At 37.2% G+C, this 72,089-nt stretch overlaps 1 protein-coding gene and 1 pseudogene across 1 annotated transcript; one reads left to right on the forward strand and one right to left on the reverse strand.

The window, feature by feature from the left end:
* Positions 1-4,761: 4,761 nt before the first annotated feature.
* Positions 4,762-33,321, forward strand: LOC149207102 (ABC transporter B family member 15-like; annotated as a pseudogene).
* A 6,939-nt stretch (positions 33,322-40,260) lies between these two features.
* On the reverse strand, positions 40,261-43,193 carry LOC149207103 (uncharacterized). The gene is made up of 3 exons (XM_089397926.1): positions 41,672-43,193; positions 41,208-41,543; positions 40,261-41,042 (listed from the first exon to the last, which is right to left on the reverse strand). The coding sequence occupies exons 1-3, from the start codon at positions 43,191-43,193 to the stop codon at positions 40,261-40,263; spliced, it is 2,640 nt and encodes an 879-aa protein (XP_089254052.1).
* Positions 43,194-72,089: the final 28,896 nt, after the last annotated feature.

Here is a 72,089-nt window from a genome sequence, read left to right on the forward strand (position 1 = left end):
GTCAAAGGCTAACATCAACCTACTCTGGTTGGTTGGTGTATGTTTGAATTATTGGGCATATTTCTCTGCCTTCAACTTTTGATTCCTCATCTTTATTTCTTTGTACCTGTATTTGATTTCCTTTTCTATGTCAGCTAGCTTGACAAAGGAAGAAACCTCAACACTTTGTTGTCTCTCAATCATTTGAGTGTTGGAGGTTGATGGTTGCGCTGTTTCACTTGAAGTAGTTGTGTCTTTGATCCTTTGCCCCATTGTTTTAGTGTCAGTTATTTCCACTAATTCAATGCTTTCCTCGTGTTCAGACAAATGATTCAATTTGGGCCTTTTTCTAAGTTCAAACTGCTCATCTGTAGTCTCCATGGCAGAATTAGATCCCTCTTCCCTATTCCTCTTTGGATTTTTCTCCTCATTAGCTAGGGTCTGTAATATATGATGAATATTCATTAGTTCCCATAGTTGTGGAACATATAGGAAATAACTATGGTCAAATTTATTTTCTAGATCAATGAGTGCGTTCTCCACATCCACAACTATGATATCCATATCAATCAATGTATTTTCCAACCACTCAGATTGGTTGGAAAATTGTTGAATGTCAGGTCTTGGGTGATGGATGTAAGGTCCCAATTTAACCCCGAGTCTTAGCTTGTTCATGACCCCATGAGGGTCATACTGCCACATGAAGTTGTTGATGAATTTCATTTGTTGTAGTATCTTATCAGCTTGAAGTCCAGCCTCTCTATTATTCCAAATGAATGGGCCCAATTATTTTTTCATCTTAAACTAGGTCTTCTTCCTAATAGATAAGAAGCGGACCTCATCACAGTTGATGATTTGTCTAAAATACTCAAGACTGTGTAAATATCCTCATAGGGAGGTATTTGGGCAACTTATAAGGGGCTAATTGACAGCCATAAACCCTGATTTCAGTGTGGTTCTGGTACAAGTACCAGTCTCCCACCTTGATGTTCTTACCCAACTATAACACCCCCTTCATTTCTTGGTTGATTTTAGGATGAGTGTTATTGGTAAACATGTTCATGACTCGGTAGAGAAATGAATATATGAAGTCTTTGTATGTAAATGTTGGGGAGTATTTCTGGATCAAGGGTGTCCATAAGACAAGTGATCTCTCTTTTCCCTTAGTATCCAACTTATAGATATTTACAGGGAACTTGTCTACTTGGTAATATAAAAACATGTGAAACAACATTGAAGAGTACTTGAAAACTCTTTCACTGTGCAGTCTTATGAATTGTTCATGTATCCTGTCTATAATGAACTTACCATAATTGTACATGATAGTAGGAGGCTTCCTTGGGGTAAAAATGGACAAGAAGACCATGATGACCTCATCCACATGCTCATCTGTGGTATATCCTAGGATGCAAGAGAGAATGGTGATTATATGTTTTCCAGTTTCTAAAAAAATAGTGCCAGCATAGGTTGGGGTATCTGTGGGAGTATGTCGGTCTTCAATGATGAAAGTATAGAAGATTTACCTTATCTTAACCAAATCTAGGGTGATATACAGCCCTAATAGGTATCCAATGGATAGAGGGGTCTGATTAGGGCTAGGATGGACTTGAAGCATTTGGTTGATGGAATCTGGTGTAAGGGTGAATAAGAGCTTCTAGTTTGGGGCAACAATAGCTCTTTGGCTAGGGATATAGCAGGCATGAAAAAAATGTATGATATTAGGGAATGGGCGGACTTCTGGGAATAGATATTTGGGTAAATTAGATTCCCAAAGGTGGATTCCATCTGCATGATTTAGGAATCTGTCCTTACTCTAGCAATGGAGCTTCAGAAGGTAGGTTGTAGTAGCAGTGTCTTTTATTTGGAAGTCACTGTCTGCTAGTGCCAAATAGTCGATGTCCAGGTGAGGGACTGACACAGGTCTCACATCCAGAGAGGTCTAGGAAGCCATTTTTAGGGGGAAAGGTGTGAATTAGACTTGTATAAGCTGTAGCAGTGAAGCTTTAAAAACTCTAGTGCAGTGAGAGGGTTATTTGCAGTTTGCAAAAGAGGGGTTTGGTTATTCAGGTGGAAATACTCTTCAATTTAGGGGAAAATTAATTAAATTCAATTAATTAATATTTGATTTAACTATACATTTTCAAATTAAGAGGGTCGTTCTAGTTTTTTCTCAAAATAATTAGAAATTGGTGGTTGAGGATGCAAATTGGTTTTAGTTGTGACTATAGATAGTATGGTGGCCTCAGTTGTGCATTAGATGCTTGAATTTGGTGTCTAGAGCTTGTTCGGGAGATAAACGATGGTTAATTTTGGTTGCAGAGGCTCAGGGTGGTGCAGGAAGGCTTGGGCGGCATTGACAATGCAAACGAGCGAAAAGAGTCGAAATGGGCTTCTCCATCCTTTTAACGAGCAACCGTTAGAATTTGGTGCGAAATTCATAAATGAACAGTGGATGGTTTTGGCTTTTGACGGGGCGACGGTTTTATGGACCATCACACCGCTTTTGGCGGGCATGCGGTATTTCCTTGAGAGCACATGATTTCACCTAGAGCTGCCATGTAGCAAAATCAGGCCCAGGCAAAACCACGAAACTCACATGCTCTCGAGTTAGTAAAGGTCGGAGATGGAATGAGTGCGATATGGATGCTTGTCGTTTGATCTAGGGGTGGGACGAGGGGTTAATGTAGTAGGGTTTGTTTAACTACACCTGGGTTGGTGGGTTAAAAAGTTTATGTTGGGGAAATATAACTTGAGAAGTTAATTAAATAATGTGGGGGGGGGGATAAAAACTTAGGATAAGGGGTTTCTATGGGTTTTTGAGGTAGAATAAAGAAATTAATAAGAGGGGAGGTGATTTTTCCATGGGAACTAGGTTTCACACTAGGGAAAGGGGTTTTTAGGGAGGGAGATGACATTTTGAGGGAAATTACTAGGAAAATATGTGAAACCGAGGGATACTGGTCAAAATGAGGGGAAAAGGGTATTTTAACAGGAAATGAGGGGATAATGGGGAAATTAGTAAATAAGTATGTGGGGGGTGAAATAAAATGAGGGGAAGTTAATCAAGTAAGCTAGTGAACATCTTTTCACTCTCATAAATGCTCCTGCACACTGAAACATAGGATTTAAATATGATAAATGTGGTTATGATTTAACAACCTTGTACATCTGCAATCTTTCTTCTAGCTACCCTTTATTTACCCTAACATTTTTTCTTCACTTTATTGGGTGCATTCGAGCTAGCAAACCCTCTATTTCCTTTTCTTTTGACATGCAAACTATCTAATTCTAACCTTATAACTTCCAATGGTTCATATTAAGCTTATGAGCACATTTTTATTCTCTACCTAACTACTGATCTGCCAAGGTTAAATAGTTTGGCTAGATCTTTATTCTCTATCTATAAACATGAAATTTAAAGCATGAATTAGTCAAGATTAAGCTAATGTCAAGTTGCACACAATCATTATTTCGTACATAAAAGTAAAAGCAATAGCACTTGAAGTTGTACACTTCCATGATCTGTTTTTTTGTTTAGGGTTCATATTTTTCACTTTTTTAATCTTTTCTTTTTCTTTTTTGTCCTTTGTTTATTCTTTTAGAATATACCCTCTTTACATTTTTTAATTTTTAATATGGAAAACATTTTGCAGAAAGCAAAAGTATGTACAATATTACAAGATTAACCATAGCCAATTGAAAATTATGAATACTTTTATTATAGGACCCTAACATAAACTTTTGTGCTTCAATTTCCATACATAATAATTTCTTCTATCATCCACACCTGTCACATCGGTTTAACTATAAAATCAAGACCTATTACATACCTTTCACTTGGTACTAAAATCCTCAGGAAATAAGAAAATGTGAAAGTGCATTCATAGAAAATACAACCTACAATAAATTCCTTTACATCCAAATTTTAAATTTTATTTTACTCAATTTTTATTTTAAAATTACTTTTCTTGCCTTAAAAAAAATAATAAAATATCAAATCACACTATGCTTCTTTCTAACTTGAATCACCATTACACTTATTCACACTAAAATATCTAGTGCAAATGCAAAAACCAATGAAAAATACCTTAATATTTTTTCTCCCAAATACACCATACTCTAAGATACCTTCGAAAATACCTTAATATTTTGATAGTCTACAATTTTAAATTAAAAACAGACTAATTTTAATTTAAATAGATATTAACCCACATCGTTATCCAAAAAAATCAATCGAACGCACTAAATTAAATGTGGCCATTCTAAATGGTACAAAACCTCTAAATTTTGAGAATCAACGGATCGGCCATAGAAGAGAACAGTGGATGGCCTCAACGACGGTTTCACTCGAGATGAACTTCACGGATTACGTTTGTCATTTCACTCATTAAGAAGTCCACTGATTACGATTGTTTTTTAAAATGCTAATAGGTTGCAGTCCGAAGACTTTCCGTTTCACTATTTAAAGGTTCCAGAAGATCCTATGTATGGCCAGTGCAACCTAATATCTGAATACAATATGATCGTTCCTTATGACAACTGTTCTTATTATTAATATATAACGTGAATAATGGCATTTGATTCAAGAAGAAGAAAGTGCTGACTATTTACGCGGATAGTGAGAGGCTTCTGTTTGCAGGCTGTAATAATTATATATAAATATATAATTATAAGGCTTCTGTTTGCAGGCTGTGAGAGGCTTCTGTTTTGCCAGAAGATATGGAAGCGTGAAGTCCTGTGTTCTTCCTGCACTTGAAGAATATTGCGACGGAAGTAATAGAGATGTCAGGTCTCAAAAGCAACACTGACAGCACGTCTGTTCGTGCAAATGATACAAATATCTCAATATTGAAACTCTTTAAATATGCTGATTTATTTGATCTCTGACTTGTGGCATTGGGCACTGTTGGAACTATTGCAGATGGACTGAACACGCCCATCACGATGTTTTTAATAAGCAGATTGATAGACGAAATAGGAAAATTTAGTTCCGCATTCAACGGAGATTTCGGTCATACTGTCGACACGGTAGTAATCATTTCCTTTACACAACAAAACTTGTCGCAATTCCCATCTCTCATATTGAGTAATGTCTCGGTTGTTGGGGATTTTTCTGGTAAAATCCCAAAAACAAACTAAATAAACTCCACAGAGGCAATGCTCTGTTTCCTTCTGCCACAGGATCTTTTTGCATAGGGAAGTTTTTAATAAAAATTCTCAAAACAGAGTATTACACAGCCATAAAAATCCTTGTATTCATTAAAATATAAAATGCCTGAAACAACATTCATCCTCTTTTACTGAGAGGGATTCACCAAAATATTTCAACCAATAAAAACTACTCTGTCTCCTCCTGAGAACTTACTGAGCTGGGTTTACTGCTGTAAAACCCCTTTTACATTCACTGCTGTGAAAAACTATTTTACACTTACTGCTGTAAAAATAAATTTACATATATTCCTGTAAAAATAACTTTTACATTACATTCACTCTGAGGTAAAAAAAAACCATTTCTTTACTCACACCATTTACACTGCTGTGTAATACATTTCTTCATCCGCTCCTCCTCGTTTTCTCTATTCGCACTGCTGTGCATTCATCCTTGCAAAAACAAATCAACACATAAAAACCATCTGCCGCTCCCCTATTCTTTTCTTCATGCACTGCTGTGCATTTCCTTGGCTTTTGCTCCTGCTTCATTTTACAATATATTCAACTGCATAAAAATTACAGAAAGGAACATATGCGCTCCACGTTTTTCATTTATGCACTGATTTGCAAAAATTACATGGTTCTTCGCTGCGTGGTTCATTACAAAATGGTCAACGCACATTCCTTTTTTTTTTAAACATATTACAAAAAACATATGCATTTGTTTTTGGCTTTTTAATGCATATCCAATACATTCCCAAAAAAGATAATACGTGAATATGATCTTTTATGCCCATACCTCTCGTTGATATAAAAATAATAAAATTAAATGTTCTACCATCCATTTACGAACCACAATAAATTCAATTTAATTCCTTTTGCAGACAGGACCGGCAGTGAGAGACAAACGTTTGATTTACTCCACGCAACGCTTTTAATGTTGGCTGTATGCAGGTTTTGTTGATGGACGGCGGAGGACGATCAGGCAGATCAGACGGCGGACAAGAATATCGGGAGGCCTTACTTGACTCAACGATAGCACTCGAGAAATGACATCTGCTTACGTATGTTGAGAGCCACGCGACAGCACTATATTATATCGGGCTCAAAAATACGGAAACCACTTTCACGCAAAAGCGGTCTGATATCCCTCAAGGTGGTTTTTGGTTTTGCTCCGGTGATTTTGGGTGCTGCCGTATTGTCTACGTCCGCCTGCACGGTGTTTGCAACCTGCAGTTGGAATTAACATTCCAACACTCCCCTTTAATTTCAACTGCTGGGCATTCAATCATACCCAAACACTTCCTCACATAGAGGGATTCACCAACATTGCTGTTAGAAAGACATCTTCCTCACATAGAGGGATTCACCAATCTTCCTCGCATAGAGGGATTCACCAACTGCTTCTGATGCAGTTCCACAAACAACAAAATAGTCTTCCTCTTAACAGAGGGATTCACCTGAGACTGTGCTGAAGAGCACCTTCCTCTTGACAGAGGGATTCACCGGTGTATGCTAAAAAGCATCTTCCTCTTGACAGAGGGATTTACCACACTATGCTGAAAAGCATCTTCCTCTTGACTGAGGGATTCACCATGACACTGTGCTGAAAAGCACCTTCCTCTTTATCAAAGGGTTTCACCAAATGACTGCTTCAAGTGCAGTTCCAAGACAAAACATTCATTGCGCTGTTGTGCATACCCATTACATTGTTCTTTTATGCTGCTGCATATTCTCTGCTGCACTGTTGTGCCATCTTCTTTGTTGCGTCTACCCCACACTGCTGTGTCTGCTCCACGCTACTGCGTCTACACCTGCACTGCTGTGTGTTAATAAAAAAATCTTACATATGCGTTGTTGCGCCTTTCCTTTCTCACATTCACATTGTTGTGTGAGAATTCTTTACTTGTGCACTTATGCGTGCTTCCCTTCTTCACAATGGGAAAACGTTTCTTCACGCTGCTGCGTGCTCCCCTTCATTGATTACAATCGTACTTCTACTGTGTCTCACTTGCATTTCAGATGCAAACAACACACTCACTGCACTTACATTTACTGCTGTAAAGAAAAATTTCTTCTACATGTGCTACTGCCCATTACATTTCATTTCTTCAACAAAAAACTTCATGCTGCTACATTTTTCATATTTACACTGCTGTGTGTTTTTACTACATATTCTCCAACAACAAAAACAAAACTTACATTACCCTTTTCACTGTTGTGTGAAAAAATTCATTGCATTCTCAAACACTAGGCATTTACGCTTTGCTGCGTTTTGCCCTCTTCTCATTTTCCTCTCACTGCTTTGCGTTTTCATTGCCAATACAAAACATTTCATCTGTTGTGCATTACACTCACTCTGCTGTGAGTATATTCTCTCACATTACATAAAAAATTCCATTGCTATGCATTTCAATGCATGTGCTCCACAAAAAAAAATTCAAACTGCTGTTCATTCTAATCCATGTGCGTTACACACAAAAGTTTCCATGCTGCCCCTGTTCTATGTTCTGCCTTCGCACTGCTGTGCGGGTCTCCTTGCTTCTCATTTTCCTTATTGCGTTGTTGCACTTCACATTTCAATGCTGCCCCTTTTTCTTCTCCGCACTTCTGTGCATATTGCATTGCATATGTGACAAAAAACAAAGCAAAAACATTACAGTTTTCATCATCGCTGCATATTACATTTCAGAGAGATTAACAAAAAGATTTCATTTGCGACTGCTGCGCTGCAATACATCCTCCACTCAATCTCCATGCCCTGCAGACTTTTCTTCTCTGCTTTTATGGCAGATTTAATTCCATATCTCTCCCCTATAAGAAAATCTTCATCAAAGAATGACTGTTAAAACAGTTCAGCAATAATGATCAATAATTACAGGCTCCCCCTTAACTGTATGCATCATCTTCTTTCAGCGAAGTTTTCTCAAAAGAAACTTAGATCAACTAGGGAGCTCAAGGGGCTTTCAGACTGTATTTCTTTCCTTCTCCATACTTGTGTAACTTTCTTCTTTTGTGTGGGTCTCGCTTGCGTAGGAGCCCATGTTAAGTTACAATCACGTGCCATATGCCCAATGTTATGACACTTGAAACATTCAACATTGTTCATGAATAAGAATTCATGATTTCTTCTTGTAAAATTGTTTCTTGGAGATTGTCGGAGACTACAACATCTATCTCTATGAAATTCTCTACAGTCTTTTGCCATATGACCAAAGTTTGAACAAAAGTAACAATAACCATAAAATGAACTTTGGTACCTGGGAGATGGAGGTTTCCTTGATGTACTTCTGAAGCCTTGCTGCCTTGAGATCCTTTGATGATAACCATTGCATCTTACCTCTTTGACATCAGCTACATTTCTTCTTGGAGCTGGTTTTCTGCTTGGAGTAGGATTTCTTATATTGCAGCCTTCATTTTTCCCCTTGCCTTTGCTGGAACTAGGAGCATCACAATTTCTTTCTTCCTTCTTCGCATCTCCTTTGCTTAAAGCATTTTAATTTTTGTTTGAGGGTTCACATACATACCCAAGTCCTGATTTATCAGATGGAGATCTGTGATAGCTGAGCATGTCATCCAAGGCTTGAGAGCTCTTCATGATTTTGTTCATCCCTTCAACCTTTTTCTTGAGGAGAACAATCTCTTCTTCTAATTTTTCACATTCATCATTCTTCTTTGCAAGTTGTTCCTCAGTTTCTTCTTTGCTACGAGTAGCTTCAGCTGCTACTATTTTAAGGGAGATAATATCAGACTTCATTTTGGAGATTTCTGCTTGACTGCTCTCCATTTTCTTTTCAGCTTCTTGTGCCTGCTTCCTGGCTTCTTGTAGTTCAGACTTAAGGGAGGAGACCTCTTCCTTGTACTGTCCAATCTCTTCTACAAGCTTGTTCACTCTCTTGTGCCTTTGTTCAAGTTGACTTGACAAGGCATCTTCCTGCTTCTTTGCTTCATTCAGCTGATTTGTCATGGATATGACTTCTTCATGATGTTTCCTCTTGCATTGATCAAGCTCCTTCTTAAGCTTGACGAGCTCTTCATCCCTTTCTTTTACTTGAAGCTTGATGAGGTCAACCTTCTCATTTTCAGCTTCTATGATGGGTTTAGAATTTTCTTCTTCACTGATGGTCATGGTCAGTGCTCCCTTTGCATGAAGGTCATGAAGTCTGTCCCAAATATCCTTTGCTGATGAATATTTTCCTAATTTCTTCTTTATAGAATCAGGCAGTCCATCCAAGATTATTTTTGCTGCTTGTGCATTATACTCCTTGGATTCTTTATCCTTCTTGCTATCATCAATCACTGATTCCCAGATTTCAATCCCTTGAGACTGTAAGACAGCCCTCATTTTTATTTCCCACATATCAAAATTTCCATTAAACTTTGAAGCCTCAAATAGAATGCTTTCAAATAGATCGTCTTCTATTTTAGTAGAAGAGGGAGACACAACCTTAGGGGATTTGGAGGCTTTCTTCTTTGACCTTGCCATTCTTAACTATTTTTAAAATCCCTGACTGTGTTTTTAAAATGACTCACTGTTTCTTCAACAACAACACAGAAAAAAAAAAAACTTTGAGGAATCCCTGGGTTCTTTTGCCTGAGACTTCACACTGCTGGAGAAGTTTTACTGTTGCTGCAACAAGAGTCTTTCCTTCAGCTTCTTTGACACTTCAAAGAGCCTGAACCTGCTCTGTCACCATCAAAGAGCCTGGACCAGCTCTGATACCACTGTTGGGGATTTTTCTGGTAAAATCCCAAAAACAAACTAAATAAACTCCACAGAGGCAATGCTCTGTTTCCTTCTGCCACAGGATCTTTTTGCACAGGGAAGCTTTTAATAAAAATTCTCAGAACAGAGTATTACACAGCCATAAAAAGCCTTGTATTCATTAAAATATAAATTGCCTGAAACAACATTCATCCTCTTTTACTGAGAGGTATTCACCAAAATATTTCAACCAATAAAAACTACTTTGTCTCCTCCTGAGAACTTACTGAGCTGGGTTTACTGCTGTAAAACCCCTTTTACATTCACTGCTGTGAAAAACTATTTTACACTTACCGCTGTAAAAATAAATTTACATATATTCTTGTAAAAAGAACTTTTACATTACATTCACAGTGAGGTAAAAAAAAAACCATTTCTTTACTCACACCATTTACACTGTTGTGTAATACATTTCTTCATCCGCTCCTCCTCGTTTTCTCTATTCGCACTGCTGTGCATTCATCCTTGCAAAAACAAATCAACACATAAAAACCATCTGCCGCTCCCCTATTCTTTTCTTCATGCACTGCTGTGCATTTCCTTGGCTTTTGCTCCTGCTTCGTTTTACAATATATTCAACTGCATAAAAATTACACACAGGAACATATGCGCTCCACGTTTTTCATTTATGCACTGCTGTGCAAAAATTACATGGTTCTTCGCTGCGTGGTTCATTACAAAATGGTCAACGCACATTCCTTTTTTTTTAAAACATATTACAAAAAACATATGCATTTGTTTTTGGCTTTTTAATGCATATCCAATACATTCCCAAAAAAGATAATACGTGAATATGATCTTTTATGCCCATACCTCTCGTTGATATAAAAATAATAAAATTAAATGTTCTACCATCCATTTACGAACCACAATAAATTCAATTTAATTCCTTTTCCAGACAGGACCTACAGTGAGAGACAAATGTTTGATTTACTCCATGCAACGCTTTTAATGTTGGTTGTATGCAGGTTTTGTTGATGGACGGCGGAGGACGATCAGGCAGATCAGACGGCAGACAAGAATATCAGGAGGCCTTACTTGACTGAACGATAGCACCCGAGAAATGACATCTGCTTACGTATGCTGAGAGCCACGCGGCAGCACTATATTATATCGGGCTCAAAAATACGGAAACCACTTTCACGCAAAAGCAGTCCGATATCCCTCAAGGTGGTTTTTGGTTTTGCTCCGGCGGTTTTGGGTGCTGCCGTATTGTCCACGTCCGCCTGCACGGTGTTTGCAACCTGCAGTTGGAATTAACATTCCAACATCGGTGTTGTTTGATTGTGCAGTATTCCTTATATCTGATGTATTTATTGATTGGTGTCTTTTTTGCTGCGTTTTTAGGTTGGTATCATATCTTCCTCCTCCTTTCACACTTTGCAATGTTTATTTGAAGGCTTTTCTTATGATCTTACCTATGACTAATGCTTTGCTTCCCTTTTTCTCATCAGAGGCGTTCTGTTGGGTGAGGACCGGCGAAAGGCAGGCGTCTCGGATGCGCTTGAAATATTTGAAAGCCATACTGAGGCAGGACAAGGGATTCTTCGACACCCAAGGCACCACCACATCGGAAGTGGTTACAAACGTTATTAATGATATTTTCGCTGAAAAGGTATGATCTTAATTACTTTATCCTCTCATCTAATTCGTTGAGTTTTCTAATTCTGATGCTAATATTGTCCATTCTCAGATACCTAACTTCCTCATGAAGATGTCTTTTTTCGTCGGCGGTTATTTTGTGGCATTCTACTTGACATGGAGACTCACAATAGTGTCATTTCCATTCTTAATCTTTTTGATAATTCCCGGGGTAATGTATGGACGGATTCTGGTGGAGACTTCTCGCAAGTTGAATGAAGCCTATAATATAGCCGGCAATATTGCAGAGCAAGCTCTTTCATCCATTAGGACAATCTTTACTTTCGTTGGAGAGGACAGGACAATGACCAAGTTCTCCGATGCGCTTAACTTAACTGTAAAGATTGAACTTAAACAAGGTCTGGTCAAAGGGTTGACAATAGGTAGCACAGCAGTGACCTTCGGTATCTGGGCCTTCAACGCTTGGTATGGTAGCACATTGGTTATGTATCATGGGGCTAGCGGAGGAAGGATTTTCGTCACTTCATTTCTCATACTTCTGGGTGGCTTGTAAGTTTTCTCCCTATCCATTTCTCTCCTCCTCAGTTATTTCTATAATTGATACAAGAACGGAAAATTTAATCCATTTTGTTAAGTTCAATCACAATTTCTGGAATCACTGGTGTGTTTGCAGAGCTCTCAGGACTGCGCTTCCTAATATAAGATACTTCTCAGAGGCACGTGCTGCTGGTAAACGCATCTTTGAGATGATCGACAGAGAACCGATCATTGATTGGGAAGATCCAAAAGGAGAAATATTGCAGGAGGTCAGCGGCGAAATTGAATTTAGAAACGTTGAGTTTGCATATCCATCTCGACCAGAGTCCAAGATATTTCACAATTTCTGTGTCACTATTCCATCAAGCAAGACCGTTGCATTGGTGGGAGGAAGCGGGTCAGGCAAGTCTACGGTTGTGGCATTGATAGAGAGGTTCTATGATCCGCTCACTCGAGAAATTTTGTTGGATGGAGTGAACACTAAAACGCTACAATTGAAATGGTTCCGTTCCCAGATTGGACTAGTAAGTCAAGAACTTGCACTCTTTGCTACACCAATCAAGGAAAACATTCTATTCGGGAAGGATGGAGCTAGCACGGATCAGGTTATTGTTGCTGCCAAACCTTCCAATGCTCACAATCTCATCAGTCAACTACCAGATGGTTATGACACATAGGTAAAATTTATCTTTTCTTTCTCATCTTCCATTTCTGGCAAGTGCAGTCGATTTGAATTTCCTTTCATTTGGGTAATACAAGTGGGTGAGCGCGGAGTCCAGATGTCCGGAGGGCAAAAGCAACGTATAGCTATTGCAAGAGTTATGCTCAAGGATCCTCGTCTACTTCTTCTAGACGAGGCCACGAGTGCTCTAGATGCAGAGTCATAGAAGATTGTTCAGGACGCTCTAGAGCAAGCTTCAGTTGGACGCACAACAATTATAGTCGCTCATCGCCTCTCCACAATCCGCAACGCGGACATGATTACGGTGGTTCAAAATGGTCATGTGATCAAGATAGGCCCGCATGAAAATCTGATCTATAAACCCCATGGAGCATATGCTACTTTGGTTCAGCTGCAACAGGCCATGGCAGATGAGCCAGATGAGCGATTCGAAGGCTCCACTGTGCTAGACCAGTCTTTGAGAGCAAGGAGCTCTAGTATCTATAGCAGATCGAGTTCGAACATGTCTGCTGTTGGCATTATGGCTAAAGTGTTGTCCTTGATGGCAACCCATTCAGGTGATAGATCACAGTACTTCAAGTCAGCAACAGAGATTGATGATAAGCTATCAAATATTGAAGAAAATAAGGGGTACGCAGGTACACCTTACATAAGGTGCGTACACGCAGGTCGGAGTTACATAAAGTGCGTACATACCCACAGGTCAGCCGTTCAGGAGGTGCGTACCCCCAGTGCACACATTTCAAGGCAAAGAAATTCACACGTGGGGTTTCTTATGTTTAACCTTTGGTATTTAGTTGACGGTTTTGTGTTATTATGGTGTCGGCCCGTGGTATTAATCCATGATTTAAGGAAGAGCTTTCCTATATAAAGCAAAGGAGATCATTTGGCTTATGCATGTTTTTGGTTGAATATCTTATGAGGGCTAGATCTGAAATATTATGATCTCTTGGGAATATGTCTAGATCTAAATAAGGCGAATCTACTGATGGATTGAGATCTCTTCGGCGCATGTTCAGATCTGTAGATCTGACTATCTAGGTTATTTCTGAAGTCCTGAAATCATCTATGCCCGAAGGTACGCAGGTACAATGAAAGAAAAGTGCGTACATACGCAGGAATGAAGAGTTTCGGGTGCATACTGTAAGCCGGCGAGCAGTTGAGCAGGGTGCATACTGTAAGCAGGCGAGCAGTTGAGCAGGGTGCGTACTGTAAGCAGGCGAGCAGTTGAGCAGGGTGCGTACTCTAAGCAGGCGAGCAGTTGAGCAGGGTGCGTACTGTAAGCAAGCAAGCAGTTGAGCAGGGTGCGTACTGTAAGCACGCAAGCAGTTGAGCAGGGTGCTTACGTAAGCAGGCGAGCAGTTGAGCAGGGTGCTTACTTCTCTTAAGATCTTTGTTTATCATTGCTGTGTTCTAGGTTTGGTTCTATTATTGTTGATCTGGTTACTACAGTTGACTGGGTGATTTTCTTATACTTTATGATCATTTGATGCTTATGGATCCAGTTTGAAAATTTATGAAAATTGGTCCTTGTAAGAAAAGAAGTAGGGGGTTGTAGCTCCCTTCCAGGAGAGACTGGAAAACAAGAGAGAGTTGTAGCTCTCTGCAGGTTGCAGCCTGCGTACTGGTAAAGGATTGCACCAGTACAAAACCATTCTAAAAGGAGTTTCTAATTTGAAAGAAGATAGAGACATATTGCAGCAGGTGGTTTTCACCCACATTGGGTTTCCACCTTACATCTTGTGTTCTTTGGTGTGACTATCTGTTTTCTTTGTTCATGCTCATTATTTTATGGTACTGACATACACAAATAATTCAAAGAACAAATAAAGAAGATTTATTAAAGATAATACTGATTCACCCCCCCCCCCTCTCAGTATTATTTCCAACAATTGGTATCAGAGCAGGTCCTTTAGAGAAGCTTGATCGCTTGAAGGTAGATCGTTCATCATGAGCAACTACGAGAGAGAAGCATCAATCAGGCCACCGGTTTTTTGATGGGACAAACTTCAATTATTGGAAGGTAAGAGTTACTGCCTATCTTCAATCTCTTGGTACAGAAGTTTGGGACATCGTAGAGATAGGCTACGCTTTTTCCTTCAGCTACTCCTACAGATGCAACCGAGAAAAAGAAGTATGAAACAAATGCAAAAGCAGTCAGTACTCTATTAGGATGTATATCTCAATCAGAATTCATGAAGGTAATGCACTATAAATCCGCAAAAGAAATATGGGACAAAATTGTGACGAGCTATGAAGGAGATGAATAGGTAAAGTGTGTTAAACTTCAAACTCTCAGAATTCAGTATGAGACTCTCAAAATGTATAATGATGAAAGTGTGGCTAACTATTTTCTTCGGGTAGATGAGGTTGTTAATTGTATGAAAATTTTGGGTGAAGAAATAAAAGAGGCTATTGTGGTTGAAAAGGTTCTAAGATCATTGTCCCCCAAGTTTGAATCTAAAGTATCTGCAATAGAAGAAAAGGAAAATCTACGAATTCTTACTATGTCTCAGCTACATGGAATTCTAACTGCTTATGAAATGAGAAAGGGAGGTCCATCAGACAGAAGAGAAGCTGCTTTCAAGGCATCAGGCAAAGGAGATTATTATGAAGCGAGCCACGTCCCAGAAGAAGAGGAAGAAGAATCAAATTTTGTCAGAAATCTTCAAAGGGGTTCTGGAAGGTTCAGAGGTAAGTTACCTTTTAAATGCTTTGCTTGTGGAAGAGTAGGTCATTATGCTGCAAAATGTCCTTATAAGGATAAAGGAAAGGAACCTGCTAGATGGAACAAGAAACAGAATGCAAATAAGAAAAGCTACTACACTCATGAAGATAGTGATGGTCTATCAAACAGTGATGAAGATGATCAAGGTAATGAATATAAGTTGTTAATGGCATTTGAAGATGATGATTATATCGATGCTATAAATGTGGATAACCTTTATGATGAAATTACTAGACTCAAGAGATGTATAGAAGAAAAGAACATGATCATTGATACTCTACAATTTCAAATTGATGAAAAGGAAAAACATCTTGAAAAATTAGAAGGTGAAATTGTTGGTCTTAGAAAAGAGATTGAGAAAACAAAAGCTATTAATCTCAAGTTTGTCAAAGGATCTGAAACTTTGGATGAGATTATCAATGTGCAACGGTCTCCACTAAACAAGACAGGTCTGGGCTATAATGGAGAAACTTCTCAAGCATCCACCTCAAAAAGTTATCTTGATGCAGCAAGAAAAAATGAGCAAAAGCACAATGAAGATCATCAGGTAAAGCAGGGACGAATTACAAACAGAAACTATCAGGGGCAATCCATCTTAAGAGTGAACAAAAGCTACAACTAGCCACAGGTAAAATCTTCTCAATTTGGTTCAAGAATAGATGACAATAGAAATTACAACCAATTGGTTGGTAGATTCGATAACCGCAGAAGTTTCTTCAATGGACAATGCTTTTCTTGCCATAACTTTGGTCACAAAGCAGCTCAATGTGTTGCATATAAAATGATCATGACTAGGGAAGCTCAAAAACAAAGAAGTATGACCGGGATTACAAAAAGGACCTATAACAACTTTTCGGTTCTTGAAAATGAAGTTGAATCTTCTATTTGCAATAACTTTGGTCATGAAGACTCTGAATGCAGGAGCAGGTTTCAGCAGAAAAAAGAACAAGCCTCAAGCACCCAAACATGGAGAATAAGGGAACCACAAACAGAAAGATGTGGGATAGCATCTTATGCAGAGGGACAAGAAAATCAATGGTACATTGACAGTGGATGTTCAAAGCATATGACAGGTGATAAATAAAAACTTGAATCACATTCTGCTCTAGAAAAAGGAAAGAAAGTCTCTTTTGGAAATGATACTCCTGCAACTATAAAAGGAAAAGTCATTGCTCAGTTAAAAGAAAAGGTCAAGGCTGGAAATGTTTTGAATGTTGATGGATTGAAGCATAATCTTCTAACTGTCAGCCAGATGTGTGATCAAAGAACCAAGGTTATATTCAGATCAAATGGATGTCTTGTTCGTGATCTTGATACAGGTAAAATAGTGATCAAAGGCAAAAGAACTCCAAATAATCTGTACATATTTGAAGAAGGACAACAACAATTCTATCTGAGCAAGGATGATGAGCACTGGTTATGGCATCGGAGGTTGGGACATCTAAGCTTTTCACAAATAAGGAAAGCATGCAAATATCAGGCAGTTCGCGATCTTCCAGATATCAAAATTCCTGACAACACCATATGCAAATCATGTCAGTTTGGAAAACAAACCAGAACTAACTTTCCAGAGAAAGAAGGATCAGCTAGCATGCCTCTTGAGCTAGTACATACAGATACATGCGGTCCTTTCAGGAAAAGAACACCTCGAGGAGAAGAATACTTGATATTATTCATTGACGATTTCTCCAGGTTTGTCTGGTTAGGACTTATGAAGCACAAAGATGAAGCATTCGAAAAATTCAAATCCTTCAAAGCCTTGGTTGAAAATGAATCAGGTCACAAAATTAAGTGCCTCAGATCCGACAGAGGTGGGGAATTTACTTCAAATGAATTTTTCGATTTCTGCGAAGAACATGGGATAAGAAGAGAATTCTCTACAGCAAGAACTCCTCAGCACAATGGAGTTGTGGAAAGAATGAATAGAACAGTCCAACAAATGGCTCGTGCTATGCTTGATGAGTCAGGAACTCCCGCAACTTTCTGGGGTGAAGCTGCACATGCTGCAGTTGTTATTCTCAACAAAACAAATGTCCGGGTGAACAACACTCAAACTCCTCATGAGCTCTGGAGTGGTAGGACTCCTTCTGTAAAGCACTTCAAAATCTTTGGGAGAAAATGCTATATCAAGAATAGTGATGAGCAGCTTGGTAAACTTGAACCTAGAGCAGATGAAGGCATTCTTCTTGGTTACTCTCCACACAGCAAAGCATACAAATGCTACAATAAAAGACTTGGCAGAATTGTTGACAGCATTGATGTAGTGGTTGATGAGAAGGGATACATTCCTAGGCAAGTACATCATGAAGACATCGAAGAAGATGAAGGCTACCCCCAACGACAGAATGATGAAGAAGAAGAACCTCAAGAAGAAACTCAAGAAGAACCAGAGGAGCAAACAAGATTAGAAGAAAAGACTCCATCCAGATACGTCCAGAAGAATCATCCAGAATCTCAGATTATGGGGCAGAAAGAAGCAGGTGTACAAACAAGAAGAATAGTTGCAGAAGCTTCAAGCTATTTGGCATTACTCTCCTCTACTGAACCACAAAATGTGAAAGAGGCATGCAAAGATGAACGTTGGGTGAAGGCAATGGATGAAGAACTTGAGCAGATCGAAAAGAACAACACTTGGGAGCTGGTTCCTAGACCAAAGGATAAGAATGTTATCGGAACAAAATGGGTGTTCAAAAATAAATTGAATGAAAATGGGGAAGTAATTAGAAACAAAGCCAGACTTGTTTGTAAAGGGTATGCGCAGCAAGAAGGAATAGACTTTGAAGAAACCTTTGCTCCTGTTGCAAGACTTGAGGCCATTCGAATGTTCCTTGCTCTCTCAAGTTTTCAAAACTTCAAAGTATTTCAAATGGACGTGAAATCAGCCTTTCTGAATGGAGACTTGGAAGAAGAAGTATACATTGAACAACCAGATGGGTTCATTCTTGGAAATGATCCAAATCTTGTTTGCAGATTGAAAAAGGCTCTCTATGGTCTCAAACAAGCTCCAAGGGCTTGGTACTACCGTTTGGACAAATATCTTCATCAACAAGGCTTTTCAAAAGGATCAGCAGATAGCAATCTTTATATAAAAGTTGAAAATGACAAATTGCTAATACTTGTTGTGTATGTAGATGACATTATTTTTGGGAGCAATGAAGAAGCTATGAGTCAAAGCTTTGCCTTGGTCATGCAGAAAGAATTTTAAATGTCCTTGCTAGGAGAACTGACATATTTCCTTGGTTTGCAAATCCAACAAAAAGAAGGAGGAATCTTTTTATCTCAAACCAAGTATCTCAAACAGATTTTGAAGAAATATGGTATGGAATATGCAAAACCAGTATGTACACCCATGGTCATAGGATGTAGCCTCAGTGCGAAAGATGAATCTGCAGCAGTACATCAACCAACCTACAGATCTATGATTGGAAGTTTACTTTATTTGACAGGTACCCGACCGGACATCATGCAAGCAGTTGGAATAGTTGGAAGATTTCAGGCAAATCCGAAGGAGACTCATCTTCAGGCAGTGAAAAAAATTTTCAAATATCTTCAAGGGACTCAAAATTATGGCTTATGGTATCCTAGAGATACAGATCTTACACTTCATGCTTATACAGATGCATATTGGGCCGGAAGCGTGGATGACAGGAAAAGCACAAGTGGTGGTGCGTTCTTTATGGGTTCCAGACTGGTATCTTGGTTCAACAAGAAACAGAGTTCGATTGCCTTGTCTACAGCTGAAGCGGAATATGTTGCTGCTGCATCTTGTTGCACCCAACTCCTTTGGATGATGTAGACTTTGCAGGATTTTCAAATCACTTGTACACCACCAATCCCCATCTTATGTGATAACACAAGTGCAATCAGCATCTCAAAGAATCCTGTTATGCATTCAAAAACGAAGCACATACCAATCAAGTATCATTTTCTCCGGGAACAAGTGCTTGAACAGAAGGTCAAGTTGGAGTATGTTCCTTCTAAGGAACAAGTTGCTGATATTCTCACCAAACCATTTCCCAGGGACACTTTTGAATACCTCAGGCAAAAGCTGGGGGTTGTCGATGCATCATCTTATTGCTGAACCTTTTCTGATTGATGGTACAGGTTCAGGGGGAGCATATAATGCATTGTTGGCATTATGGAGGATGTGCAGAAGGAGATCTTGGAAGTAGCTGCAATATGTCTCTATCTCTTTCATGGTGGATTATGGTTCTTCGTTGCAGATCTGGTTCATATTCAGGGGGAGCATGTTCTTAGGGGGAGCATAACCCTTTGCCCTTGATGTCAAAGGGGGAGAATGAAGCTGAAGTTTTGAGGTTGCCATCAAGTCCAAAGGGGGAGATTGTTGGCATTATGGCTAAAGTGTTGTCCTTGATGGCAACCCATTCAGGTGATAGATCACAGTACTTCAAGTCAGCAGCAGAGATTGATGATCAGCTATCAAATATTGAAGAAAATAAGGGGTACGCAAGTACACCTTACATAAGGTGCGTACACGCAGGTCGGAGTTACATAAAGTGCGTACATACCCACAGGTCAGCCGTTCAGGAGGTGCGTACCCCCAGTGCACACATTTAAAGGCAAAGAAATTCACACGTGGGGTTTCTTATGTTTAACCTTTGGTATTTAGCTGACGGTTTTGTGTTATTATGGTGTCGGCCCGTGGTATTAATCCATGATTTAAGGAAGAGCTTTCCGATATAAAGCAAAGGAGATCATTTGGCTTATGCATGTTTTTGGTTGAATATCTTATGAGGGCTAGATCTGAAATATTATGATCTCTTGGGAATATGTCTAGATCTAAATAAGGCGAATCTACTGATGGATTGAGATCTCTTCGGCGCATGTTTAGATCTGTAGATCTGACTGTCTGGGTTATTTCTAAAGTCCTGAAATCGTATATGCCCGAAGGTACGCAGGTACAGTGAAAGAAAAGTGCGTACATATGCAGGAACGAAGAGTTTCGGGTGCGTACTGTAAGCAGGTGAGCAGTTGAGCAGGGTGCGTACTGTAAGCAGGCGAGCAGTTGAGCAGGGTGCGTACTGTAAGCAGGCGAGTAGTTGAGCAGGGTGCGTACTATAAGCAGGCGAGCAGTTGAGCAGGGTGCGTACTGTAAGAAGGCAAGCAGTTGAGCAGGGTGCGTACTGTAAGCAGGCAAGCAGTTGAGCAGGGTGCTTACGTAAGCAGGCGAGCAGTTGAGCAGGGTGCTTACTTCTCTTAAGATCTTTGTTTATCATTGCTGTGTTCTAGGTTTGGTTCTATTATTGTTGATCTGGTTACTACAGTTGACTGGGTGATTTTCTTATACTTTATGATCATTTGATGCTTATGGATCCAGTTTGAAAATTTATGAAAAGTGGTCCTTGTAAGAAAAGAAGTAGGGGGTTGTAGCTCCCTTCCAGGAGAGACTGTAAAACGAGAGAGAGTTGTAGCTCTCTGCAGGTTACAGCCTGCGTACTGGTAAAGGACTGCACCAGTACAAAACCATTGTAAAAGGAGTTTCTAATTTGAAAGAAGATAGAGACATATTGCAGCAGGTGGTTTTCACCCACATTGGGTTTCCACCTTACATCTTGTGTTCTTTGGTGTGACTATCTGTTTTCTTTGTTCATGCTCATTATTTTATGGTACTGACATACACAAATAATTCAAAGAACAAATAAAGAAGATGTATTAAAGATAATACTGATTCACCCCCCCCTCTCAGTATTATTTCCAACATCTGCATCAGTCCAGCGAGAACTGATAGTTGAATAGAAGCCTCCGCCCGTCCCTTCATTCGGTCGACTGCTTCTTTTAAATACTCCGGAATGGAAGCATGCTCTATTAGGCTGTGCAGGAGCCTTAGCTTTTGGAGCAGTTCAACCTGTCTATTCCTTTTTCCTTGGGGAAGTTATATCTGTATTTTTTCTTCAAGACCATCACCAAATCAAATCCAAAATCAAAGTATACTCCTCCATTTTTGCGGCCTTGGGAGTGATAACGTTCTTAGTGAACGTGCTGCAGCATTACAATTTTGCAGCTATGGGGGAATATCTTACAAAAATAATTCGAGAGCGGATGCTATCCAAGATCTTTACGTTCGAGGTTGGGTGGTTCGAGAAGGACGAGAATTCTAGCGGAGCTCTTTGCTCCAAACTCGCAACGGAGGCTATTGTGGCAAGTACCTAACCTAAATGCTTTAATATTTCTAATAATGTTGGGATTTGTGTCACAGTTTTCTGATGATTAGAATGTTTTATTTGTATTATAGGCGAGGTCCCTGGTTGGAGATCGTATATCGTTACTTGTACAAACTTCTTCCCCCGTGATAGTAGCCTTCACAATGGATTTGATTTTATCATGGCGCCTTGCAGTTGTAATGATTGCAGTGCAACCCGTCAAAGTATTATGTTTCTACACCAAAAAGGTTCTGCTTAAGGCCATGTCTCAAAACTCTCTCAAAGCTCAAGATAAAGGCAGTCAACTAGCAGCAGAAGCTGTTGCTAACCATCGTACTATTAGTGCATTCTCTTCACACGACAAGATTCTCCATCTCTTCGAAAAGACTCAAGAAGGACCTCTCAGAGACATTATCAAACATGTTGGAAATTTCTGGTAATTTCAAACACAAATTAACTGAAGACAGAGCAATGTTCTGTTTTGCTGCCGCAGGATCTTTTGCACACGGAAGCTGTTTTTGACTCAGAGAAACAGAGTTTTTCTACACCCCAAAAAAAAACTTTACATACATCAATATGATTGCCCGTTACAAAAAAAGAGGTCTTCCTCTTAACAGAGGGATTACTGAACTGCTGTTACACAAAGGTCTTCGTCACATAGAGGGATTCACCAACACTGCTCCAGATGCAGTTTCACAAACAATCAAAAGAGTCTTCCTCTTAAGAGAGGGATTCACCTGAGACTGTGCTGAAGATCACTTTCCTCTTGACAGAGGGATTCACCTGAGACTGTGCTGAAGAGCACCTTCCTCTTGACAGAGGGATTCACCTAAGACTGTGCTGAAGAGAACCTTCCTCTTGACAGAGGGATTCACCATGACACTGTGCTGAAAAGCACCTTCCTCTTTAACATAGGGATTCACCAAGTGACTGTGCTGAAAAGCACCTTCCTCTTCAACAGAGGGATTCACCAAAAACACATTTCAACCAGCAAGAATTTACTCTGTCTCCTCCTGATATTTTACACTGTTGTGTGTAAAAAATCTCATTTACATTTACTGCTATAAAAACAGAGTTTTACATATGCTGCTATAAGAAAAATATTTACTTACATTTACTGTTGTAAATAAATTTTACATATACTCCTGTAAAAAGAACTTTTACATTACATTCACTGTGAGGTGAAAAATCATTTCTTTACTCACACCATTTACACTGCTGTGTAATACAATTCTTCATCTGCTCGCAGCTTGCTTCCCTTCATTTGAGCAACCAGCCACAATACATTTCAACCTCTCTCTCCTTTATGTTTCGCACTGTTATGCATTATACTCTCCTTGCATCACTCAATCTTCATCTTCGTTCCCTTTTTCATTCACACCTTGCACTGCTGTGCAAAAACTAAAATTTCTTTTATGAAAGTCAACCCAAATCTATGCACTGCTGTGCATCTTCCTCATTTTTTACTGCCGCAAGGCTTTTCGTTTTCCTTCATCCCATGTGCAATGAACATCAAAAAAACATTACTTCCGCGAGCCCCTCTTTCATTCCATTACACACACCTCATATGCAAATGAGCACAACCAAAACATATATCAAAAGCATTAAAAAAAAAAGGGCATTGACTTGCCCATACCATTCTTTAATTGGCAATGCTTCCGTGCAAACAAGACTTAAAAACATTTACTAACTTTTACCTACAATTTATGGAAGATCATAAATCTCATTCATTCCTTCACGTGGGCGGTCAGGCAATAAGGTTCAGGCAGGTTGAAGCGGATCCATGTGCGTTGACCAAATCGGACGCATTTCGCACACCAAACTAACACAAGCCAAACGATGTTTACAACCCGTAATGGGCAGTTTTGGGTTCGTACTGTAGACGCGTGGCTGGAGCTGATTGTGTAGGAGGCCCTCTGACAGACACCACTTTTCGGCATAAGCGGTGCGGGGGAGTCTGGCTGTTTTGCGGACGCGGTTTGCTGCCGGCACTGTTCAACTGTCGGCGTCCACCAATACTGCACGCAGTTGGAATTAATATTCCAACAAAACAATGTTTGCTTGCAGGATGTGCCCTCGGAGCATCACAATTCATCCCTGTAGCTAATTTGGCTCTGGACTTCTGGTATGGGGGACACCTTGTAGCGAAACGACAAGTCAGCTCCAAAGCCCTTTTCCAAGTTTTCTACATTCTGGTGAGCACTGGAAGAGCGATAGGAGATGCAGGAAGTATGAGCACCAACATCGCGAAAGGCTCTGATGCAGTCAAAACCGTCTTTGGCATCCTGGATAGAGAGAGCGAGATAAACCCGGACGATGAGAAGGGTGACAAAACGGATAAGATAGAAGGAAGCGTGGACCTGATAAACGTGGACTTTGCTTACCCAGCTCGTCCAGATGTTAAGATCTTCAAGAACTTCTGCTTAAGGATAAAAGCTGGCAAAAGCATGGCACTTGTAGGACAAAGTGGATCCGGTAAATCGACCATCATTGGATTAATTGAAAGGTTTTACGATCCCCTAAAAGGATCGGTGAAAATAGATGGAAGTGACATCAGGAGCTTCAATTTGAAGAGTTTGAGGAATCACATAGCTCTGGTAGGTCAAGAGCCCATGCTGTTTGGAGGAAGCATTCCAGACAACATTATGTACGGAAAAGAGAAAGCAAGCGAGGCGGAGATGATCGAAGCCGCAAAGGCTGCAAATGGTCATGACTTCATCAGGTAATACTGCAATCGTTCAATTGAAACAGAATGTTTATAATCAACTGCAATTGAAATAATTATTTGTGGAATAGATTATGATTTATTGAACAAGATCAGTGAATTTAACTTGGATTTTTGTAGCTCTTTGGATGAGGGATAGGAAACAAACTGCGGAGACAGAGGAGTTCAATTATCAGGAGGACAGAAGCAGCGGATTGCGATAGCAAGGGCGATAATAAAGAATCCGAGCATATTACTGTTGGACGAGGCAACAATCGCATTGGAAATGTTGGGGATTTTTCTCTTAAAATCCCAAAAACAAACAAACTGAACACACACAGAGACAATGCTTTGTTTCCTTCTCTGCCACACGATCTTTTTGCACAGGGAAGCTTTTAAAAAAAAAATTCTGAGAAGAGAGTATTACATAGACATAAAGGATTTGTATTCATTAAAACAAAATGCCTGATACATATTCATCCTCTTTTACTGAGAGGGATTTACCAAAAAAAAATACATTCAACAAAACTCTGTCTCCACCTGAGAATTTACACTGCTGGAAAATTCTCATTTTCTTTTACTGCTGTAAAACCCTTTTTACATTACTGCTGTAAAACTATTTTTACATATGCAGTAAAATTTTCATTACATTTACAAAAAACTTTACTCACACCATATAATTCTTCATTCGCTTGCTTCCCCTTTGTTTGGACAACACCCAAAATACATTTCAACCTCTGTTCTTTTGTTTCGCACTGCTATGTGTTTTTACAACATACATTAAAAAAAAATTACAGAAGCTCTCCCCATTTTTTTCATATGCACTGCTGTGCATTCATATCTTTTCTTACCACAGGAAACCAACACTTCTTTCGCTGCCGCGAGCTTCACCACCAGTCAACAACAACATACCATTACATTTGCGCTCCCTTGTTCTTTTCTTTTATGCACTGCTGTGCAAAATTAATTCTGCGTTTTTCGCTGCTCCTTCATTCTTTTCCAATGGTCAACACACATTCTTTTTTTTAAAACATATTACAACCACCCACGAGCACTTTTCATTTTTGGCTCGTTATATAAAAAAACTTAAACAAAAAACATATGTCAGAACTAAAATGAACACACTTAATTACATTACGTGCCGTAAAATAAAAAATTAAATGTTTACCAACTTTCTACGACAAGGTTTAACTTCAGTTTAATTCTTTTGAAGACGAAACGGGTGGTCAAACAAATGTTTGAGTTTACTCCACGCAAGGGATTTAATTGCTGGCTCGTATGCAGGTTTGAATGATGGACGGCGGAGGACGAAGAAGCAAATCGGACGGCGGTGGAGGATTTCGGAAGGCCTCTTTATGCTGAACTTTACGTCCCGAAATGTCAGACTTGCTGACGTATAGAGAGGACCACGTGGTTGCATTACATTGTATCGAGCTCGATCATACGGAAACTGCTTGCTGGTCGAAGGCGGTCCGATATGCTGGTGGTTTTTGCTGAGCGGTTTTGTGCTGTCGTCGTTGTCCACGTCCGCCTGCAGTTGGAATTAATATTCCAACACTCCCCTTTAATTTCAACTGCTGGGCATTCTGTCATACCCAAACACTTCCTCACATAGAGGGATTCACCAACACTGCTGTTACAAAGACATCTTCCTCACATAGAGGGATTCACCAACTGCTGTTACAAAAATATCTTCCTCACATAGAGGGATTCACCAATTGCTTCTGATGCAGTTCCACAAACATGAAAAGAGTCTTCCTCTTAACAGAGGGATTCACCTGAGACTATGCTGAAGAGCACCTTCCTCATGACAGAGGGATTCACCAGTGTATGCTAAAAAGGATCTTCCTCTTGACAGAGGGATTTACCACACTATGCTGAAAAGCATCTTCCTCTTGATAGAGGGATTCACCATGACACTGTGCTGAAAAGCACCTTCCTCTTTAACAGAGGGTTTCACCAAATGACTGTGCTAAAAAGCACCTTCCTCTTTAACATAGGGATTCACCAAGAACTTCACTTCCTCTCACAGAGGGATTACAACCAGACACTACTTTAGATGTAGTTCCAAAGAAACCGAAAATATTACTCTGTTTTCTTCCTGAGATTTTACACTGCTGTGTGTAGAAATCTCATTTACATTTACTACTGTAAAAAACAGAGTTTTACATATACTGCTGTAATAAAAAAAATTTACTTACATTTACTGCTATAAATGTAATTCCTTACACACAAAAAAAATCTCCTTCACTGTTGCGCTGCTGAACCTCTCTTGCTCTTCATGATTGCCCTTTTCACTGCTGTGTAAAAACACATTTCTTCATTCTCTCTTAGCTCTGGTTTCATTTTCTTCGCACTGCTGTGCTTCTCCTTCTTGCCATCATGCTGTTGCCTTTTCCTTATGCATTGCTGTCCATACCCATAACCATAGAGTCTGTCTCCCCTGAGTTTTTACTCGCTATTGCGTTGCATCTGCAATTCACACTACTGTGCGTAAAAAATTCCTCACACTGCTGTTGCATATATTGAATTTCAGTTCAATGAACAACACACTCACTGCACTTACATTTACTGTTGTAAAGAAAATTTTCTTTTACATGTGCTGCTGCCCATTACATTTCATTTTTTTTCAACAACAAAAAAAAACTTCATGCTGCTGCATTTTTCATATTCACACTGCTGTGTGAAAAATTTCATGATTGCACTGATGCGTGCTTCCGTTTTCTACATTACATGCTCCTCCTTCATTTTCCTCTCACTTCTTTGCATTTTCATTGCCAATACAAAACACTTCCATCTGCTGTGTATTACACTCACTCTTCTGTGAGTATATTCTCTCATATTACATAAAAGGAAAACTACATTCCATTGCTATGCATTTCAATCCATGTGTTCCACAAAAAAAATTTCCATGTTGCCCCTTTTCTATGTTCTGCCTTCGCACTGCTGTGCGGGTCTCCTTGCTTTGCATTACAATGCATATACAATGCATATGATTCACATCGAATTCATCTTCATCTTCACTCACACACTGTTGTGCGCTCTACTGCTTCTCATTTTCTTATCGCGCTGCTGCACTTCACATTTCAACGCTGCCCCTTTTTCTTCTCCGCACTTTTGTGCATATTGCATTGCATATGTGAAAAAACAAATTACATTTTTCAACACGGCTGCATATTACATTTCAGAGGGATTAACAACAAAAAAAAATTCATTTGCGCTCTGCTGCGCTGCAATACATCCTCCACGCAATCTCCATGCCCTGCAGACTTTTCTTCTTTTCTTTTATGGCAGATTTAATTCCATATCTCTCCCCTATAACACGATCTTCATCAAAGAATGACTGTTAAAACAGTTCAGCAATAATGATTAATAATTACGTGCTCCCCCTTAATGTATGCATTGTTTTCTTTCAGCAAAGTTTTCTTAAAAGAAACTTAGATCAACTAGGGAGCTCAAGGGGCTTTCAGACTGTATTTCTTTCCTTCTCCATACTTGTGTAACTTTCTTCTTTTGTGTGGGTCTAGCTTGTGTAAGAGCCCATGTTAAGTTACAATCACGTGCCATATGCCCAATGTTATGACACTTGAAACATTCTACATTGTTCATGAATAAGAATTCATGATTTCTTCTTGTAAAATTATTTCTTGGAGATTGTCGGAGACTACAGCATCTATCTCTATGAAATGCTCTACAGTATTTTGCCATATGACCAAAGTTTGAACAAGAGTAACAATAACCATAAAATGAACTTTGGTACCTGGGAGATGGAGGTTTCCTTGATGTGCTTCTGAAGCTTTGCTGCCTTGAGATCCTTTGATGATAACCATTACCTCTTACCTCTTTGACATCAGCTACATTAATTCTTGGAGCTGGTTTTCTACTTGGAGTAGGATTTCTTCTGTTGTAGCCTTGATCTTTCTCCTTGCCTTTGTTGGAACTAGGAGCATCACCATTTCTTTCTGGCTTCTTCACATCTCCTTTGCTTAAAGCATTTTCATTCTTGTTTGAGGGTTCACCTACATACCCAAGTCCTGATTTATCAGATGGAGATCTGTGATAGCTGAGCATGTCATCCAAGGCTTGAGAGCTCTTCATGATTTTGTTCATCCCTTCAACCTTTTTCCTGAGGAGGACAATCTCTTCTTCCAATTTTTCACACTCATTATTCTTCTTTGCAAGTTGTTCCTCAGTTTCTTCTTTGCTACGAGTAGCTTCAGCTGCTACTATTTTGAGGGAGATAATATCTGACTTCATTTTGGAGATTTCTACTTGACTACTCTCCATTTTCTTTTCAGCTTCTTGTGCCTGCTTCCTAGCTTCTTGTAATTCAGACTTAAGGGAGGAGACCTCTACCTTGTACTGTCCAATCTCTTCTACAAGCTTATTCACTCTCTTGGGCCTTTGTTCAAGTTGACTTGTCAAGACATCTTCCTGCTTCTTTGATTTATTCAGCTGATTTGTCATGGATATGACTTCTTCATGATGTTTCCTTTTGCTTTCATCAAGTTCCTTCTTAAGCTTGACAAGCTCTTCATCCCTTTCTTTTACTTGAAGTTTGATGAGGTCAACCTTCTCACATTCAGCTTCTATGATGGGTTTAGAATTTTTTTCTTCACTGATGGTCATGATCAGTGCTCCCTTTGCATGAAGGATATGAAGTCTGTCCCATATATCCTTTGCTGATGAATATTTTCCTAGATTCTTCTTCACAGAATCAGGCAGTCCATCCAAGATAGTCTTTGCTGCCTTTGCATTATACTCCTTGGATTCTTTATCCTTCTTGCTATCATCAATCACTGATTCCCAGATTTCAATTCCTTCAGACTTTAAGAAAGCCCTCATTTTTATTTCCCATATATCAAAGTTCCCATTGAACCTTGGAACCTCAAATAGAATGCTTTCAAATAGATTGTTTTCTATTTTAATAGAAGAGGGAGACACAACCTTAGGGGGTTTGCACACTTTATCTCTTGACCTTTCCATTCTTAACTATGCTTAAAATACCTGACTGTGTTTTTAAAATGACTCACTGTTTCTTCAACAACAACACAGAAAAAAAACTTTGAGGAATACCTGGGTTCTTTTGCCTGAGACTTCACTCTGCTGGAGAAGCTTTCTCTGCTGCAACAAGAATCTTTCCATCAGCTTCTTTGACACTTTCAAAGAGCCTAAGCCTGCTCCGATACCACTGTTGGGGATTTTTCTAGTAAAATCCCAAAAACAAACAAACTGAACACACAGAGACAATGCACTGTTTCCTTCTCTGCCACAGGATCTTTTTGCACAGGGAAGCTTTTAAAAAAAAAATTCTGAGAACAGAGTATTGCATAGCCATAAAGGATTTGTATTCATTAAAACAAAATGCCTGATACATATTCATCCTCTTTTACTGAGAGGGATTTACCAAAAAAAATACATTCAACAAAACTCTGTCTCCACCTAAGAATTTACACTGTTGGGAAAATTGTCATTTTCTTTTACTGCTGTAAAACCCTTTTTACATTACTGCTGTAAAACTATTTTTACATATGCAGTAAAATTTTCATTACATTTACAAAAAACTTTATTCACACCATATGATTCTTGATTCTCTTGCTTCCCCTTTGTTTGGCTCGTTATATAAAAAAACTTAAACAAAAAACATATGTCCGAACTAAAATGAACACACTTAATTACATTACGTGCCGTAAAATAAAAAATTAAATGTTTACCAACTTTCTACGACAAGGTTTAACTTCAGTTTAATTCTTTTGCAGACGGAACTGGTGGTCAAACAAATGTTTGAGTTTACTCCACGCAAGGGATTTAATTGCTGGCTCGTATGCAGGTTTGAATGATGGACGGTGGAGGACGGAGAAGCAAATCGGACAGCGGTGGAGGATTTCGGAAGACCTCTTTATGCTGAACTTTACGTCCCAAAATGTCAGACTTGCTGACGTATAGAGAGGACCACGTGGCTGCATTACATTGTATCGGGCTCGATCATACGGAAACTGCTTGCTGGTCGAAGGCGGTCCGATATGCTGGTGGTTTTTGCTGAGCAGTTTTGTGATGTCGTCGTTGTCCACGTCCGCCTGCAGTTGGAATTAATATTCCAACAGGACAGCCAGTCGGAGAAGATCGTTCAAGAGGTGCTAGACAGATTAATGGTGGGGAGAACGAGCATTGTGATATCTCATCGACTGACAACCATTCAGAACGTAGATTCGATTGCTATGATTCAAGACGGGAATGTGATTGAACAGGGGAGTCATTCATATCTGTTGGGCAAAATAGAAGGCAATCCATATTACTCTCTCATCAACATGCAACGACGCCATCACTAGATTCTTATCTGCCTCATACACAGAAGTATCCCTTGTGATCGACGTCGTAAATCTTTCTTTGCTCCTTCCCCTAAGTATAGAATATGGATCGTCAAACATAAAAGTAGGATTGGAATTTTAATCTAACTCTGTTTCTCCAATGAAAATTTGACGGGGACGTTTTTTTTAAAGAGCCTGTAAAATATTGTGAGCATATTTTACTTTCTATATTATAATATATATATATATATATATATATATATATATATATATATATATATATATATATATATATATATATCTATATATATATATATATAGATATATATATGTTGGAGATGAAATAGAATTTTTTAAATTTGAGAAAGAATGTGATTTTTTGTTTTTTAAAAAGTATTTTTAAAATATAAATAGATTTAATGTTTTAAGAAAAAATTAGGGTTAAATTCAAGTTAGATTTTAGTTAAAACTAATCAGAAAAAATGTTATGAAAAATGTTATTTGGTCTAAAGAAATTTTATAGTTGAAAAAATAAATTGAATAACTGCACAATAGAATGTTATTCCTCAAATTATAGATATAATTGCTATATTTATGCTAAAATTTGTGAGTCCTCGCATTATGGATGTAATTGTTATATTTATATCATGATTTTTAGATATGTATGCCATGACTTTTCATTATTAATTGTAAAATAGTGGTACTTACATAAATAACATACGTACCATCCATACCAAGGAAGCATTTGCATAAAAAATGGATAGGAATAAGATGTAAACAAATATACTTAACCACCATTAAATGTGCAAACTTACTAGTTGGTACTACCCACCAAAATTTATGCAAGTCCTTATCCCTTAGTATGCAATTAATTTTTCCACTTCATAATATGTTATTTTATGTGAGTGCTTGGTAGATCTAAGCTGGTTTAATTTCCCCCATTAAATAGGCTATATTACGTATGAATACTATGGGTTAATACCATAGGTTCTCATACCATTCCCCAATATCCAGGGCGAATATCATGAATATTTTTTAACATTATTTTTATTTTATTATGAGCGAGTAAAAATGTTTTCACATTATTGATTTTATTTTATCTTATTTTTATTTGTGTAATTTGACCAAGTCAAAACATTTTCAGGATAAGATAGGACAAGACCGAGACATTAGAAAATATAATGAGCAAACCAATATATCAAGGACTTTAAGTTTTTTCACAAAAAAGTTTATATGGAAGTTTAAATAAGAGGTTTTATATTTTTAAATTTTATATCGAATTGTAAATATGTAGAGTTGAATATAAGAAATATTTTTACATAAATGTAAGATTTAAATTAATGTTTTTTGAATTGGATTAATTTAGACGATTTAAAATTTAATATGAAAGATGATAATTGTTTTCTCATAAAAATTATAAAGATTTAAAAAGTTAATTGCACACCAAAATTCACCACTTACATTACATTAAACACACATATAAATACATCAATCATTGGTTAAAGATAGAAATTCTATCTTAACCACACAATCACTTAATTAGTTGAGTAAATATCTCAACCAAACACTAAACTAGGAATCATCTAAACAACTCCTAAATAACAGAAACAAAATCTTTTACTTAGAAACCAAGACAAGTGGGAATTATATTTTCCAAGTCCCCCTCTTAATTACTACTTGTCACAACCTCAATTAGCGAATTCTAGGTGTTGTCAAACATGACAAAAGAATATGTTGGCATCCATATAAATGAACAACCATCCACCAGAATGCATGAGTGCCCAACCATTGCAACCATCACAACCACCAGTCTACTAGGATGTCATGCGCATATATGATTCTGTCAACCATTATAATTGTCCATCATTATCAATTTGAAATATTCTATGCTACTAACTCCATGCATTTTTCTCTTAACCCTTGAAAAAATGTAGTAGGAAAATTTGATTTCCAAGTTCCACCCTTGAACTCCCGAATGAAGGATCTTCCATAGTCAATTACGAAACAACATCCCAAATTATCGCATAACCTCACTAGAACGCTACTCTCATATCTTCAACAAATGAGGGATCCTTCCTTAGATCCACAATTGTCAAACTAACTCAATAACCATCCATATTAAGCTTTTACCTGCACTTGATTCTTTCTATAAATCCCTCTAGATCCTTAAACCAATTTGCTTACTCGGTAATAATAGGAATTAATGCTTTGCTGACAACGTGATTGGTTTGGTCTTAGTCATTATGCCAACTCTGCAAACAATTAAAACAATGGAACACCATCTTAATGTATGCACTAGCTCCACTTTGCTTTCCTCCAAGTTGAATAGATTTAAGAATTTCCTTGATAGGTCCAATTTCGTTCTAAGAATGAGGTCCTCATCAGCAGTCTCTTCCTCTAGGTTCATGTTTTCTTATATCAGTGATAAACAACGCTCCACAAAAACTTCATTTCTACCATGCTTCTATTGCGCTAAGACAAAAGGGACTCATTCATACGAGTTCACAACTTTTCAAATGTATGATGTCCAACTTATGCCACAGGCATACACATAACTCGCAAACACTCATGTAGCTCTCATGCACGACTCACTCTTGCAACAGAAGAAACAACAACTGTCGTTGGCAGTAATATCAATTTAGAACAGGACCCTGTCTTCAACTTCGTCGATCATATTGTCAGCTGTGTCAATGAATTATTGTAGCTGTAGGACATGATTTCCTGGGCCAATTACTAGAATCCGATAAAAATTCTTTGTCATTGGTTACTCGTCCACCGATCTAACTACCGAAACAATTGGGCAGCAACTTCAACATATGATCCCCTGCCACCAATCATATTCCTAGATTCGTAATCCCGCTCTGAGTTGAAGGATCCCTAGTGGCATACCATGAAGGGGAAAATGTGCAACATTATAGCATTTTTATTAGTGGAGTAGGATTTAAATTATGACGATTGCAATCTTCATACTGACAACGCAGTGATTAGGCTTACTTTTTTGCCAGGCTTCGGTACTCACTAGTGCATTGAAATGCCAGACGCATCTCTTAAGAGAGCACAATTGTTGTTTTCAATACTCTACACACTTACACACCAAAAAGATAAAAAAACTTCACAACAGAAATTACATACAAAATAATTTATTTTAACACACCCCTTTTCTAATCAGATAGCAAAAAACTCTCTCATTATGCTAGGATTTTCTTTAATGGAGTTATCCATAGAGTTACTGACTTTTATTCTAATTTGAAAATTTAAATGCACATTAAAATTTATCACTTACATTAGATTAAACACATATAAATACATCAGTTAAAGATAGAAATTTTATCTTAACCATATAATCACTTAGTTGAATAATCTCTCAACCAAACAATAAATTAAAAATAATCTAAACAACTCCTCAAGAACAAGAACAAGATCCTTTACTTAAAAACTGAAACAAATAAGAATTATATTTTCCAAGTTAAAATTTTATTAAAATATATTTATATAAAATAAGAAATAATTTAAAAAACTATTTTTTATAAATTATAATAAAATATTTTAAAAAATAAATATTATAATAATTTTTTTTAATTACTAATGAATGTACTCTATATATATATATATATATATATATATATATATATATATATATAATTTTCCTACATTGATTCGAAAAACTAATAAACCCAAAAAAAAATCTTAATCAAGATCAATATCAAATATGGAATTCTAAACCTAATCCCTGTGATCCATGCAATTGTATATGCCTATACAAACTATTGAGGAAGAAAAGTCATGAGTCTTCATAACAAACTAGTGAGGAAGAAAACTCATGAGTCTTCATATGAGATTATTGAATCCTAGGGTTATGAATGTGATTGGATTATATCAAATTCTTGTAGGTATGAATATGGGATGTATTATAATATGATTGGTTTTTTTTTAAGTAAAATATTTGAAGTTTTAGATGTTTTTTTAATCAAAACCTTGTTTTCTTGCACGTAGGTATTATAATTTACATCGAGTCTGGTGCTATACAAGATCATGTAAAAGTGTTGTACATGTGAGCTTTCACTATTAGAATAGCTTGTTGGGGTCAAAGCTCTCCTCCCCATGAGTTATCAGTGATAAACTTTTGGACAACTCAATAGTAAAACCTATGTATGAGCTATTTCTTGTGTATATAGGTTCCATTATTCATAGTCAAAGAAGTCTCATAAATGCATGTTTTATTCATCTAAAAGTTGTACAAATTCTAGTTAAAATTAATAGCTTTTATATATGGTTCATATTCAATTGCAAATAATATCTAGATGGGTATTAAAATGTCTCAAAATGTATTGTTGTGATTTTATTTGATCAATAGTATTAGTTCCAATTAATCTCTTAGATTATCCCCATCAATGTTGCATTTGGCTCTTTTGGCTCTTATGTTAGTGATTTTCCTCAACAAACATTGCCTCATTTGGTATGGAAATGGTGTGGATTATTGTTCTCATCATGTGTATCATTACAATTGATGTTTCACAAATGCAATGGACCATGGGGTTTTATTGATGAATTATGGTGAAAGTATAAATTTTAAGTGATTAGGGGATAAAGCCAATAATTTTTGAGAGTATGTTTCATTACATTTATAGAGATATCCTTCCTTAAAAAATCATCCTTATCACTAGTTGCAAAACATTAACGAGACATTAAATGTCAATTCGTTGGAGTCCTTAATAGTGATGTCATTATGTTAGATTCTCCAAACAAAACATTAAATTGTAAATTTTATGCACTATTATGTCACATTCTGACATTCATCTTAACTATTTTATATTAAACTAGCATGTTTCTGAAAACATTGAATACAAATATTTATATAATATTTTTCTAATTTTTTTCATAATAATAACGTGTAAACAATAGGTGAATATTTTTCTAAATTTTTTCCATAATAATAATTTGTAAACAATATGTTGGATTTAATGTTTTTATAATTTTTATAAATTAAAAATTAAATTATAAAAAAATTAATAGGATTAGGATAAAAACTCAATACCTTAATTCTTCTTTCCATTTGTTAAGGTATAAAATTGGTTCGAAGTTGATTAGTAGCTGTTGGATTCCCACTCTCTCTTCCTAGTTTTCTCCGCCTTTGTCTACGCCTTTTGTTTCGTTTTTTTTTTAGGATTAGTATTAGTATTATCAATATTATTATTATTATTAATATAAATATTAGTATTACTAATATTAATACAATGTTTAATAATATTATAATTACTTAATTGTTAGTTTCTCAACTTTAGTTTTTTTTTGTAAATAAGCTTTTGTATTAACAAGTAAAACATATAGTACAAAACTTCTGCCGAGGCAGATTGCTGGCTGCATGGCAAGCCTTACTCAGTAGCAACAGATTGAAAAAGGAAGAGAGAGCTATAGAAGACATAGAGAGAACTAGAGCTGCCTAGAATAACACCACGCAGGGTGACTTGGTCCCAAAAAACTGATTATCACATATCTGAAAAACACAGTAACAGAAAATATAGCAGAGTCCCACAAAGGGACAGGGAAGACTAATCATGGTTGTTGGGAGGGGTTGCATGCGCCTCTCTGTGCCTGGGGGCCTGGGCCTGGTGGATGCACGACGGACCTCCCTTCGGCGAATCAGCGGGCTTGCTATCCTTCTCAATGACTTTCTGGAGGAGCTTGATCAGAACAGAGAGCTTTTTACTAATAGAATCCATCTCCTGATGCAGAGCGCAGAGTTTGAATTCGCTGCTTTCGACCACAGCTCTGTGTTCCTTTGTCATCGTGGCTGCAAACTGCTGGAGGGTGCGAAGTTGCTCCGCCTGTTCCCCCTGAACGTCCATTGCCTTTGCCAAGATGGTCTTTATACGCCATGATTCGGCCTGAGTGCGGACAAATTGGGTTGCTCTAGTGCTGGGCGTACCAGGGTCATGCAACCAGTCGACTTCCTGGCTGAGCTGGTGATCCGAGAGCTTGGCTTCCTCTTCCTGAGCAGAGGCCTCCAAGTCTATAATTTTCCTCTTATTCCTCTGAGATGTTCTCCGCTCAAACAATTCTCGGGCCGTCTGCAGATCTCTGTTTGCCGACTGATTTCGGCTGCTATTGCCCGCCATGAGAAACCTTTCGTGACTGATTCTCTCCTGGATGCAAATGCAAAAATGGAGACTCTGCCTTCTGAGCGCATGAAACATGATGCTCCAATGGAGAGCAGGAGCAAATATATAGAAATTGGCGGGGAGGTTTCGAGCTGGGGAGTGGATCGCAGTGTGATCCTTGCCTGTCCGATCACCATAAATGTTATTGTGCGAAAAATTGGAGGGGTTTTTCATTGATTGGGAATGTTTTCCTTCGCCGCCTCCTGCTCGATGTTGAGTGTGCCACGTGTCCCTCCATCCAGCACTTCTGTGTCGGGCTATGTCATCCTGGATCATGTATCTGTACAAATCCCTGTAACCTGTTATATTCATGAATGCCCTCAACCGGCTTGTCCTGCGGTAGTTATTAGGAGTTGATGGCCCCAGTCCCGTCGGCCTATCCATGTACTTGTGTAAGATTATTAAACGGAATGCTGACTTGCCCTTTCCGCAGCCACTAAATCTAAACGAGCGAGTTGAGAGCATCGGTCTTTTAAATGATGATTTTCCACCATTTGCCAACAGCTGTCCACCATTTCAGCTGGGTGTTCGATCCCATGGTTAGCCAAGTGGTCGGCGACCGAATTTGCCTTTCTCCTTACCGCTTGGAAGATGAGGCCTTTCATTCTTCCAAGCAAATTCCCAATATTGTCTGTGACCATGGACAGGCGCCAGTGCTTCGTTACTTTGCTTATTGGAGTGCCCCTGTATATTTTCTTGGCCACTGCTATGGCTATCTCAGAGTCGCCCTCAATTACTGCGTTTTCTGTGTGATTTCTATGAAGGATTTTTAACCCCTTTTCCATTGCTGCGAATTCCATTTCGTTATTGGTGCCCTCACCCAGAGCTGTGCTGTAAATATGGAGAATTTCGCCTGAATGGTTTCGGATTATGCCTCCTATACCAGCTGGGCCCGGGTTTCCTTTCGAGGCCCCGTCGAAATTTAACTTCAGAAAACCTTCAGGGGGCCGAGTCCATCCTTTTAGCGTGCTGTTAATGTTCTTCTGTTTGGCCTGGGGGACGAGACTTTGGCCGGTGCAAATGTTGAAAGCATTTAAGATTCTCTGTTCCTCTGGCGAGATTCGTCTGGCAGGGTCGGCTTTACTTTTTACCAGAATTAATTGGCGGATGTTCTGGAATAAGGTAATTCTCAAATGTTCAAAATTCCTGTGTTCGCTTTGAAAAATCCTTCTGTTTCTTTCTTTCCACAAAGTCCAAGTAATAAAACCTGGTAGAGCTTTCCAAATATTGTTGATTTGAGGATTTTCTGAATAATTGCTTGGCCAATTGTTAATAGTGTTGTGTATGGAGTCTAAATCTCTGCTGTTTTGCTGCATGATAGCTTCTATCTCTTGCCAAATGAGGTTCGCCCACTCACATGTATTGAATAAGTGGTTCATGGTTTCAGCGGCTTGGTTGCACATAGGGCAAAAAGAAGGGCCTTCAAATCCCTTTTTCTGCAGGTTTTCCCAAGTGAGGGTCTTTCGCCGCATGAGAAGCCAAAGAAAAGTTTGAATTTTTGGCCAGAAGAGGGGGTCCCAAACCTTGATGAACCAAGATGCGTCCTCCCCCTGCTCTGTGAATTCCATCTGCCTTCTGGCTTCTTTGAGATTGAAGTTGCCATTGCCCTTCAGCCCCCATCTCAACTTGTCCTCATCTGCGGTTATTCTGATTTTTCTTTTGTTTAGGATTAGAAGCAGGTTTTGAAGGTTAATGTTTTCTTCATTAGGGTTTGCTGCGGCTGGGAGGGCCCATTCTCTCCATTCCTGATCCTGGCTATCAGGGTTCCAGTAGTGATGGATGGAGTGCTTTCCACTGTTCTGACAGTTAATTTTGTACGCTGCAAGATCTGGGTTTTCAAGCTTTGGGTGCTGCTGCCAGGAGTCTTCCCAAAAGAGGGCAGATTTCCCATTCCGGATCTCCCAAAAACTGTGTTCTTGGATTAGATTTTTATTCTTTTTTGCCAAATTCCAAATTGGGGAACCTTCTGGCAAAGCCTGAAGTCTTATGAGGTCCTGGTCTCTGCAGTTGGGAGTGTATTTCTCTTTCCAATGTCTGGCCCAGGGGAGGTTAGTCTCCTTCAGCCAGCGCCACCACAGCTTCGCTCCACCAGTATTGTTGCTAGTGTCGGGGTCGATTAGGTTTAAACCTCCAGCTAGTTTTGATTTACAGACCTTGTCCCAGGCCACGAGAGCCCATTTCCTTTTCTCTGCGCTGCCACTCCATAGAAAGGATCTTTGAATGGATCGGATTTTCTGCAGGATTGCTTTAGGCGCCGGGAGGATAGAAAGCATATATTGAGGTATGGCCTGAAGAATAGCTTTAGTTAAAACTAGGCGTCCCGCAAAATTAAGTGCCCTGTGAGTCCAATGTTTGCATCTTTTTTCCATGTTTGCTATGAGCCTTTCCCAGTGAAGCTTTTGCCAAGGCTTAGTGGTGAGCGGAGCTCCCAGATACTTCGAGGGAAGAGAACCTTTTCGAAAGCCTAGGATGCTAGTAAGATGGTTCTAAATTGAAACATGAGTATTAAAGAAAAATATAGTCGATTTGGAGTGGTTTATGTCCATACCTGATGCCCTGCTGAATATAGATAAGATGGATTTGAAAGCCTTGGCATCTTTGATCGTTGGAGAGCCATGCAGCATAGTATCATCGGCAAACTGCTGATGAGTGGTTGCAGGGGTGGAGGGGAAAGGGCGCAATCCATTGATTTTCCCTTCCGCTTTGGCTTTGTGAATATATCTGCTGAGCCCTTCCATGACTATCACAAAAAGGAAGGGGGACAGTGGGTCTCCTTGCCTTATGCCGCGGGTAGGAGAGAAGGGGACCGAGGGGGAACCATTAACCAGAATAGAGAAGTTTGTTGACTTGACCAGGGCGAGGATCCAGTTGATCCACCGAATGTCGAATCCAAAAGCACTTAAGGTGGCCTCCAGGTAATTCCAATTTACTTTGTCGAAAGCTTTTGAAAGGTCGAGTTGAATCATCATACCAGGGATTTTTCTGGATTGTAAAGTATGTATCATCTCCTGAGCCAAGAGGATGTTGTCCAGAATTTGTCTGCCTTCCACGAAGCCTGATTGCTCCTCTGAGATGATGTCAGGGAGGATTGGTTTAAGCCTGTTAGCAATGACCTTAGAAATAATTTTATAAATCACGTTGCACAGAGCTATGGGGCGAAACTTTTCCGGAGTTCTGGCTTCCTCTTCTTTGGGGATTAGGGCTAGGAAAGTAGAGTTTAGGGCTTTAAGAATTGAGCCAGATCATCTTGAATCTTCAACTACTTCCCATACCTCTGTTCTGACAGTTTGCCAACAAGCTTTGAAGAAGTTTATAGTAAAACCATCAGGTCCCGGAGCTTTATCATTTGGCATGTCCTTTACAGCCTCCTCCACCTCCTCCATAGAGATATTTCTTAACAAAGAGGCATTTTGAGCTGGAGTGATGATTTTGGGTATGGCCTGTCTTATTTCCTCTCTGGCTTCCAAACGATCTTCTTGAGATTCCTAGGCAATTTGCTTAAAGTGGCTGGTAAGCAGAGTTGAGATCTCATTGTGGTTTTGAATGACTTCTCCAGATGCATTGGTAAGCTTAAGGATTTTATTTGCCCCCCTATAATCCATCGTCGATCTATGGAAGAACTTTGTGTTTTGCTCTCCCTCCTTCAACCATTGGATACGAGACTTTTGCTTCCAAAGGATTTCTTCCTGTTGGCAGCGAAGCTGCCATTGCTGCATAAGGATCTTTTCCTGTTCATTTGAGTCCTCCCTGTTAATCCCCGAAGCCCAGTCTTTATGAATTTGACTTAGGCGGTCTTCTATATTGTGCTTTTCCTGGAAAATATTACCAAACTCGGTTGTATTCCAATCCTTGATTTTGTGTTTGATGTACTTGAGTTTGGACTGAAGTTTAAACATTTTGGTCCCCCTTACATTTCTGGGTTCGTCCCACCATTTTTTCAACAGCTCTGGAAAATTTGGGTGAGTTAGCCAGAATTTCTCAAATCTGAAAGGCCTGTTTTTGGGAGTCTCTAGAAAAGCAGCTTCCAGGGCGATGGGCCAGTGGTCTGATCCCCCACTGGGGAGGATATCAGAGTCAACGGTTGTTCCTTCCAGTAAGATGTTTTCTGAGATCAAAAAACGATCAAGGCGAGAGGCTATCCTGTTTTCTCCTCCTCTTCGGTTACTCCAAGTGTAGAGCCCATTTTTTGGGGGGATGTCGACCAGTTGGGCGGATTCCATGAAATCAATGAAGAGTTCTGAGTCTTTGTTCAGACGCCGAAGGCCTCCTTTTTTTTCCAGGAGGGAGGTAATCATGTTGAAATCCCCTCCCATTATGATCTTTGAATATTTGTATCTTAGCTTTAGCTTCATTAGCGAGTTCAGGAAAGAAATTTTATCTTCTAAACGCTGAGGCCCATAGACATTTATACAGAGGTAGGTTTCAGAATTACCTGTTAATTGAAATTCTGTGGCGATGTATGATCTGGTAGCTTCCATGGAGGTGATTTCTATTACTCTGGAGTCCCAGAGGGTTGCAATGCCTCCTTCCCATCCGTGACTGGCTATGTCTATATATTTGATAGTTTTCCCTAACTTTATGGTGATATTCTCCAGCTCATCAGTGGCACATTTTGTTTCCTGAATGAGCATAATATCTGGCTTTTCCTGTTGTAGCTTCCTCTTGAGAAGGCGTTGTTTGACGTGGCTGTTAAGCCCTCTTGTATTCCAGGAGATGATTTTCATTGATAATGATGTGGTTATTGGTAGGACAGGAAGGCGTGTAAATCCTTCATTTTGCCTGAATTGATCATAAAGATACCCAAATCATGAAGAACCTCTCCATTCGTCCTTCAGCCTCTTTTCTTATTTTGCTTCCGTCCTAATGAATGAAGAAAAAGACTTTTGGATTGGTTACCTGTGCCTTTCATGATTCCTAATCTTTTCTTTTGCTTGTCTAGCGCCGCTTGTTGTCTTGCTATGAAGAGGTCGCTGATCTTCTTTATTTCTTCCTCTGGGATATTTTCCAGCCCTTGTGTTCTCCAGTGCTTTTCCATATCTGACAGGTTTACCCCTTCTTTTTCTAGAACTTCATTGAGTTCCAGGTCTTCGCTTCCCCCATCGCTTGTTAGCATGTCTGTGTCTTCATCTCGTTCATCTGCTACTTCATGCGTTTGTATTGCTGTGTTTTCAGTGGTTTCCTCTGCATCCGTTGATCTGTGGTCTGTCTTATTTTTTTGAGGAGCTTCTGGAAGCCTTGTCTCTTTGTTGTTACCTTCCGAGTCTGCTTCTGAGTCCAGAATGCTGAAGGGATTAAGAGTTATGCTGGGATCTGTCACTGCTTTGTTTACTCTTTTCCTGTAGGTCCTTTGTCGTGATTTTGGTTTTTTGAAAACCTCCTGGTTCTTGGCTGGCTGCTCAGGCTTGGCTTCTTCCACTGGTTTGATTAATGGGCATTCCCTTACAAGGTGACCGTGTTCATGGCATTTCCTACAGCGGAAGGGGATCTGTTCGTAGTCGATAGCTTGAAAGTAATCTTCGTCTCTGAACTCTAGCCACAGTCCTTCATGTAAGGCACCTGAGACATCCATTTCAACGCAGATCCTGGCACAGGAAGTGTACTTCCTTTGAATCGTTGCCTCAGAGGCTTTAATGAAGGTACCAAGTCGGTCTCCTATGCGCTTTAGAGTTGCTAGGCCCCAGTAATCTATAGGTAAAGAGAAGAGGCGAATCCATACAGGGACTTGGGTGAAGGTTTCCTTTTCAGGAACGAAGTTTGCCTTCCAAGGCCTCATGTAGAGGCCAGCTGATGAAAGGAAATAAGGCCCTCCATCGAAGATCCTATCCTTGTCTTCTAGGTTAGAAAAGACAATAGTAAAGAAACCTTTAACTCTGAGATGAAGTCTGACATCACCTTTTGGTTGCCAGTGTTGCTTGATCCATTGGCAGAGAGCTCTTTCTGTTGGCCACAGACCCATAAATTTACAAATGATTGCATGCTCCATCATGTGGTCTCTGTAGGCCTGAATGTCTGGATCTGAGAAGACCACTCGGAGGGCTTCCTTCTTTTTGGGTTTGCAGACTCCTTGCAGGGTATTTTTAGGGCTGAGGTTGGAAGCTTCCGTTTTATCCTCGTTATCTATGGGGCGTTTTCCCTCGCTGTGTTCCTTTTCTTCATCTGAGGGGGAGATTATTGGGTCAAAGCTATTTTGGCCTGCTTTCGGTTTGTTCCCGTGGTTCTCCTGCCTGTTGCTGACTTTTCCTGGCATTTCTGATCCGTGATTTGGATCTTTTTGCCCCTGGGTTGCTCTGTCGCTACTTGTCCCAGAGCTGTCTTTTCGAGCTTCATACCCAGAGATATTGAAACCCTCGTGAGTTTTGAGTTTCTGCATGACTATTTCTCTGTAAGATGGGGTCCCAGTGGACCCCCCGTCTGCCATTTGTCGGGCCAGAACACGGCCTCTGAGAAGAAGATCAATTAATCGGTCTCTGTGCGCTGCCAGAACTGTTGGTGAACCTGTTCAGAAACAGTGCTAAACCCTAGGTAGTTTCTCATCTTTAGTTTTATATATATATATATATATATATATATATATATATATATATATATATTGATATTATATATATAATTTAAATAAAATAAAATATGTTAAAATTATTTAAAAAATAATATATATATATATATAAAATAATAATTTTGTATTTATAAATTAAATTAAATTTACAAAATTAAATTTAAATATGAAAATATATCAAAGTAAGAAATTTTAAAATATTTTTAATTATGATAAAACATGATAAAAAACCCCTTTAATTTGAAAAATATAATATTAAAAAATAAGAAAAATGGAATGACCATTATTGGGAATAAAATTTAAAGGTCAAAATATAATAGAATTATTTCCTTATTTTATTTTTCAAAACATTAAATCTAATAATTGATGCCATTTTTTAAAACTGATTTAAAAGCGACTAAAAATTAACATTTTGGATTTGGCATATTTAATTCAAAAAAATAATGTAATATTTATTTATTTATTTAGAATAATTTGTTAACAGAAAATAAATTTGGGTAATATTTAAATTATTAAAAAAAATATATTAATAATATTATTATATAAAAAGAGTTATGGAAAAATCAAAAAGGTTATTAAAATATTAAAAAGTGTTTTTTTTTTTTTTTATATAGAAAATGTTTTGATAAGTATAAAGAAGAAGAAAAATATTATTAAAAAAAAATATTATTGTTATAAATTTTATGGTGAAATTTTATGTTTGGGAATTTTCAAAATAATTTGGGACGAAAGAATTTATTATTTTGATATATTAAAAAATTCGAAAAAGAAAATTGAATTCTCTTATAATATTCTTATCTATTTACTCTATACAATTTTGTTTTCTAAATAGTTGCTACATTGAACATCTTCGTAATCTTTTGAATTTAACAAATACTATGATTACTTTGAAATACTACTTTAATGTTTTCAACATATTTAGAGAGAGAGAAAGAGAGACAGAGAGAGAGATCCACAAATATTTATCCTTTTAGAGTTAGAAAATTCAGTTCAATTTTAATAATAATTAATAGCCATCGTGATATTATATATATATATATATATATATATATATATAAAATAAAATTTAGAAAACATAGTTGAGTAAAATTATTATATAAAAAATATAATGAAAAAATAAAAGTCAATATAATAGATGAAAATATCTCGGGATGAGGTGTTTTGTATGCACATGGGTGGGAGGTGGGTCATTGTCGTCCTACTTAGCTGTATCATTGGGAGACGTGGCACCACATCCCCTTAATTGTTTAACCATGCATATTGATTATGGCATGTCAAACACCACCCATATGTTGTCTAACACTATACAAATGGTGCAACACCTTAGCTCTCTAGACCTTTGCCAAATCTACCTCCTTTAACAAAGAACCTCAAATTCTAATACCATGACCTCCTCGCCTTATGTAACCAAGATAATTTTTCCTTCATCAAGGGGCCTTAATAATTCGTTGCACTAATCCCGGAGTCGACCTTAGTTATAAAGCTATTAGGAAAGGAGGGGACCTTCAAATACCTAATTAAGGAGCTCTATAAACTGTTTTTTTTAAGTGAAGGATCTAGGCTCTTGTTGGTCACCTCAATTTAACCCACTCCTATGTGCTTTGCAATGCTCGGGATCTCTGTTATTTACTAGAGAAATTCAAGGTAAGGGGTGCTAGCTTGTTAGCAAATGTTACTCTATGGTGCTAGTGCTTTCCCTTCTTAACTCTGACTAGCAATTCAAATCATTTTTCAAGAAAAAAATTTACAAAATACTTCATCGATCTCCCTAGATCTCGGTTGGGAATATCAACACTTGAAACCATACACCATGGAAAGTTACTACTTTTCACCTTCTGGTTATTTCTTGATCCCTTTTCAGCTAGTGTTCATATCTTTAATCAAACTCTTGGTAGTGAATTGGCTTTTACTTCCTGTTTTTTGATCACTAAGCCCTTTCTCTTCTATGGGATCTCCACTCTCTCTTGGATCCCTGGTCTTTGTGATTATCCTTTTCTCTATACTTTTCCTTTTCTAGCATGTTATCTTCCATTCTAGCCCTCATTTGATTTCCTCCCACTATTTGGAACAAGGTCCTAGCTAAGCTTTCCTAATAGAGCTTCCACTTAAATTCACTTATGTCCATTTTATAACACCCCTCCTCCTAGTTCTTTAGTGATACTCTCCTCCTCATGTAACTACCATTCCCTACGAGAGAGCTCATTTCTGCAAAGGTGAAATGCATTGTCAAGAGTGTGATAATAAAGGTAGTAGAAGGACACAACTAAGAGTTGAGAACAAAATGACTCACTTTTGAGAGCTCACCTCACCCCCTATTCAAGAAGAACTCACTCGTGCAGAATTGGAAGGAGAAAACCAATGGCATGTTCTTTCGAACATAGAGGTAATGACATATTTGGCTAAATGGATGTATGCTTAATAGTAGGCACACAAATGGGAATTTTAAGCAATACATGCACACAACGGACCTATGCTGGGATATGAAGTTCGTGCTCATAACTTCTTATCCCAGCATAGGTCCATTGTGTGGATGTATTGCTTAAAATTCTTATGTGTGTGATATATATATATATATATATATATATATATATATATATATATATATATATATATATATATATATATATATATATATATTTGATCAATGTGAGAAAAAAGAGGATCTTTTACTGTCCATGGAACATCTATATCAACACATAGAAAACCAGGAACAATGACTATAGCACATAGAGAAGAACCTTGCAATACCCTCTACTATTGTGTACTCACTGAGTAGCAACAAGGAGATGATCTAGGTTCAACAAATTCAAGCCCATTTTCCTAGTTTACTCACTCTTATTATGTATTCAATTTATTATTATCATGCTTCTTTGTCTTCCTCTCATGGAATTGAAGGACCAACTATCAGCATATGTAGTTTGCATTTTGAACTTCTAGGTGGCATCTTGTCTTTTGCCTCTCTTAAAAAGATACATTTTTGGACATGGTCAAGCTTCCCCAATGACTAACCAATCTAAAACCTTTAGTTATTTCATGTAATATCGTGTTTCGAAGGTAATACAAATAGTTAGTCCTAAAAAAAAATTATAATAAACAAAAATTTAAAGCATTAATAAATTCGAAAGATATTTTAATGAGGTGATTAATCTAATTCCCAAAAACCAAAATGATCTTGCTATATTAACTAGTATTAAGAAGAAAATGAATATTGTCAAGAAATGAACTAATTCTCATGAGGTCCATACTGAAATTGGGGGTTGGTCAATTCCCAAAATGCCATGGGAGGAAAAAATTTGTTACATGTGTGATCCTAAGAGAGTTGAAGATGAAAATCATTTTCTCTTAGATTTCCCATTTTATACACACATTCAGTCTAATTTTCCAAATATTTGTCATACTACCAACCTTTTTTACCTTTTAAATTTACAAAATTATGATGTTCTACGAATGTTTCTCTTTTTTTTTTAGCATAGAAATAAAATGCTAAAAGATTTTGATTAATCTCTTACTTGATTCCAATAACAAAATGAGGGAAGGCACCTACAACCAAATCGAAGGTAAAAGTAGTAGCAATACCACTTCATTCTACTATAAACTATAAGGCTTTGTGAAATTTTTGTTTCTCGTATGTTTCGCACAAAATACTCCCTAAACGTTGCACTCGATGGTGGAGTTAACACAAGATTTCTCCCATAAAACCCATAATTTATAAAACTTTTTAAGATCTATTTAACGTATAAGTTGTACCATCACTTTAAATTCTAAAAATATAATATTAAAAATAATATATATATATATATATATATATAATTTTAAAATTATAATATTAGAAATCCATAAACAAATTTAATGGGCAACTAATATGTTATAAAATATTTTATAAACAATAAAATTTAAAATTCAAATCCTCATAACTCAATCCCATTTAAAAAAACATTAATATTAAAAAATTGACAATAAAATTTCATGAATATTATTTAAAATAAAATGTTAACTTTGAAATATAATATATTTTTTATTATGTTATTCCACTTTGCCAAAACATGAAGAAAAAGTTTTATATGTTTTCATAATAACGATGGATAGATGACATTGTGAATTTGACATTTTTGAGGTTAAAATATTATTTTTTTTCACAATAATGATTGGTGATATATAATTGAGTATAATATCACTTCAGAGTTGACATTTCTTTATCTTTAAATATTCATTATTTAAATTTTATATACAATTTATTTTTAAAAATGATTTAAATTAGATTTAAATTACCTATTGAGTTTGATATTTATATAAATTAAAAATATTAAATAATTTTTAAAATTTGAAATTTAACATTTGAATTATATAGTGTGAATTGAAAATATTAATATGGATAAATGTTAAAAATAATGAAAGAATAAACCAAAATATATAATTTAATAATAATTTGACATTAAAAAATTATGATAAAAAGTGGAATTTAATTTATTTTTTTAAATTACAAAATGTTAGGTTAATTGAGAATTTTTTATTCGGAGTGTATGTGAGAGATAATAGTATATCAAAAGAGATCGGATTTTTGTTTGAAAGATTAAATAAAAATGTTCTAGTTTCTATATCCCAAAATGTTAGGTTGAAATGACAATTGAATTAGGAAACTTGAAGGTAAATATTTTTTAGAAAATTCACTTAACTTCCATATTACTTAGTTAGTTGAAGAGAAGCATAAATTCAATGGGGAAGATCCATTTGCATTTCCAAAACTAGTTCATTCAGATTTGAGACAATGCACTGAGAGGAGCTGGCATAATTTCTTGTAGGTCATGGATCTAAATGATGTTGTGCTATTGAATGTTGAAATTTTTCTAATCGCTCACATGGGGCTAATAGATCATCTTCTTATTTCTTAATAAAACTATGGTGATCAATAAGAATTTCCATAAAAGATGTGATGATGGCAACTAATTGATTATAATTTTATTGAAGAGAATATATTTATTCTTCCATCTTTGCAATTGATCTTGATAATCTCGAGACTACCAAATATAACATTATCTACTTTAATATTTTTTATGGTTTATAGTAAAATATAAGTTTGTTAAGGTTATTGTATGAAATAATGATCTGTATGTTACTATTATTAACCCGTTTAATTATAATATGATATAGTAAATATCATGTATGTGTTAAGTTACGATTTTTGCTAAGACACAATTTAAAAGTCTATCACCTTTGTAAAACTAGTAATATGGTTGAAGATTAAAAAACTCTCATAGATCATCCAGTTTATACTCATATTGGAATTAAATATCAAAATAGTTGTGACGCTACCAACCTTCTTGATTGTTTAACTAAACAAAATTATGATGATCTTGAAACACTTCTTTTAATTCTTTTTTAGCATAACAATAAATTCGAAATAACTTTTAGTAATATCCTTTTACCTTCTTATTTACCATATTTGGTCTTAGTGGATGATAATCATCATTATCACCATCATAATTACATACTATTGTAGGAAGTTTGCACCATTTTAGAGTTGAGAAGAAAAATAAATTTAGGATCAAATTAAATGTTGAATGTGAGTGGTAGCATAATTTATTTTTATTTATTATTTGTACATTTATGTTAATAAAGAAGTTGGTTGAGGCTCACTTTATGAATAATAGATTAATATGCAAGATATATATTAAGTATAAAGTTATTTAATGACAAATGATCTTAGTAATGTGTCCAATATATACCATTATTTAGAACATTAACTAGATTAAGTTTTTCCAAAATGAGGAATTAGAAAGTCACTTAGTTCACTAATTTTAATGTAGATATTCACCATTTTTTGTGTAAAAATTATCATGATAAACTTTATAAAACAAATTTATATAAACTTGAAAAAGAAAATATTTCACATCTTAATCTTGGATTCCTTACATTATCTATTCTAATATTTTTTATCATTTATATTAAAAGATAAGTTGGTTGAGGTTATTTTATGAAAATAATGATGTGTATGTAACTATTATTAACTCATTTAATTATAATCTGATATAGTAAATATCATGTATATGTTAAGTTACGATTATTAATAAGACAATGTTGGCACAATTTAAAATATTGGAATTAAATTTCAAAATATTTGTGAGGCTACCAACCATATTGATTGTTTAACTAAACAAAATTATGATGATTCTGAAACACTTCTTTTAATGCTTTCTTAGCATAACAATAAAATTTGAAATAACTTTTAGTAATATTTTTTTACCATCTTATATACCATATTTGGTCTTAGTGGATGATAATCATCATTATCACCATCATCATTACATACTATTGTAGGAAGCTTGCACCATTTTAGAGTTAAGGAGAAAATATTTTTTTTGGATCAAATTAAATGTTGAATGCGAGTATTAGCATAATTTATTTTTATTTATTATTTGTATTTTTATGTTAAAAACGAAGTTGGTTGAGGCTTACTTAATGAATAATAGATTAATATGCAAGCTATATATAATGTATAAAGTTATTTAATGACAAATGATCATAGTAATGTGTCCAATATTTACCATCATAGATCCATTTTAAGTGCAGATGTAGGGATCAAATCTCTTCACATGCAAAAATTTTTAGAGTGAAAGATACAATGTGTTATTTTTAATTGTTGAAACTGTATTTTTGAATACTAAATAGAGTATATATACGATCAAATAAAAATTTAAACCATAAAAAACTTAGATATATATATATATATATATATATATATATATATATATATATATATATATATATATATATATATATATATATATATATATATATATATATATATATATATATATATATATATATATATATATATATATATATATATATATATATACATATATACATATATATATATGAAGTTGATACTGACATAAATTAGTTAACATAAATCTTAAAATAGTTTCTCTGTATGTCTAGCTGAAATATTTTTGAAAAGTATAAGATTTAAACATATAATTCACACATTTCTTTTACTTTTAATTACTTTACAAAATATTCATTTTTATATTTTTCTATTTAGAACATAATTTTTATTTTAAAGGGGAACAAACAAACAGACAAACTTACACATCCGCCCATATTGGGTTGTAAAACAAGCCTCTCATCTCAATTAGTAATCATTTTAATGATCAAAATCAATAATGGTTTAGAATAGTAACAAAGTAGTACAATTTGATTATTTTCAAATACAACAAGAAAGAGAGAAAATTGACTAAGATATTTATTACAAATGTTTAGTTGTTATTCCTATAATGTTTAAGGATATTATATTGAAAAGAACATATTAACATTCATCTAAAACTTAGATTCCTTACATTATTTATATTATCATTAACATTTATATTTATGTATTAAATTTGACTCGTGAATACTAGATTGTGTAAAAAAAATCTTACCTATAAAGTTATTTAACAATATATTAATATCGTTTTTCTTACTATTATTGACCATTTTAAATTGACACTTAACTACTTTTCCTAAGTTGATTACAAATTAATTATACTAGTACAATCTTGGCACCACTTCAAAATCTATAAGAGGAAATATTTTATAATTCTAGTTGTGTTTTTCAATGATCAAAATTTTTTTTTTTTTATAAACTAGAGTGCAACAAAATAGTGAATTTGATTTAAATCAATTATAATAAGGAAAATTAAGTAAAAATCACATCAAACATTATATCAAGTGTCTCACATCTATTCATTAAGTGTTTAAATGGTTTATATTAAATAGAATACTAATTAGGCACTCCACTGTTGTTTTAATAGACCAAGTTTAGAAGATGTTTTTAGGCACATTATTGAATTTGGTTATGCATATTTGATATGGTGAGAAGTCGTGTTGGTCAAATAAAGCTTTCAAAACTTAAATATTTTATGGCATTGTCATGTAATTTGTATAGCACATGATTACATTGAAATATTAAATAATCTAAGACTCCTTCAAAAAGAATATGAAGAGAATATTTGATATACAACAAATATGGAAAAGTGTGTCTGAATGTATATTAATAGATCCTTAAAAAAAAAATTATATTCATGAATCATATAAACCTACTCTTAATATATTCACTCAAGTAGATCAAGAATGGATTCTACACCATATTTATTTATCTTTTTCTTCTCGCAATGTTCTTTCTTTGGCATCAATACCCACACTATGGTATTAATTGGAATAGAGCCAAGTTCTGTGTCGTTAGGATTTGGTACCCAATATTGCTCTAAAAATTTTCCATTGTATTCCTGTGACATAGGCTTCCAAAAGTCAAAATTTACATGAAGATTCTCACTTTCATTATCCCTAAAGATATCTAAGATGGATTTTTCCATCCAAATCATCTGTCCTGCATCCTTATTTCCTGATCTAACTAGCAACATCTTTCCTTTCTCAACATCAATCATCGGATTGAATTTTGGCTTTGGTTTGTTGCATTTGGGTCCATCATATATTGGTTCATCTATCGCATTATCAAAATATCCGTCCATAATACTTGAGATTACTTGGAGTGCATTACGATCAACATGAACAATGTGCCTTGTCTTGGGCTAGAAATCCTCAGAAGATGAAGCACTTCCATCTATTATTATGTGATCATTATAGATTCCAAGTAATGTATCAAGAACATTTTCCCAATACACTACTTTATTTTTCCATTCCTCTGTAACAATTGGTGAATCCTCATTCCCAATAGTGTCTTTCTACATTTTTATGTATGATGTTATCCCTTCCTTTAGTTCTTTTAAATAGACATCATTCTGTTTGGAAGCTAAGAAAGATGGCTTCCCCATGGGAATTATAGGTTGACCTTCATCATCTATATTCCACAATTCAACTAGTTCTGACCACTCAAAATCTCTAATTGATTCTTTGTACCTTAGTACTGGAACGTCATTGAGTATAAGAAATTGGAAGTATTGGACATTAAGATGTCCAACTAGTGCATTTTTTTCCCTCCTTAATGATCCATTAAGGAAACTTTTGAATTCATAGACTTTGTCAATAAGTGTAGGTAGAAACACTCGATTTTCTTCAATTATGCGATATCTATCCATTATTTCAGGTAAAGAATAAATACCTTTACCTTTTAGTTTGGAAGACATTCTTGCAAAGGTTCCATCTTTGTCTTCATGGGTGTGCCCCATAGGCAAGAACCCAACCTCAATAGTGATGAATACACCAAGTGCAGTTAAAAGTGATAGAAACATGAAAAGGTAGTGATTCTTATTTTCACTTGTTGCATTGTCCAACTGTAACAACAAATGTGGAGGAAGAGGTTTAAAATCAACATTTTGAGTTTTTGAACTTCCATGAGATATAAAATCATCCCTATACCCTTGACATTTCGAGTAAATAGAGGTGTCAAGTAATGGATTTGTAAGTGGGTTTCTTGACATTCCACTTTCATCAATTAGATCACCATACATATCCATTTGTGGGTCTTCAAGGTCCCTTAAGCACTTTGCAAGGGATGTAATAGTAAATTGTGATCCCATATGGACAAATGGTAGGGAGAAATGACCAAAGCCTCCTATCTTATGCCCATGTGTAAGCATACCTGTCAATGACAAACCTAAATTTGTTCCTACAATAGATTTTGATTTGACACGTAGCCTTGGGATTGAAGTCTTTGTTTTGTCCATTTTATCATGGATAATTCTCAAATACTCCTTTGGAAATCACTCTGACATAATTCTATGGGCATAGTAACAATATCTTCCACGCATAACAATCTTGTTATGTTTCTTCAACCAACCTCGTGCCTTTTCTTCCAACTCTTTTTCATTTGTGCTTTCAACACAATACATTCACTGCATTTACTTAAGTTGGTGTTCTTTGAAAATGCCACATCTCGAAACTTAGTATTCCAGATATTGCTCATTGTTGGTTGTGATATTGATGGGTAACTGAGCTTTTGAAGAGCCTCATTGATCTCTTTTAACAAATATTTTTTTATGTAAGTCGAATGAAAAAATCTTAAAGGAGCAGATGTTCCATCTTCTTCGACTTGACGTGTTTGGTTTGGTGAAAAATCCAAATTATCCATTACAATTTTGTGCAATATTTCTATGGCTCCCACTATGTGAGCTCGTGCTTTTCATGTGTTGGTGTTACATTGAATAGCTTTGATCTATCCATGTTGGAAATAATGTTGGTAGTTATAGAATGTGCTTTGAGGAATTTTATGTATCTTATACCATGTTGTCTTACAAATAATATTCCCATGAAACCTCATGTCCTTTACATTTCTAGCAATAGATGGTAGGCCATGGCCATGGCCATGGCCCTTTGACATGACTGTGTTTGACATGAGTGAATTCAAGACAAATTCTCTGATACCATTTGTATTTATTTGTCTCATACCCCTTCTAGCACCTACAATGGCCTTCCTATCCACATGTTGAAGACAATATTTTCTACAACATACATCTACTGCCAAAAGTCGAATTTCTTTCTCTTCATCTATTTTTGTTTGACATTTTGCAATTTTTTTTGTAGCCATAACTCGTTTAATCCTTTTATATGGCCTTGTTACATGCATATCAATTGAGTTTATATCTTTTTCATTACAAAGGTACCCATCCCATTTGTTTAAGGGATTTGTGTCCTCTATAACATCCCATATCACCATTTCTTTGGGTGGCTCCTTGAACTTTTCCTTGACCCTTAATATAACACCTTTGTTGTCCACCAACTTATTTATTGGCCATCTAACCAAACAGTGTCTAGACTTATCCCCAATTCTACATATCTCATCACTTCCATCTATCTCTTCTAGAAAAACACCAAAATCCATTTCACCTAGTGTTTCACCCTCAACAATGTCATCCACGTGGAAATTAACTAGCATTCCTTTAGCAATGCACATGCGTGTTCCCATGCATTCATGTGTAAGAGAAACCTTTGAAAATATGAATCTAACCCTATCTTGGGGAATATTTATGGCATGATCATGACAACGAGGCTCCAAATCTAATTCTGGCCAAATTTCATAAGATTCTAATGCACCCTCAAGTGTATGCTCAAATCCTCTTGGATGTGGTAGAGGAGCATTATATTTTAACACCTTTTCAATTTTAATCAGTATGCATCCTTTCTTTACCATCTTTCCATGCACTTTATCCCCAAGCTCTATATTGAATATGGAGCCCTCACCCCTCTTCACTCCATGTTGCAGAATATTTACCTTGTCTCCAATAGAATATGTAGAAGAAACATTTGTACCTATAAAAGAATGTAAATAAGGTTAGTATTTACTATAAAAAAAAAACACTTATTATAGTGTCAATAATATATAACACATGCTCCAATATTTTGATCTACCTATGTGGTGTCTCAAATACATAATATTCGATGGATGTATGTCCCCTTCATTAACATCGTCAGCAATAAAACGTGGTTGAGTGACATCAATTATCAAAATTGCAACATAACCAACATTAACCCTTTCTCCAACATAATAAGTTCCAGACTCTGCAGATTCGACCCTTCCTAGCCCAATGACTTGATCATTAATAAGGAGATCAACACAGTCCCCTTTTGACAAAAATATATTTTTCATTGTACCTTGTATCAATTCTGTAAGAACAATTAAATCATAACTTGTAATTAAAAGGATGAATATTGTAAAGTGTGACTTTATATTTTCCCAAAAACACTCAACTTACGAAAAGGTAATATAGATGCAAAAATTAAAATAGTATGGTAGTCATATTGTATGTAATGAAACATTGTTTCCTCAAATGAAAGCTAACAATAAATATCATTCCTTATACTACAAACATAAGCATATTGCTAGAAGCACCATTACATGGTCAAATAAATCTTCCACATGCTATATTTCCTTCTAGCGCAAACACAAACACATTTCCAATAACAATATTCTAAGGTGAAGGAATTTCACCACATGCTAAATTTCCTTCTAACATAAATAGAAGCACATTACTCACAAAAAAAATTCAAAGTAAAAGAAATATTACACATTCCATATTTTATTGTAGCACAAACACAATCACATTGCCAAAAACAACATTGCATTGTAGAAGATATCCAACATACGCTTGATTTACTTCTAGCACAAACAAAATCACATTGCCAATAATAACATTGTAGGGCAAACAAAATCCAACAAAATCCAACAACTTCTATCACAAACACAATCACATTTCCAATAACAATGTTGTAAGGTAAAATAAATTTAACACATGCTAGCTTTACATGTAGCATAAATACAAGCATACTACCAAAAAAAACATTTCATGGTAGAAGAAATCTGGTGCATGATATATTTCCTTCCAACACAAACAAAAGCACATTACCAAGGTGAAGGAGATCTAACACGCGTTAGATTTCCTTCTATAATAAACAACCAAATCGAAAACAACAATATTGCATAGCAAAAGAAATCTAGCACAAGTTCTAGCCCAAACACAAGCACAACATTTCCAATAACATTGCCAAGGTGATGGAAATCTAATACTTGCTAGATTTCCTTTTATCATAAACAACCAAATTGACAAAAACAATATTCCAAAGAAAAATAAATCTAGCATAGTTTCTAGACCAAACACAAGCACATTTATAATAAAAATATTGCAAGCTGAAAGAAATTTAATGAATATTAGCTTTACATGTGGCACAAATACAATCATACTACCAACAACAACATTGCATGCCAAAAGAAATCTATTGCGTGTTATGTTTATTTTTAAAACAAATCAACAAAGTGTAATGGTGATTCTTTGTTGTGAAGAACCATATGAAAAGTGGCATAATGCTAATAAGACCAATGCAGCTACTACCAGGATACCCACTCACCTTTCCCTTTATCCTACAAAAAACTCCCAGGTGTGAAATCCTTTTTTTGCCAAGTGTTTGCTTGTAAAAAGGGAAAGTACTGAATAATTTTTCCTGCTAGAATTAATTTATTTGGGGAAAACAGGGTGGGAAACATGAAGCCTCATCTCCTTACCAAGAAAGTAAGGCTATCTAGGCCTGAATAATATCCATGCCTGATGAGCTATATTAGTGGTAAAATTTGTTGTTTGCACTATGATTGGTAATGTACCTTGAAAGACACACATGCTATCGTCTTCATAATTTAACAGTTACACATCCATGGCATCTTTGGTTCTTCCAACTTCTATGACATAATCAATGTAGTTGAAGCCTTCAAGATTTATGGATCCAATGTTCTTAGAAGAATGTGGCAGGCTTCAAAGTTAGTGTCCAAGAAGTTACTCACCTTTATCACAAGCTGACAAACTAGTTTCCCTATTCTAGATTACTCTCAAGATCTCCTTACATGCCACAAACAAAATAAGGTATTGTAAAGACAATCTCTCTCTCTTTCTAAAGGAAAACAATCTCTGTTTAATGACAAAAGATATTTTTTTGTTATTTTTGGAACAGATTCCTTGAGAACATTTCCAGAGAAATCATAATACATGAAGAGTTTATATACTCTCAAAATCTTCAAAGATCACGTAATCACAATTGAGCCTCAACAACTATACAGTTATGAGGCAGGCTAACCCATATTCATGTAATCAATTTTCCTTTAGATGATTACGTAATAAGCAACTATACATACAAATATGCATTCTATTGACAATAATATATATACCCCTATCAAGGTCTTACAAGGAAAAGAATGTTTGTACCAGGAAGATCCACCTGAAGAAATAAATTCCTGCTAGCTCAACTACCGAGGTCATTGTGCAATCTGCAGGTACCAAGCAATAATCCCACACAGTAGTGTCTAGTTTTTGCTAGCATCGTATTAAAAAAGTTTCATTTCTCCCTATATAGGTTGACCATACCAATGCAAACTTTAACTGTTCAAAAGTTTAGGGCCTCCTTCGTAAAACCATGCATGTCATATTCAATGACTATGGCATACTCTGAGGTAGATTCAGTAATAAATTTTGTGCATCAATCGAGTTTTGGAATTTTCTGTCTAAGTTAAGGCACCAACACCACAACTATTATGAATGACCTAGTCAAGTCTCAAGAGAGAGCTTATTTTGTCTCATCTCTATATCAATCCATGAAATGGTGGAGAGACTAATAACCTTCTCTTTTAATCACTCAAGCTAGAGCAAATTGACAAGTTGTATTCCTACCTAACCAAACATTTTCCATGTTTTTGCTTCCTCATAAAAAGATATCAGTCTAGGGGATATCCTGATGCAAAATGTACCTCTTGGCAGACTATGTTAACACCTTGTTTTAGGATATCAACCCACTGGCCTTTGTTCTGTGGTGACTTTCCAAACCCAATAGCTCCTCCATAATATTACTCTTGTATTGAATCTAAAACCATTTAACTATGATTAATTGGTAGCACATGAAATTTGCAAGGAAGGGTCACAGTTTTAGGTTTGGACCATTTAGTTAGGTTTATAGCTTAAATGGCAGTTTCATTCTTCGAGTTAAACTATCTTTGACATATATGATATAACTGACCTAGTCATTTTTATGTCACTACTACAACAATCCATGAAATGTGCATGCAAGGTCTAAAATCAATGTTTAACTTGACTTCCATAGTAATGTTCCACATTTGAATGGACTTCCCAAAAGATTGCATTGTGTTTATATAATGCTTCATGCATCTCTAGTAAAAACTAAAGGCTAGATGCCAAATGTTTTTTTCAGATGTTTCTTATGAATGCATAAATAACATTTGTGTATTTCATATATTCTCATGCATCTCTAGTAAAAACTAAAGGCTAGTTGTCAAATGTGTTTGTCAGATGTTGCTTATGAATGCATGGATAAGATTGGTGATTTTCATATATTCTCATTACAATACTGAATGCTAGATCTAACTCTTCAATGGTCCATGGATTGAGCTTTAACTCATTGAGGTATCTCTTATAATGGGCCAGTATCTTGAGCACTGAGGAATCAGATGAACTTGCAACTGATTTTATCTCTCTAGAGGTAGCACTGGTGTATTCTAGCCGTGTAAGTGTCATTTAATGAGGTTGCAACTTTTCACATATTACAAAAATATTTCAATATATGGCAATATCTTCTGTGTGCCAGGTGGTAGAGGGAGTAAAAATCCATTAGAATCAGAAGACACAAGGTACAGTAGACAATGAAGATGACCAGTTTTTCTATCTTACTGATGCAAAGACCTAGTTGTTGCCATAGAAGTTCAACAACTAAATTTAGACTCGTGATTATAATAACACTTTCATCATGATATCTATAAGTTGGTACCTAATCATCCTTTCCCTCGTTAAGTGAGGAAGAAAGAGAGCACACGTCCTGAAGTACCCTGAAAATTGTAGCACTAGAAATTTGACTTGAAAGAAGCATGGCTTCTACCTCAGCAAAAACACTAGAGTTCATTCATTGTAACCTTGCTCAACATTCTTTTATAGCATTTGGAATTTTGGTTATGAAAATATGTCAAAAGGGAGGTGCTAGTTTCACTAACTTAATCAATACATATACATCATGGTAACATACAAGGTGTGACACCCCTTCACATGCCAACAAGGATTATAACAATATAAACTCTGTTCAAGGAACACTGAGAAGCATTGTTCATAAAATGCCATCTCTCACCTTAGCACAAGCACAAAACCGAATCATCTATGTGGTGTACTCTTTTGCTGAAGAAGCCACAAATGCACATAAATATGCACCCTAAATAGATGTGTTAATACCTTTCGTTCATCCAATGAAGGTGGGTTTGCCCTCTGAGTTGTTTTTAGATTGCATGAAGAGAAGGTTGGTAGTTTGCCTTTGAATTTTGGATCATTCAGCCTATTTGGAAAGGAGAAAACTTAAAGAGCTATAGGAATGAGTTTGGCTATTGGGTTTTGTTTTTTAGAACGATCATGTGATATTTGCTCTCCAAAATATAAGTAGAAGAAGGCCTGTCTCGGACACTGATTTTAATAAATTCACAAGGTATTATTTCTATCTATTAGGAATCATATCCTCGGGTGCTCGAGAATAAATAATAGGACAGTCAGATGGATAAGTAGGTCTAATTTACATAACATCTCCCAGAATCTCACTTAAATCTCACACAAGGTATAGTAGACAATGGAGATGACCAATTTTTCTACCTTACTAATGCAGAGATCTAGTTGTTGGCATAGAAGTTAAACAACTAAATTTAGACTCGTGATTATAATAACACTTTCATCATGATATATATAAGTTGTTATGCTCTTAACCTGCAAAATGATACCCAAATACAGAATCTGCGAACAAAAGATACCCAGAACACAGAATAGCAATGATTTTATTATTCAGAGAGTAATGTTCACTTGCCTCTTTGAGGGGGCAACCTCCAATAGAGCAGAGTTCGATTACAAAATAAGACACGATGCTCCTCGCAGGGAGTCTCTATCCTTTATATATGACTCATACATGCAATACCACGGGCCAATACCGTGGGTTTTATTAATACCATCTATCTAATACTACGGCCCATTTGCAACTAACTGTGGTTTCGTCATTAATGGCGGATTAACCACTTACAATTATTAATATGGGCTTTATTGACTCTTGACTATGACATGATCCCATTACATAAATAAGGGGGTTAGGGTGGGACCCTAACATGCCCTCCCCCTTAAAACTAGCCTTGTCCTCAAGGCTGAAGCTACGGAAACTGCTGAAGAATAGTGGCTGGTTCCCAAGTTGCATCTTCCGGAGAGGTGTCTTTCCATTTGACGAGGACTTCCTTAATCATGCGGATGCGCAATTCCTTGTCTCGTGTGTCTAGGACCTGTTCGGGTTGAAGCCAGATGGACCCTTCTTCGTCCAATTTAGGTAGACTGGTCTGCATTCTGCAATTGTTCCCAATCACTTTCTTGAGGCATGAGACATGGAAAACTTGATGGATTTTTGCAGTAGGTGGCAAGGCCAACTTGTAAGCCACTTCTCCAACGCGCTGAAGTACTTGATATGGTTCTTAGAATTTGGGAGATAGTTTCTGGCACCCCTTGTCTTTGAGTGATGTTTGCTTATATGGTTGTAGCCGTAAAAAGACCTGATCCCCTTCTTGAAATTGGCGCTCTGAGTGATGCTGGTCTACCTGTTGCTTCATGTGGTTCTGAGCTTGATGAAGATTCTCTCGAAGATGGGCGAGCATGGTTGCGTGGTGTTGTAGGAGTTGATCCACTGCTTGTACTTTTGAGCACCCCTTGAGATACGAAGTAGGTGAAGGCGGGAGTTTACCATATATTGCTTCATAGGGAGTCATTTTGGTGGTGGCATGATAGTTGGTGTTATACCACCATTCAGCCAGAGGTAACCACTGTACCCAAAGGTGTTGCTTTTCTGAAGTGAAACACCTAAGGTAGGTTTCTTGACATTTGTTAACGGCTTCAGTTTGACCATCTGTTTACGAATGATAGGAAGTACTGAGTTTTAGTTGAGTGCCTTGTATACTGAAGAGTTCCTGCCAAAAATTACTGGTGAAGATCGGGTCGCGGTTGGACACAATAGAAGTGGGCATGCCATGCAATTTGAAGATCTAATCCATGAAATATTGACCGACCAAGGTTGGTGTAAACGGGTGGGGTAGGGCACAGAAATGAGCATAATTCGATAGTCGGTCCACAACCACCATGATGACTGACTTGTTCCCTGACTTTCGAAGACCTGTAATGAAATCCATAGAAACCTCCATCCAAATTGATGCCAGAATGGGCAATGGTTGTAATGTGCCTAGTGTGTTGACGGTTTCCCCTTTGTGGCGTTGACAGACATCACATTCTGCTACGAAAGTAAGGATGTCCTTTTTCATGCCTGTCCAAAGAAATGATCTTCTGGTGTGAGCATACGTCTTCTGAAAGCCCAAATGTCCTGCAATGGGAGATGAGTGCAATTCTGCCAAAATGCGACTTTTGAGGGTGGATGTTGGTGATATTACGACTCTGTGCTTGTAGCGAAGAATATCATCCTGCCACGAGTAGCCCTTGGTGGAATTTGGATCTACCTGCAATTGAGAAATGAGTTGGGAGAGCCCAGGGTGTGAAAACCATTCCTTGCGAGCCTCTTCAATCCATTCTGGAATGGGGAGGGAAATTGCTAGCATAGTACTTTCCTCCTCGAATTGGCGAGATAATGCATCTGCTACACTATTGTCTTTCCCTTTCTTGTAAATGATCTCATAATCATATCCCAGAATTTTGGCGAGCCATTTATTTTGTTGTGCGGAGGATAGGCATTGCTCCAAAAAATATTTAAGACTATGATGATCTGTGCGGATTTGGAAACGTCGCCCCAATAGGTAAGGTCGCCAGGTCTTGACTGCATGTAAGATGGCCATCATTTCCTTCTCATAGGTAGATTGGCCCAGATTCCTCCCACTTAGTTGTTGGCTTGTGAAGGCCAATGGTTGCCCTTCCTGCATTAAGACCGCCCCAATACCTGTACCTGAAGCATCACATTCAATGACAAAAGATTTGGTGAAGTCAGGTAGTGCTAAGACAGGAGTGGAACACATGGCATTTTTTAGAGCTGTAAAGGCCTGTTGTGCTTCCTCATTCCAGAAGAATGAATTTTTCTTTAGGAGTTGGGTGAGGGGCTTCGATATGCGACCATAGTTGTGGACAAATTTACGATAATAGCCTGTGAGACCCATAAATCCTCTCAAGCTCTTCAAGCTCTTAGGTTGAGGCCATTCGTGAATTGCCTGGATCTTTTTGGGGTGCACCTTTACACCTTCACGCCCCACAATGTGGCCCAAATACTCTACTTCTACCATGCCAAACGAACACTTGGACCTCTTCACAAATAATTTATGCTTGCGGAGCAGTTGCAAGAGTAGATCTACATGCTGAAGATGTGCGCCCCGAGTGCAACTATAGATGAGGATGTCATTGAAGAAGACAAGGACAAATTTCCTGAGATATGGTTTGAGAATGTGGTTCATAAGGTTCTGAAAAGTAGAGGGGGCATTAAAAAGACCAAATGGCATGACCATGAATTCATAATGACCTTCATGAGTTCTGAAAGCAGTCTTGGGAATGTCGACTTCCTTCATGCGAATTTGGTGGTAGCCTGAGCGAAGATCCAGCTTAATGAAGAATTGAGCCCCATTGAGTTCATCCAGCAAATCATCAACCACCGGGATGGGAAATTTATCTTTCACTATCAACTTATTGAGGGCCCTGAAGTCGAGACACATCCGCCACTCCCCATCTTTCTTGGGCACCATGACCACTGGGGATGAATAAGGACTAATGCTGGGACGAATGACACCTGCTTCCAAAAGTTCCTTAATGATTTTTTCTATTTCATTCTTTTGGGTGAACGGATATTTGTATGGGCGCACATTTGGGGGTTGGGCCCCTAGAACCAAGGTGATGCTATGATCATGCTCCCCTCGTGAGGGTGGAAGCTCATGAGGCTTGTCAAAGACTGGCAGATGGTTATTTAAAATCTATTGCATCTCAGGATGAATTGGCAGAGGCTTGGTTTTGACTACTTGGATGGCATTAAATTGAGCTACAACTCCATGATTTCCCTCTTTTAACAATTTTTCCATCCTATGCGAGCTGATGATAGAGGGGGCTCCCGCCTGGATTCCATGGAGGGTATGTGTGTAGTTGTTCTGCTTAAAACTCATATATAACTCCTGGAAATCCATTGTGATTGACCCAAGAGTGCGGATCCATTCAGCGTCGAGGACAATGTCGCAACCCCCCATGTGTATGGCAAACATGTGGGTTTTCAACTGATAATCCCCCATTTGAAGTTTGACATTTTCACAGCGGCCTTCACATTTCATTGTGCCTCCATCTGCAATTTGAACTTGGAAGTTAGAAACTGCTCGTACAAAACAATGCATTGCTTCTGTGACTTTTTGATGGATGAAATTATGTGTACTTCCACTATCAATCAAGACTACTACTGGGCGATGTTTAATAAAACCTCTGATTTTGAGATTTTGAGGGGAAGAAATCCCTGCCAAAGCATGCAACGAAATAACTAGTTCGTCAAAGACAGTGTCCTTTTGGTTGTCTTCTTCTAGCAGCTCATGTTCCTCCAGTGGTGGATCTTCCTCTGTTGAGCTGTAGTCAGTGGCATCAATTTGAAAAAATTTGGGCTCCTTGCATTTATGACCTGGGGAGTATTTTTCATCACAGTAGTAACATAGGCCTTTCTTTCTTCTTTCGGCCATTTCCGCAGATGACACCTTTTGGAGCTTAAGTGTTTGAGTCGTGTTGTGAGCCTGTGGGGGGCGACCTTTAGAGGAGAAATTTGGGCGACTGTATTGGGCTGCTAATGCACGTTCCACGTTACGAGCTACCTTGCAAGCCTCCGTCCATGTGGGAGGGTGGTGCAGTAGGACTTGGGCTTTGATAGCTTCTTTAAGACTGCTGATAAAACATTCCGTGTAGAACACATCTGAGAGACCCCAAGTGTGGAAGGATAAGGCTTCAAAAGCTATAATATATTCATCCAATGTACCAGTCTGTCGGAGCTTAGTAAGACGACCCAAAAAAGATGATTCCTGGTCAAAGAGGTCTTGAAGAGCTTTGGTGAATTTGGTCCAAGTCCTAAAAGGTCCAGTGTAACGTTGATGCCATTCCCACCATTGACACCTTTCATTGTCCAAGTACATGCTCCCCAACATAAGCTGAGACTCATCATCTAAGATGTGATTCAGTTTGAAATACTGCTCCATTTGTGCTATCCATGCCGACGGGTGAGAACCGTCAAATTTATGCATATCCAACTTGGGAGGTCACTGACTGGGTTGTTGGTGGGTGTGCCACAAGTGAGGAGAGTGGCTAGACTCACCCTCATTGTGTCCATTGCCATTATACACCTCCTCGTGGGCTTGCTCCTTGCCCTTCGGGATTATTTTCTCGACCATGCTACATAGTCCGCTAAGCTGAATGTGGAGGTTTTGCACTGATTCTTCAAGTTTGTCCATCCTTTCATTGGCCATCGCTTGGGCTCTAGTTTCTACCATACACCAACCTGATTTTTTGAAAATTAGGACCGCCTAAAAAAATTTTCACTAAGAATTGAATGGTACCACCATGCTCAGCTCGTCATCCTGATTCTGATGGGCTAGATCACCAATAAGCGCCCTCAAAGATGTCAGACTTTTTTTTTTTTTTTTGTTCTTTCTGAAAACTCCTAATGGAGTTTTACTCCTTCCTTATCAATACTGCAGTGGCCAAATCCTCAAAATGTCAATGCGGCCAAAAGTCCTACGAAAATTATACCCCGGTATAGGAACCCTTCACAAGGACTCCGATCTGGTGGATCTGAGAGATCTAAATGGCGGATCTGATAGCTCTGGGCGGTGGAACAGACTGCTTCTGCGGATCAGACGGATCTAATAGATCAGAACGGCTGATCTGCGAACTCGAGACTGCGAGACTGATGTCTACTGCTGTTGCACCCCTTTGCACAAGCGGATCTGGAAGAGATGATGTGTGATCCCCCGATAGAAAAGGGAACTATGGTCTTGAGGAGTGTCAGGTGCTAAAGATTGCAATATACATAAGGGTCTGGCAGTAGTACTCGACCCAACGTTTTAGGGCTCTAACTAAGGAGGATCGACCGTACCCTTAGTCATACAACCCGACTACCCTATCTTACAGGCGAGTAATCTCTCCGAGTGTTGTTCTCGGTGTACTGTAGCCCCAAGTCGGCCGACGGTTTATCTATGGTGAGGTTTCAAGGGAGCCTAGGGGGCTTCCGATATAACCAGAGGGTACGTGGAAGATAGTCCGTGCGCGATTCTGTCTAATGTGCTACTACTCGAAGGGGTGCCCACAGGGGTTACAAGGGAGTCCAACAGATGTGACCACCTCTTGTATTTCCTGCATGCATGCCTCCCCAAATCCATAGGTTTATGCGCTCAACGACAGATCCCGTGGTTTAAAGACGCTGGAACACGTCTCTAGGCAAAAAAATTTTTTTCTAAGAAATGGAGATCCCACCGGCCCTGAAAAGTGCTCTGATACCACTTGTTATGCTCTTAACCTGCCAAATGATACCCAAATACAGAATATGTGAAGAAAAGATACCCAGAACACAGAATAGCAATGATTTTATTATTCAGAGAGTAATGTTCACTTGCCTCTTCGAGGGGGCAACCTCCAATAGAGAAGAGCTCGATTACAAAATAAGACACGATGCTCCTCGCAGGGAGTCTCTATCCTTTATATATGACTCATACATGCAATACCATGGGCCAATACTATGGGTTTTATTAATACCATCTATCTAATACTACGGCTCATTAGCAACTAACTGTGGTTCCATCATTAATGGCAGATTAACCACTTACAATTATTAATATGGGCTTTATTGACTCTTGACTATGACATGATCCCATTACATAAATAAGGGGGTTAGGGTGGGACCCTAACATAAGTTCATACCTAATCATCCTTTCCATCGTTAAGTGAGGAAGAAGGATAGCACAAATCCTGAAGTACCCTGAGAAATGTAGCACTAGAAATTTGACTTGAAAGAAGCATGGCTTCCACCTCAGAAAAACACTGGAGTTCACTCACTGAAACCTTGTTCAACCTTTTTTTATAGCATTTGGAAATTTGGTAATGAAAATATGTCAACAGGGAGGTGCCAATTTCACTAACTTAATCAATACATCTACATCCTGAGAATATACAAGGTCTAACAAACCTTCACATGGAAACAAGGATTATAACAATCTAAACTCTTTTCAAGGAACACTGAGAAACATTGTTCATAAAATGCCATTTCTCACCTCAGCACAAGCACAAAACTAAATCATCATTGTGGTGTATGCTTGTGCTAAAGAAGCCAAAAATGCGCATAAAGGTGCACCCTAAATAGATGTGCTAATACCTTTCATTCATCCAATGAAGGTGGGTTGGCCCTCTGAGTTGTTTTCAGATTGCATGAAGAGAAGGCTAGTACTTTGCCTCTAAATTTAGGATCATTCAGCCTATTTGGAAAGGATAAATATTAAAGAGGTACATGAATGAGTTTGGCTATTGGGTTTTGGTTTTTAGAACGATCAGGTGATATGTGTTCTCCAAAACATAAGTAGAAGAAGGCCTGTCTGGGAGACTGATTTTGATAAATTCACAAGGTATTATTTCCATCCATTAGGAATCACATCCTCAGGTGCTTGAGAATAAATAATAGCACAGTCAACTGGATAAGAAAGTCTAATTTACAGAATCTCACTCAAATCTACTAGTATCATTTCCTTGATTTAAATAATAAATGGAGGAGTCTTAATACTCCCATTCACTTAACATAAAAGAGACTAAGATGTTCAGAGGATAATACCACATGAATATCAAGCCATATGTGTCCTATTGATAAAATTTGTATACCCCTATAAAGGTCTTGCAATGCAAGGGCATCAATTGAGAAGAGTCTATATACTCCACACAAAATATTCCATGTTCTCAGAGTTGCAGCTGAGCCTCAACAACTGTACATTTGTGAGGCATTTAAACTTGTATTCTTGTAACTTTGTTTTTTCTTCATATGATTAGATAATAAGCAACTATACAATGTCAAACAGCCTCTGAATTCCAATAAGAAGACTTTATATCCCCCCCTCCAAGTCTTGCAAGGAAAGGACATACATTGAGAAGAGTTTATATACTCTCAAAACCTTCCAAGATCACATAATCACAATTGAGACTCAACAACTATACAGTTATGAGGTAGACTAACCCATATTCCTGTACTCTGTTTTCTTACATGACAAAGTAATAAATAGAGGAAATGAAGATTTTTTGAATATTTCCACCATTGGTACAACCCATATGCAGTTCTAGGCAGGTAGAAACCATGTTTCTACCCCAAAAGATCAACCATATGAAAAGTATGATGAAGATCATGTTTTCCTTGCTGATAATTTAAATCTTGAATACACTTTTGAGGTCACAGAAATACAGTTCAATAAACTAATTCTATTTTCACAGACACTGAAAGTAAGAGAGCTGTAGACCTTCATGGTAATACACTTGGCACCTCAACATTTCATTATGAGTTTGAGTAGGAGTAATGTAACCCCCATGTTGCACATTGATGTTGATCATGATCATGTAAGAAATAAATGGAAGTAATCATGGTTTCCTAGAGTTTGAGGTTAATAAAAGTTTTCAAAGCCAGCAAAGCAATAATGTGACCATAATGATTATGAGTGAAGAAACAATTAATTTTATAGTTCAATCCTAAAAGATCCTATATCATGGAATCTGACAGTCCTTCTATTTTTTATGCCTACGATCTGAATTTATTCCTAAAACCAGATGGGATAGGGAAGTCTCTTCCTTTTACTATCAATACTCATATGGAATACAATGTTATTGGCATATGTGATGGATATTCCTTGGTTGACAAACAAAGGGTATGCTATAAACACACAATTATTGAAGCTTTCGGTCATACAAATCCATTTCCACCTATAGATATCTCTATTGTTGACAATAACAAAGTTGGACAACCCTAGGTGATTGATTAAACCTGTAATGAAACCCTTGATGACATATACAACTACAATGTTGAGAATGAAAAAGATATCAAGAAAATCACTGATGAAGAATACATGATTGACCAAATAAACAATTTCTTTTTGGACCACATCAAATGCAAATATGTTCTCTTCTCCATGAACATGTCAACAATCATTCATTCACTAGATTTTTAAAATGAAATGTAGACAACAAATCTCCAGCAAATCCTCATGAAGTCAATGCTGAGGGATAATTTTGGGGCCTGGAAAAGGTGCACTCTGGAATGATCGATGATATAGGTCAAAATGATCTTGAAACTAGTAAGAGGACATTTTCTCAACATAGCCATAAACAAGAACTGGCTTCTCTGTCCACTCAGCTTATGGGGTTTAGGGTTTGATAGTGATACAAACACCATTATGAAGTGTTGTGTTATGTCTGTGTATCAATTTCTGGACATTATATTTCATAAACATACTCTAAGATGTTACTCATAGTGGACCACTATAAAACAATAAGGTTCCATCTTTCTAATTTCCTTCACTGTGTGTTCAATTTTTGAATGAGAAATGACTTTTTGTGGGTATTATTGGTCTTCTCGATCAACAAAAATTGCATTGGATATTCTATAGAGTTCGACGAGATTCATCGGAATCATTCTCATTGCAGGTGATAGACTAAAGCTCTATGGACCAGACTACCATCTACTACTTATTTTGCTTACCACTAGGATCTATGATTGCAATGTATATCTACCATGCATTTTGGGTATTCTCTACTTTAGAATAGTGATTTCGATACTATGATTTGTCATCCCTGCATGTGACATTATTTGATGTATGGATTCTCCATATCCATTGTTTGGTTTCTTTTGAATATTTTTTTCACTGTATATGTTGGTTTGTCTTTCTATTCAGGATAGTGGCATCATTGTAATCCAAAACTAAAGTATTGATATCCATACTTTAGCACATTTGCATCTCAGTGAATCAGTTATCATGATGGTATGGATACTCAGAGACCTTGTTGAAGGTGTCATCACTATTAGGTTTAGTCTCTGATTAGTTAGCATTTCATATAGTCTCACCGCACTTGTAATTATGTATAGATAAGTTTGGATACTTGTCAAATATATATAGTTAAAATCCTGAACCAGTGATGATAGCTATGTTACAACTCGTTTGACCGAGACAGTGTTATGCAGTAGTCTTGTTCACAAACGACATTGTGAATAGGCTTGATTCACATCTAGGAAGCTTGATTCATGAGATCTTGTACTTTGTATCTTTTTGATGAAATTTTGATGACAACTAATTTAAGAAGAGCAAGGATCAGGTGCAACAAGGACCATTTGAAGCCAAGCTCTGTTCTTTGCAGATCCTTATCTCAGTACAATTCTGCTTAGCATACATATCTTCAGTAAACTGACTAATATTCGCATTAATAGTCAACACCAAAATAATAATTCATTGTTCTCTCTAAAATCCATTATGGCCTTAAGGAACCTTAAAAGATTTGGCAAGCAACAAAATTTGAAAGGGCTTATGGGCTTATAGCTTATTTTATTCTTTTAATGGTTGAGCTCATTTGTAGGTGGTTCTCCATATGTCATAAATTCTGAACTCTGAATTATTCAAGGGTTATACTCCATCTGTAACATTTCAACCCTCTAAAATAGTTCAAAATTCTTGGTAATGCAACAAGATTAAAAGAGAAGGCCCAACCCTCCACTCAATGTGATTTAACTATGTTTTCGACATTACTCACTAATGTGCCACATTGCTCAACCGACTTATATTTAAGGTAGAAGGGAAAATAGATCTATTTTCAACCTCTAGTGAAATCCAAAAATACAGTGGATTCAACACTTGTTGAATTTGGGGTTTAAAAAGGGAGTCTCCCACTCTCATTGGTGATCGGAAACTCAATATTTGGCACTGTTTTAGTTTATGCCCACTCATTCAACATTTAATGTCGTTTATGGGTTTGGAGTTTGCAATGGAAGATCCTCAATATGACTAGTGATAGTAGCCAAGCCATGAGATAGAATGTGAAGAAGCCTCTCATCCCCCACACTAAGGGCTTGTAAAATTATACAATTTTGTCCACCTTACAATTATTTCAAAATTTGGGAAGACATGTAAAGCCATTGTCTCTATAGGTGAGATAAAGAGGTGTGTCCTTTCTGATGCCTAAGGTCTATTCTTAGACATACATGATTGGTTCTTGGTCCAAAAAATTGTAAGCCAAGGTAAATGGAGAAATCAACAACTTAACTAAAACCTTTAAAGCTGAAAATGAGATGCCATCTTGTTATTGTCTCAATCATGTTGGTATTCAAGACCATAACCTTGATTTTCCTGTGATCCAAATAGGAGCATGCTTAAAGAATGTGCAACAACAAAAAGAAATCACAGATTTTAATTAATTGTGGACACTTGTAATATTATGGCAAGACATATCAGATCAACAAATCAAAAAATCCACACACAATGCAGGTCATCAAGGAAATGGCCGGCTCTTCAAAGAAAGCAAGGAACCCTAGGTATGAAGAATTAAATGTTGTTTTTGATAAGATAAAGAAGTGTTATCTTGTATTGGCCCTCTCCTTCAGATTCTTTGGGAATCTGGCTTATTGATTGCAGTGCTTGAAGGCACTCCATCAGATAGAAGGGTGCACTCTCTAATTTGGTAGAGATGGAAACAATCGTGGGATTATAATTGGAGCTGATGCCACCTATCTCGAAAAGGGTGTAGGGAATGTTTCCCTCAATAGAATGAGGGTAACTTGATTCATTTACATAATCTCTTTTATGTACCTAATCGCAAGAAGAATCTGGTGTCCATTTCGGCAATGGATGATCCAGATTTAAACAGGAACGCAATAAAATACAGAGATAATGATAAACATAGATATGCAGTGGAAATAATACTTCATTTCATTAATGTAAAATACTGAAATATGCTTACAAACAGAAATGGAAATAAACCAGCTAGGGCGATGGTAGCTTATCTCTGAGAAGAGATGTGGTGGCTACATGCCTCTAAACTGTCTTACAATGAGGCTCGAAGGCCTATTTATTGTTGAGAAATAATGGAAAACCCTTCACATCCCAAAACCTAACCCTAGAAGATGAAACACCAAATTGTGGGCCTCGTTTGGGTAAATTGGTACATCAATTTCCCGGGGTCGTAACATTGGCATACGATCTTCGTTTGACACATACGATAGCTCGTTAGAAAGATATTATCTAAGAACTACCAATTTGGGAAGGGAAAAATCAGTCCATGGACCCATGTTGCCACCAGATGTCCCAAAAAACGTTGTTTAAGGCCTCAAAACGGCTTCAGAAGTTGAGGACCCGAAAAGCTGCTAAAAATAGTAAACTATGCTACAATTTAAGAAGCTAAAAAATTGAAAGAGACAGTTGTGGGGGTCCAAATGGGATAGGTGGGTGGCCACCAAAATTCACCTGGATCATTCCTCCCCCCTTAGGAAGCAATGGTCCCCATTGCATTGAGTTCCTCCCTGAGATGAGGAAGCTTTTGTTGATTTGGGTCTCTGGTGAGTTGTTCTGCAATCTCTTATGTGTCCAGAAATGGTGGGAAGCATGGTCGATGACAATCCACATTGAACACTCGGTGCAAGAGAAGGAATGGAGGAACGTTGTGCTTCAAATCATTGTTTCCCATAGCCTTGGTACTGGTGTAAGGACCATGTTGGAGTGGTCTAAGTTTCTGATGGGTTCTGGTAAGGCGTTCTCTCTGCAGATGTAACCAAACTTTGTCACCGACTTGAAACTTGTGTGGTACCCCTGTGGGTGAGGAGAAGTTGTTCTTGTGTTTTTTCATGACCGTATCCCTTTGCTGTTGTTGCTACGTGGAGGAACCCTTTGCGGGGGTCATGGATGTAGCAACAATCTTCCCCTTACTTTGGGAGTGAACCAAACAGATAAATTTCCTGGTCTAGGAGATGAGCTTGCTGCCTTTCTTAGCAGTGATCAAAGGGGTGGTAGTAGGTGGGGCTACCTCCAGTATCTTGTATAACGAATCACCCAAAGAAATAATGACAGCGTGAGGCCTTGACTCATACACAACATGTCTCCTCCACAAGTATGGTTGGCCTAATAGTACATCACAAACATCTAGAGGTATAACATCACACAATACCTCATTTGTGAATGGCTTGATGCTGTAGGGAAGGCGACACTGCTAGTGGACTTTGAGATCTTGTCCTTGATGAAGCCACCTGATATTGTACGACTACAGG

The sequence above is a fragment of the Pinus tabuliformis genome, chromosome 1_2, assembly GCF_031772625.1.
Source record: "Pinus tabuliformis cultivar Carrire ecotype Pingquan chromosome 1_2, CPIR1, whole genome shotgun sequence".
NCBI lineage: Eukaryota > Viridiplantae > Streptophyta > Pinopsida > Pinales > Pinaceae > Pinus > Pinus tabuliformis.

Excerpts from the sequence above, each read along its gene's own strand:
- LOC149207103 (XM_089397926.1), bottom strand. The coding sequence starts at position 43,193 with ATGGCAGACGGGGGGTCCACTGGGACCCCATCTTACAGAGAAATAGTC. Across the intron at positions 41,544-41,671 it reads AGGAATCATGAAAGGCACAG|GATTTACACGCCTTCCTGTC; the intron begins GTAACCAATCCA and ends GGCAAAATGAAG. Across the intron at positions 41,043-41,207 it reads CACAGAATTTCAATTAACAG|GAGGCCTTCGGCGTCTGAAC; the intron begins GTAATTCTGAAA and ends TGGAAAAAAAAG.